The 69834-nt window shown below is 50.3% G+C and overlaps 2 protein-coding genes, 1 long non-coding RNA gene and 1 pseudogene across 7 annotated transcripts; 2 read left to right on the top strand and 2 right to left on the bottom strand.

The window, feature by feature from the left end:
- Nucleotides 1–7708: 7708 nt before the first annotated feature.
- On the top strand, nucleotides 7709–19028 carry SERPINA1 (serpin family A member 1). 2 transcript variants are annotated; one of them, XM_016145531.2, is made up of 5 exons: nucleotides 7709–7825; nucleotides 14152–14786; nucleotides 16203–16473; nucleotides 17753–17900; nucleotides 18729–19028. In XM_016145531.2, the coding sequence occupies exons 2-5, from the start codon at nucleotides 14156–14158 to the stop codon at nucleotides 18918–18920; spliced, it is 1242 nt and encodes a 413-aa protein (XP_016001017.2). In that variant the 5' UTR covers nucleotides 7709–7825; nucleotides 14152–14155; the 3' UTR covers nucleotides 18921–19028. The 2 variants fall into 2 exon arrangements, with proteins under 2 accessions (XP_016001017.2, XP_016001016.2); XM_016145530.2 differs by lacking the exon at nucleotides 7709–7825 and adding an exon at nucleotides 9480–9583.
- A 3795-nt stretch (nucleotides 19029–22823) lies between these two features.
- Nucleotides 22824–22942, bottom strand: LOC118601378 (annotated as a pseudogene).
- A 9209-nt stretch (nucleotides 22943–32151) lies between these two features.
- LOC107511268 lies at nucleotides 32152–36653 on the bottom strand. Of its 2 annotated transcripts, XR_001597039.2 has the most exons (4): nucleotides 36034–36653; nucleotides 35381–35526; nucleotides 34568–34607; nucleotides 32152–33948 (listed from the first exon to the last, which is right to left on the bottom strand). It is a non-coding gene; the product is annotated as an uncharacterized LOC107511268 (long non-coding RNA). The 2 variants fall into 2 exon arrangements; XR_004949942.1 differs by having other exon boundaries at nucleotides 32152–34607; nucleotides 36034–36627.
- Nucleotides 36654–48536: 11883 nt separating this feature from the next.
- SERPINA6 (serpin family A member 6) lies at nucleotides 48537–68510 on the top strand. Of its 3 annotated transcripts, XM_016145527.2 has the most exons (6): nucleotides 48550–48657; nucleotides 53561–53672; nucleotides 55922–56544; nucleotides 61693–61966; nucleotides 66461–66608; nucleotides 68018–68510. In XM_016145527.2, the coding sequence occupies exons 3-6, from the start codon at nucleotides 55941–55943 to the stop codon at nucleotides 68201–68203; spliced, it is 1212 nt and encodes a 403-aa protein (XP_016001013.1). In that variant the 5' UTR covers nucleotides 48550–48657; nucleotides 53561–53672; nucleotides 55922–55940; the 3' UTR covers nucleotides 68204–68510. The 3 variants fall into 3 exon arrangements, with proteins under 3 accessions (XP_016001012.1, XP_016001013.1, XP_016001014.1); XM_016145526.2 differs by lacking the exon at nucleotides 53561–53672 and having other exon boundaries at nucleotides 48537–48657; XM_016145528.2 differs by lacking the exons at nucleotides 48550–48657; nucleotides 53561–53672 and adding an exon at nucleotides 55465–55535.
- Nucleotides 68511–69834: the final 1324 nt, after the last annotated feature.

Below are 69834 nucleotides of genomic sequence, written 5' to 3'. Positions count from 1 at the left end.
CATACAGAGGGGACCTCAGCGTCCTCTTTGGGAAAATCAGATTATTTACTGCCCACTTCCAGCTGCCTCACAGGCGAGCTGTGAAGAAACGCTCCCCGAAATGGTCGCTTCACAGTTCTCTTTGTGACAAAAGGTCACAGCCAGAACAGGAAACCTGGAATTCGTATCTAGCACACGACAGAATTTAATTTCAGCCAAAGCGTCTTCTTTGCTCTCTGATACATCTCTTTCCCCTGCACTGCGCCCCGTTGGAGGTTAGACTGAGACGAATCCAAATAAAACCGTTAGAACATTCTCTTTTTTCCTGGCCCAGTCCCGAGCCACCACGGTGTAAAATTATGTTCAGCGCGTGGCAGTCAAGGGCAGCTCGACAAGAGAACTTGGGCGGGTGTGACTGCCCTTGAGTTGGTGCCAGCACTGCCCAGGTGACTTGCACAGCTTCAGCAAAAGAGAAACAGTGGGGTTGGAGCCATCTCTTGTCAGTGCGCTGAGGTCATTTTGTGCAAAGGTCATTTTGGGCAGACAGAGGGCATTTGGGACAATGGCATGCTTCCTGTGTCCACGTGCAGGTCTGGCCCTCCCCTCGTGGGGGCAACCACTACCTGTGACCCAGGAGGGTCTTGGAAGAGGCTGGGGCGCTCCTGGACATTCTCCTAACTCGGAGGCCTGCCACGGGGAAATGATCAGCAGCCCCCAACGAGGCAGAGGGCGCGGCAGGCGGGTAGCTCGATGCGGAGCCACACGCCGAAACGCAGAAGAATAGCTGAGAGGTTGTGAGCGATTTCAGTCTCTGGCCTTTCCTGGCTACTGCCCCCTCAGACACCGGAGGCCCCTCACAGGGAAAGCGAACTCATCTCACGGCTCCTGAGAAACGGGCTCATTTCCCCTAGTTGCCAAGGCGGGTTTCGCAGGCGCTTGGAAGCTCAGGCACGAATCGCACGTGCACGTGGGCCGCGCCCGCGCCGTCGAGATGCTCATGTTGTTCTCCATCCGGATTTCCCGTGGTCGCCGGTGCGCGGATGGCCCGGCTCTCGACCCGCAGCCTTCCATGGCTCCCCCAGCCCGGTCCCGTGGTGCCCGAAGGGATCCGGGAAAAAATCTTGTAAAATTCTATTACCGTTTTTATCTCCTCCTTCTTAACATGTCTTTGTCTCATTAAAGCCAACGATGCATCAGAGTGGCTGCAGACGTGTGTAATTTATAAATAAATGAAGAAACATGTATCAGAGGTACTATTTTTAAATTTTATTAGTAGAGATGCATCAGCCCATTAGGCTGATTGAAGTCTTTGTCTCACATTCGGTTGTGAGCCATAGCCTCCCTCAATTCAAGAGGTCAGGCTCGATCTGCTGCCGTAGTTGACCAGGTGACCAACACAAGTAACTATTAACACAAAGGATCTGAACGAGGACCTTGGAGGCTGTTGAGTCTGCATCTGCGAGATGTTCTTTAGATGTAAAAATATTGGACTTTCCTAAGTCTTTCCTCGTTAACGAGGTTAACAAGATAACCTTAAAATCCCCCTGTGGGGATCCCCAATCTCCTGGTAGAGGACATGGTGCAAACTACAGAGGACAAGTGAATGACAAACACGGACCTTCAACCTCTCCGTGCACCAGAATCGAAACCAAAATCAGACATGACCGTAATGTACATAGTGTTCATATTTTACTGTACAGACAGCAAAAAAGGAATACTGCTGTCTCTCCAGGGCAAAACTGGACGAGCCACTTAAATTCTCTGAGCTTTGTTTGCTCACCTGCAGAGCGAGATAATACAGGCAGTGATGACTGCACAGGGTCGTCGTGAGGCCGTCGGAGGACGTAAGGACAGACATGGATCTAACACGTTGCAGGGGAGAAGAGCCGCCCTTCCATTTGTGCATGTGTGTGTGTGTGTGTGTGTGTGTGTGAGAGAGAGAGAGAGAGAGACAGAGAGAGAGACAGAGAGACAGAGAGAGACGCCTGCCTTCAAGCCCCCTGATAGCCCCACCCTTCCGGGGAGCCGGAGGCGCCGGCGCTGGGGAGCAGGAGGCCACTTCTCCCTCATGCCATCCCATAGCCTCAGCACCTGTGCGGAGTTGCTCAACGAGCCTTTCCCACCTCCTTCCCTTTTGGCCCAGCGGAGCCAGAGGAGAAGGGGAGAAGGGAGGGGGCAGAGGGAACGGGGAAGAGGAGAGGGAGGAGGGGGAGGGAGGAGGGGGAGGGAGGAATGGGAGCCCAGAAAACAGGCTCCTGCTGTTTGCTCAGCACAGACCTTCTTCCTGAAGGCATGTTGACCTAGCTCTGTTTACCTAGCTTGCCCAACACTCACTCGAAAACGAGCCCCCGAGAACCTGTTTCGGCGGGATAGAAATTGTTGATTTCTCAATTAATTCCTGGAGCATTTTGGTTTTTGTTGGTTTGTTTGTTTCCAGGTATTTCACTGAATTATTTAAGTTTCATTTGCCTGTCGTTAAAACAACAGTTACACAGTCCTGAGGGTGAGAGAGAAGGGAAATAGCATTATTGAGCCAGGCCTTCGTAATCTGTGTCTCCTGCAGTCCCTACTGGAACCCCAAGGGGTCAAGATTAGCATCCCTATTCCACAAAGTAGACTACGTGACTGGCTCCAGGTCCTTAGCACTCAGAGGCAGGTCTGGGATTTGAACTGCTTCTCCACCACAGTCCTGGAAGCCTTCAGAGACATCGGAAGCGGAAGATGAGGAGGAGAGAGCAGTTTCTTATAAAGTTTAGCACACGCTGCCCTAGAACTAGCCATTCCACTCCGGAGAAATGAAAGCATGTTCCCACAAAGACTCATACACGAATGCTCGGAAGCTTAATTCATAGTGGTCAAAATTGGAAGCATCGAGCCATCTGTCGACAGACAGACTAACTGTGGGCCATCCTCCCGATGGCACTGTGCTCAGCAAGAAACAGGAGCACAGCATTTCCAAAAATACGATGTCGATCAAAAAAAAGCCAGATGCAAAACAAAACAAAACAAAACAAAACAAAACAAAACAGAAAACCATATACAATGTGTTCTCATTTTTCCTTCCCTTCTAGAAGGGATCAAATTAATCAGTGGAGACAGGAGTCTGAACAGAAGTGACCTTCCAAGGGAGATGGGGAGATTGACAGGAAGGAACTTTCTGGGTTGAAGAATCCGTCTTTATATCTCGATCGGCGCAGAGGTTACAGACGTGCACCCACGCGAAGAGGCGCTGAACTACGCGCGTAGGATTTGTGGGTAACTGCGTGTAACTACGGCCTCGGCGAAAATAAACGCATCGAAGGTAAGGGAAGCGATGTTGGCACGTAGCGCAGCGGCAGCGGCGGAGAGGCCGTGGCAGGGGGGCTCGCGAGAGGCTTCGCAGGGTCATTCCGTTGACCCTCTCCGAACCTCGTCTGCAAAGCGCATGGAGCTTTGGGGAAGACGAGAGTTTGTGTGCAGTGCCCAGCACCCCGCCGCCAAGCACAGAATGGTGTTGTGAGCAGCTGCGAGGGTGGGGAGATGGCGAGTCAGCTCCGGGGCAGCGGGCCGAGGCGAGAGGCCCCTGCAGTCGCCAGGCGGAGCCGCAGGGAGAACGGAAGGAGGGGCCGGCGAGCTGTGAGCTGTGATGCGATCCCCTTCCCGCGGGGGCATTTCGCCGCGACACCTCAGCCCACACTCTGCTGTGCCCCATGTACCGGTCCGTAGCTCACCGTGGAGGCAGATGGCAGCAGCAGCTCTGGGTGCTGGTGGGGACCCAGGCGGAGAGCAGCCTCGTATGACGGCTTCCAGCTCAAACGGATGGAGCAACTGTCTGTGTGCTCATCGAAGAGGTCGCATGCCCGGGCAAGTTTTTTACATTCTAAAGGTTTTCACAGGTTGACCCTAGCAAGACACCTTCGTCATCTGATCAAAGACCTATTCCACTTCTACTCTATTTCATTCCTTTTAACTCAGCTCATCGAGCATCATCTGAGAACCTGTTTTGTGCTCTGCACAGTCAGAGAAATGAAAAGACTCGGCCCTGCCCTCAGGTAACTGCCGTCTGGGGTTAGAGCTGAGCTCTGGGGTTTGGAGTCTCGTTCTGCAATCACACAGCCAGGTTTGAAGCTCCCTTCTGCCCTCACCAGCTCTGTGACCGAGGGCTAGTTACTTGACCTCTACGATCTTCAGTTTCTTTATCTGTAAAATAGGGATAACAACAGCACTCACGTCACAGGCGTATTGTGAGGATGAGAAGAGTTCATCTTTCTAAAATGCTTGGAATGGCATCTGGCCTGTGCTACGTGCTCAGTAATCACCACTCGGCATGATAAGTGTTCTTTCTAAAGGGTCATGTACAGAGCGCCCTGGAAGCCTCAGAAGGGAGGCCTAACCTGGCAAAGCCGGACTGTGGGGTGAGGGGTCAGGAAGTCCTACCGATGAATTTGTCCTGGGCCCGGATGTGGGGGACCACACTGAGTCGGCCATGCAAAGAGGAAGGGAGAGCTGCTTGCATTTCGGGACAAAGAGAAACCTTCACAAAAGCTGGCAGGCCAGGAGGCAATGATGCAACACACAGCTGGGCAGGCGTCAGCGACCTTGGTCTGGAAAGGCCAAATAGTAAATGTTCCTGTCGCAATCTCTCAACTCCACTACCATAGTAGGAAAGCAGCCACGGACGATAAATGAATGGGCATGGCTACGTGCCCGTAAAACCTTATATGTGGGTACCAGAAACTGAATTTCAGATCATTTTCTTGTGTTACGAAATATTATGTGTCTTTTGATTTTTTTTTTTTCTCAACCACTTAAAAATGTAGAAACCATCCATGGCTTGCCGACCATACAGAAACCCTGGGCAGCGAGCCAGATGGGCCTCCATCACCAGCATCACGGTGACGCTCCGTGCCTCAGTTTCCTCATCGGCACTAAGGGGGTGTTCATGGCACCCGTCGCACGGCACCGGAACGGGGACTGGCACCTAGTACATGCTGGAGGAAGGCCACGCAGCGGAGTCGGTTTGCGGATCTGTATTGCAAAACGAACGCAGTGAGAGACACGTTAAAACCAAGCAAACAGAAACGCTCAAAGTCAACATGAAAGACGACAACAGGGTGAATCGAACTATTTCAACCCAAGGTCCGAGTTGGGCAAGTCCAAAGAGCCCTACTGCTCTCTGTTTATCTGAGTCTCCCACGCAGGGCCTCTGTTTCTGAAAAACAAGTCCCAAAGTCCTTGGGCGTCTCCTGCAGCACCCCCAGAGGGTCGCCAACTCCATGTCTTGAGGCTGGAGAAAATGAAGATGGGCCTGGGACGTGTCTCATTGCTAGAAAACAAGCGTGCACTTTGAGAAATGCTGCTGAAAGGCAAAGAGGGGGAGATCATTTAAAGGCACTTCTATTGGTCGAAATGACAATCTGACCATCCGAAAGGAAATATTAAAAGTAGTTAAAACAGGACAAGCTGAGTCTCCTAAAAGCTGACAGTCTATAATGGCCAAAATGGCCCTCAAATTCAAAAGGGTAAAGTTAAAGTATGGAAAAGGTTAATGTTATAATAAAAACATTAGTTTTTTGTTTTTTTTTTTTTTTAACAAGTAAGGGATGAAGCTGGAGACGTGTGTTTTATTCCTCTCGTTAACCATATTGTTGCTTACGGTGCATAGATTTGCCTTCTTTTTCTCTCTCGGAGTAAGGATGAGGAGTGAAAACAAGAAGCTGTGAATATAGACAAATATTTCCAGGAAAAGCCAGAATCGAACCACACACAGGAAGTGGCGCTGGAGAAGAGGAAGAAAACAGAGTCCTCCAGGGTGTTGCAAGTCAGTAAATTCGCAAGATGCCGAAAGGAGATGAATTCACAGTGCAAATTCAGTTCACCTCCCGGAAGAGAAGACCCAGACCTTCTGACGGCCGCGTCGAGAGAAGGCAGTGCCGGTCATGCTAACAGCGCAGGCCTGGTGTTAAGCATGTTACGAGCATCGCCTCGGAACAGGTCTGAGAGACTCATATCATCCCCATGTTATAGACGAGGAAACCGAGGCGCAGAGAGGTGAAATGAAGCCCCCCTTGAGTCCAGGTCGGCCTGGCTCCTACCACCCCACGCCCGACGCTGCTCGCCACACCTCACAGGTGCTCAGGGGGATGGATGCTAATTGCACCTGACCCTGTGTCTTCAGGAAGCAAAATGAGCTCTTTGTCCTGGGACAAACAGTGCTGCTCCCCAAACCTTCGCCCTGCTCAGCCCCCGGGGGCCCATCTGAAAAGCTTCCTGGGCCCAGGACGCGCCCCCAAAGGGCACGCGGTGGTTGGCGCTGACGTGGGGCCCGTCTCCGCCCAAGGCCGCCCCCGTCTTACATGTGGCCATCTCCTCGACTCTTCACAATCCTGGAAGAACTGACCGCTCTTATTCCCCAGCTCACAGATGAGGAAACCGAGGTTCCGAGAGGCAAAGTGGCTAAGAGCTCATGAAAAGAGTGGTGGGGTTAAGGGTCAAACTCGGTGTTTAGCTCTCAGGCCTAGGCCCAACCCGCTCTGCGCCCCGAAGAAGGGAGACAGTGCCTGGACGGGGACCCCACAGTATGGGGGGAGCTGGGAGAGGAAGTGCACGTGGCTTGTCTGTGTGCGTGTGTGCACGGGACAGGCTGGTTCCAACATCCCTGGGGAACTCTGCCAATGGGCACAGCACCCCTGAAGTTCACCATTGCTCTCCTGACCAGTCTGGGCCTCTGGTCCTTGATCTACATGGTCCAGGGCCCCTCGCCCACCCCTCCCCTCCCTGCCTGTCGCAGAGCCCCCCCCTCGGGTGCCATGCTGCTCCCCATCCTGCTCCCATCTCCAGGCAGGGCCTTGGGAGGGCGGGGTCTCCCCTGCTGGTCTACAACCAGCTCACAGGCTCTTCCTACGAGGCGTTCATGCCCAGGGAATCAGCCCGGACGCTGCGACGGACGGTTTCAGAAGTAACCAAGTAGACAAGACTCTCCCCCACAGGGCCTTGTGGTTCATGGGATACAGTGCCTTCAAGAGCGGCCACTGGGTGCCCCCCACCCTGGGGAGTCAGCCCTTGCTCATTTTCCCAGATCATCCCACCCCTTTCTTCCCGGGATGTGTGTCCAGGGACCTCTGTGCAGTATGAATGAGAGGCGAGTGGTGAGTGGCGAGAGGGTGGGGTCGGAAAGGGCAGAGCATGGAGCCCTTGGCTCACGAGGGACAGGGCCTCGACCCTGAGGCTCCCACGTCCTCCAGCTCCCCTCCCGTGCTCTTCCTTCATGCCTCCTCCAATGTCCGAGTCCCCCGCATGACGTCTTGCACCCCTTCTGCACCCAGCCAGCGTCTGGGACACGCAGAGACCCTTCTCAGCCTTCGAGGGGTTCCCGCTGGGCACTTCAGAGGTGGCTCAGTCCTCTTCCCACTGCCCCTGGGCCTGGAAACCTGCCAAGATGGCAGTGCCAGGCCAGAGGGCAATGTCTGTCATCTCCATTCATCTGTTCAGCTATTGCCACTGTCCCTCTTACAGAGGAATGGGACGACTCGTGCTGGGTCGCACAGGCCAGACATGACAGGAATGGCAGGTGACGCGTAGGACTGCCTGTGCCGGAAAAGGCCACCTGACGTCCTCCTAGCTACTGGCAGCTTTGTGCAATGTGGCTTCCTGCCCCAGCTCCCTGCCCCTCCCAGACCAGCTTCCTCCACCGGCTACCTAGAGCCTTCCTCCTCCCAGGCGGGCAGAGCCTGGGCACTGAGCTCAGGGCACGTATGGCCTGCATGCTGTAGTGAGTGCTCAGCAACCCAGAACCCCGGAGGAAGAGGAAGAGGAGGGTCCATCACCACAGGAGGCGCGGCCACCACCACAGCGCCAGGAACTGGAGGTAGAGGGGGCAGTGCCCTCGTACTGGTCCCCGGGACACTGGGCTCCGGGAGCTGACCTCTCCCACTGCCGGGAAGGTGGGGCCCTTGCTGCTGTCCATCCGGTGCGAGAGATGGGAGGGGCAGCAGAGCTGGGAGAAAGGCCATTGTAAAGATGGGGAAACCGAGGCACGGGGCAAGGAAGAAATGCCCAGGAGGTGTGGAAGGCGGCCTCGCCTCAGTCACGGCCTAGCTCTCCAAGCTGTGAGGCCCGGGGGAGATGCCCGTTCGGCCAGCTCCAGGGGAAGAGTCGGTGCCCTGAAGCCGGACTGCGGAGCTGGGGAGTGGGGAGGGAGGGCTCCCCTCCCCCCACTCCAAACTGGGAGACCAACCCCCTCCCCAGAAAACATAAAGGGCTCACGGTGCCGCTCCGCGTGCTCCCGGGACTGCTGAGCTTAATCCTCGAGAGGTGGGCGCTGTCACATCTCGGTGGCACGGGGGTTAAACAGCTTGCCTGGGCCCTCCCTGGCCTGAGCCTGTGTGCTAGAGGAACCTGCCGGTCATTCACCAGGCAGAGTCCCACAGCTGGGACTAGGGCATGAGAGCAGGGACGAAAATGGCCTCGTCCGTCCACGCATGCAGCAGAGCGCGACGGAGCACGCTGCGTTCTAAGCGGGCGCGGGGCTGGGGGCAGGCGCGTTTTTAGACTGTGCCGTGGTCTGCCAAATGGGAGCCTACAGGCCTCACCCTGCACTGCCACCCCCAGCCTCCACCTGTGCCCCGAAGGGCCTGCAATAGCCCCAGAATGGGGCCACGTTCCTGAGGGAAATTCCAGCAGTGCGTGGACCAGAGCCACCTGCCGGGGGCGCAGGCGGTGGAAACAGAAACAGGCCTGAGGCCAGCCGGGAACCGGGCCTCCTCTCGCCCAGAGAAGCCTGAAGATCAGGGCTCCCAGAGGGCCGTGCAGGCCACAGTAAAGGGCCTACTGTGTGCAGGCATTCTACAGAAGTCATTTCGCGTGTCCCCAACACTGGGGGCGGGACATCTGAACCCCGATGGCGCAGATGAAAACACCCCCCAGGTTAGACAGGTGAAGCTGTGGGCACAGCTCTTCTCACCAGCTTTACTCTTGGACCTGTGCCCGTGGCCACCTATGTCAGCTAAAGCGTCTGTCCCCGTCGGTCACGCCCTACCTTCTCCTCAGGGAAGTTGAGAGAGCTTTTGTATGAGGCTGGCTTGGTGACTCTGAATGAGCAGCCTCTCTGCTAGAGGCCTGTTTCCCTGTCTGCCAAGTGGGCACGTAACCCACTGCAGCCCCCCCCCCCCGCCCCCGCCACACCCCCCAGTTCCGCGGTGCATCCTCAGCGGCGGCAGGCGCTTCGAGGTGGCTCAGTGAATGGGAGCTCTCACTACCAACAAGGCGGCCACTGAGGACTCCCCAGAGGGCGTGCAGGGCCAGCCAGCAACGACGTCCCGCAGCTCCTGAGTCACGCCACCCCCACCTGGGATGCTGTGGTTTATGAGCTGGGAACAATGACTCCCTTTGGTCTACGGAGCAGAGGGCCACACCGTCCGGGCAGAGCACATACCGGCAGCGTGGGCGGGTGGCTCAGTGTCAGCGGAAGGACCTGGTCTCTGTTTGCTCCTCTGATAACTGGGTTGACCTTGGTTAATATTCACCAGCAGCCTCCCCCGTCACCTCCCTGGGTCCACTGCTTAAATACGAACGAGAACAGGGCTCTGTCTCCTCAGCCTTGGTCACCAGCCTAGAGCAGTGAACCGTAAGTATGCCTTCCACTGGGGAGAGCCCCCAGAGGGGCCTCGGGGTCCCTGCACTGCCCAGGTAGCCCCCCGAAGAGGCAGGGACAATGGAGTGGGGTGGGCCTTCTGTTGTCATAGTAACAGCATCCCAGGTCCTCCCCAGTATCTACTGGTGAATAAACTGGCCTACTATGAGCAGAAGTGAAAGTAAGTATCTGGCTGTGGGGTCCAGGGACTCAGGAAGGAGCACGTTTCCGTTGGCCCAGCTCCTGCCTCTCTTCTGCCAGTTGCCTGCTGCAGGCCTCACCCCCTCGCCCCCCGCTGTTTGGGCATGGGACGTACCCCCTTCTACAGATGAGGAAATTAAGGCCCAGAAAGGGACAGCAGGAAGCCCAGGCTCATGGAGGGACCTGGTGGGGAAGCCAGCAGAGATTAGCAGCCCAGAGTTCTAGCCGCTCATTGGGCGACAGGCTCAGAACAGAATCGTACCGGGCCTCCCTTGGAGGCATCACGATGGGCCTCCCTGAGCACAGTGGGCCTCAGGGCGCCCTCCTGCACAGTCTAAGATGGGAACCCCTGGGAGGGGCACCATCCCTGGGGTTCAAGCTGTGTTCCTGAGCCCTCGCTCTGGCTGGGCACCCTCAGAGCTCCTTACATGCAGTCCCTCCTTAAAGCCTCCCAGCATCTTCTGAGGTGGTTACCATGGTTATTCTCCCTTTGTAGATGAGGAAATTGAGGTCAGAGAAGTTCATAGCTTGCCCCAAATTACGCACCACCCAGGATTCAAACTTGGGCCACCTGGCTCCAGAACCCATGCTCCTGACCCCGTTCTTACTGTGGACATTAATTCTCTCAGGTCTTAGGTGCCAGTCGGAACCGGGAAGGCTGGCCTGGCCGCGGGCCTCATGCTGGGTGACCACGGACGGTTAGTCAGCCTCTCTGTCCTCTTGGACAACATGTAGATAACCTTTGCCCTCTTTCTCCTCACCCCACCCTCGCCGGCCTTGATCTCCGGAGTGTTGGAAGGGTGTGATTCCTCTGTCACTGGGTTTTGGAGATGGGGCCACGAAGATGGCCAGGGTGACGAGATTCCCGTCCCGCGCTCTGAGAACGGATGCTTCCCAGAGCAGTGTGCCAGGCCTTTCTTGGCACTGTACACACACTTAATTTGCATGATAGCTCCGTGAAAGAGTGCACCCTACCATTTCTGGAAAACCGAGGTTCAGAGAGGTGGAGTAACTTGTCCGAGGTCACGCAGCTGATAGCGATCGGAACTCAGGCATTCTGGGCTCATGGCCTCGGATCTTAGCCGCAGTGCGATGCTGCCCCATTCATTTAGCCGGGCCATCTCTGCGGGTCTCTGCTACAAGGCCTCTGGCTTCCATTTCATACACGGCGAAAGATTAAATGCCAGGTTCTGGAATCGAAATGCCCAGGGTTCAATCCCAGCTCCATAAGCAACTAGCTCTGTGGTTTTTAGTAAGTTACTTAACCTCCGCAGGCCTCGATTTCTCCATCTATAAAATGGGGCTAATAATAATAATTCCCACCTTGAAGGGTGTGCGTATAAAACACCTGGTGTTTACCAGGAGTGACGATGACGACAGCGATGCTGTTTGCCGAGCATAGGCTTCGGCGGCTAATAGGCAAATACATAAATACTTGGAGGATTGAATTAAAACTTTGCCAAACTCAAAGGGGGTTCATTGCTGAGCAGGGAGGGGCCCCTTCCCTGGTCCTGGGCAATGTGGCAACTGGCCAGGAGGAAATCTGCCCGGTCTCAAGCGCGACCCCTACCTGTGCGCGCCCATAGGGAGGGGAGGCCTCCGCACCTGGCGGGTGCCCGCCCACCCATCCCCTTGTTTGTTCCTCACCTCTGCCCTGCCAGACATTCTTTTCTCCACTTTACCGACAGGAAGCTGAGGCTCAAAGAAGTGAAGTCACTTGCCCAAGGCCGCTCGCCCATAAGTAGCAGGGCTGGGTCACACCTGGGCTTATTTAATGCCAGGTTTCAGCGGGTTGTGATCTGATAGCACAGTTGCTTCCCTAGACCCCGCCGAGTCACTCTCAGTCACTCAGCTGATGCTCCTGGTGGAAATGGTGTGAGATTAGGCAGAAGGCATGGCTTCCTTCCCTCGCTCCTGCCTGGCCAAGCCTGCTCCCACCCGACACAGACTCTGGAAACGTCCCCATGACATCTTTGTTCCTTTTGCTTTACATCTTGGTCCACGTACGTCTGGGTGCCTCTCATCTCCTCTCTCATCTGGGGCTGGTTTCCCTAGCTCTGGGCTTTTGGGGGTGCGGAGTGCTGCCTTCCACAGAAAGAGAGAGCAGAAGTCTCGGGCCCCTAAAGTGGTAAGGAACGGATTGGGAGGCAAAACAAAGCCAACAGGAGACTCAAAGCCAATGCGAGGGTCCCGTGGGGCCCGGCTGTGACGTTCACAGAGTCTGAGACCCGAGGACATGGCCGTCTCGGTCTGTAGTTCAAGCGGTGAGAACACCAAGGCTTGTTCCGGCTTCGTCACTCACTGGCTCACTATGTGGCCTTGGCCAGGCCGTGACCAGCTCGGGGCCTCGCATCTCTTCCTGTGAAAGGAGGAAGCCAGAGCGGGCGATGGACTGGGGACCCCTCTCCGCTCATCCCCCACGGGCCTTGCCGCCCTGAGGGAGGGCACTGCACCCACCTCTCCCCATGGGAAGTCTCAGACCGCTTGGCTTCACGAAACCCAGACACCCCCCCCTAATTAAGGATCCAACATTAATGCCCAGGGGCCTCATTTAGGTCTCCTCCCACCTTAGTCCATCAGGTGGGGAGAGCGAGGCCCCAGGACAAGACGCTTGCTCGAGGCCAAGTGGCCGGCAGTGGCCTTGTCAGGGTGAGAAGCCACAGCCTCTGGCCCTGAGGCTGCTCGGCATATTCCCACTGCACCGAGGCCCAAATCCCGTGATCTCTGAGCCCTGCAAAGGTGGGGAATTTCCATCAGCCCTGAGCGACTGCGCCGAACTCCAGTGGGGAGGTTACGAGAAACCCGAGGGAGATGGAAATGTACGGAACTAATTTTAGCACCGTCCTCGGCTCTCGACCACAGGCCGGTTCAAGGGAAACATAAATACGTCTTATGGAACGTGTGATCCACTCTGTTTGGATCATTTGGAGGCAAGAAGGCCAGAAAAAAAGGTGGTGGAGAGAGACTGGTTTTGTGATTCATTTTGTGTTTTTTTACTTGGGGGGAAAAAAAAATCTTTTAAAAGTCTGAGCACGTAGATGAAACCTGCATTTCTTCTTTCCAACTTTTTCCCCTGAGGTTTTTTATATTCCAAATTCAAGGACTCCTTTGTCTTTGTATTTTATTAAAATGACGACCTTAGTTCTGTGAGTCATAGCCGGCTATGCGGCCGCAAGCGCACCGGCCTGTGCTCAGACCTCAGTTTTCCCATCTGTGGAGGGAGCAGGTTGTACTTAGGGGGCTGCAGACTGGACCTGGGGCACATCTGGAGTAGAGAGAGCCCTGTGGGGCAGGGCGGGCTCCGTGTTGCTGTGGGGGGCAGTGACTTCGACCTTCACTAGTCAGGATCTGCTCTGGCTGGTTCAGCCACAGGCCTCGCCGCTCCCTAGTCTCCCCCAGCCACAGAGCTCGTCTTCCACCCTGCCTGTCCTCTGAAGGCTTCTAGTTTGCAGCCCCTACTGGCCTCTCCCTCATGGAGCTGCGTGCAGATCCCCTTAGCGTGAGGTGTAGTGCCTATACTGACTCTACTAAATTCTCCCGACGACCTCACTTTCTCTATGACGCAAAACGAGAGCCTGAGACGAAGTGACTTGTACCTAGAACCCAGGTCGGTCTGAAGAGAAAAGAGATGTGTTTTCAACTCCTACCCCCCACGTCCACACCCCCACTACACGAGAGAGACCAGCATCTCTAACACCCATGTCACTGCTGAGCCCAGAGCTGGGGCACAGGCGGCGACCAGGTCGAGCAGCTAAGCTGACTGCAGGGACCACAGCCCACTGATGTAGCCGAGACCACAGACTCATTGCGAGGGCAGGCCTCCCTCCAGCTCGAGAAAAACTACTAAGGGCTGAGGCTCCGGGTGCGGTGAGTGGGCACAGCCCCACTGCTGAGCTTCTCCCAAGCTCCACTGTGTGCTGACTGTGTGTTCCTGGGAAAGATCCTTCTCCTTCTGAGTAGCAGCCCCTCTGTCCATTAAATAACAGGGTTCCATGGCAGCCCCCCAGGGCTGTTCCAGATCCAGTCATCACTGAGCCTGATCCGGCCACTCCCCGGATGATAACTGTGCACATGCGCCTTATGCTTCCTTCCCATGCCTCGGGGTCCCCTTTGTAAATAGGGGTTTTGGCACTTGCACATCAAGGTTATTGCAGACGTTAGTGGTGTCATCGAGGGCGTATCTAGGTGTGTGATTCTGGTGTGAGTCTTTCGATGATGATGACGTAGGAATGTGCTGGGCACAGGGCTGGCACACAGAAGATGCTCGAAGAACACTGGTTGCATTGCATGGTGTCATCGGGGGCCAGAGGGACTCATCCTGTGGCCTGACCTGGGCGTGGTGCCCCTTCTTTCTCTCGCAGGACAATGCCATCCTCCATCACGCGGAGCCTCCTCCTGCTGGCGGGCTGCCTGGTCCTTGGCCTCCTGGCTGAGGGTGTTCAGGGAGATGCTGCCCAGGAGACACATGAACATGACCAGAAGGAAGCCATCCATAAGATTGCCCCGAACCTGGTGGACTTTGCTTTCAGCCTGTACCGCCAGGTGGCCCGTCAGTCCAACACCAGCAACATCTTTTTCTCCCCAGTGAGCATCGCCACAGCCTTTGGGGTACTCTCCCTGGGGACCAAGGGTGAGACGCAAACCCAGATCCTGGAGGGTCTAGATTTCAACCTCACCGAGAGAGCAGAGGCCGATATCCACGAAGGCTTCCATCATCTCCTCGAAGCCCTCAACCGGCCAGACAACCAGCTGCAGCTGACCACTGGCAACGGCTTGTTCATTGATGAGAATGTGAAGCTAGTGGAGAAGTTCTTGGAGGACATCAAGAAGCTGTACCACTCAGACGCCTTCACCGTCAACTTCAAGGACTCCGAAGCGGCCAAGAAACAGATCAACGATTATGTAGAGAAGGAAACCCAAGGGAAAATTGTGGATCTGGTAAAAGACCTTAACGCAGACACGGTTCTTGCTCTGGTGAATTTCATCTTTTTTAAAGGTAAGGTTGCACACCCAGCCTCGTCTTATTCCCATGGAAATATCCAAGAGTGTTCTCGAACACTCAGTTCTTAAACTGTCCTCGGCGCTGCAGGATGTGATGCGGCTATGCATCTCTGCACGTGGGATTTGGTTTTCTTCATGTAACTGAAACTCTTTCCGTGATGAAATGAGGTTAGGGAGCCATGTGAAACAGTCCAAGCGTCACGCTGCCTGCAGGGCTTTTCAGAGCCTTTTGCGTACATTCTCACGTGCATCGCACGCGGGGAGGTAAAAAATGCAATGTCTCCCCGAACAGAGAGCCAGAAAAACAAACTTTAGCAGAGTGTATGAAGGGAATAGAGTTTCTTGGGACATACTTTAAACAACACCAGTGTAGTAAGAGTGACAGATTTGTAGTCAGAAATATCAGGGCTCGAATCCTGCCTCTGCCACTTACTAGCAAGTCATTTTACTTCGTTGAGGGTCTTAGTTTCCTATCTGAAACATTAGACGTAATAACTCCCTTGTTGTCAGGTTTCTGTAAGGAGTACACATGTTACAAAGAACACGAGACTATCACGAAGTAGGTGCTCAACTAAACTTGACCCTCAGCCTGCCTTCCTCCCTCTGAGCGGTGAAACGGTGAGGGGCCCGCGGGCCCCAGAGGGGATTCTGGGGCTGTCTGACCAGCCCATGGACACAGGCGGGGGCAGGGGGGGTGAGGGTCAAGGCCGGGCGCTCCTTCCTCCACGTCGCAGGCTCCTCGGTCTGAGTGCCGCGAAGAGCGCCAAGGCCAAAGTCAGCGCCTCGTGGGGCCCAGCTCTGCCGCGGGGCTTTAGGCGGGGCTCACCCCCTCTCCAGCCTCAGTCTCCATCTCCTGCCTCACGAGGAACTTGGGCTCAGGGGTCCCCGAGGCTCCTGAGCCTCTGACTTGCCAGGGTGGCGACGTTCACTCGGCATAGCAGAGAGGAGCTGCCCGGGCATCCGCATCGCATGTGCTGGTCCCGGAAAAGGGCACTAGGTTAAGAACAAGAGTGATTTCCCTGTATGATGAGAACCGCCGATTAACAAGGGGGCAGGGGGGCTCGGACAGGGGGTGCCATGTATGGCTGATGCCAAAAATTTTCACTGAGAATCTTCCAAGCAACCCTCAATTAAATAATCATGAAACGCAAGTTAAAATGCTCACTCTGGCCGGCCCAGATGGTGCCCCGCGGCCTCTGGGATGGAGGACACCTGGACACTACTCTAGTCTTGCGTCATCCGCACAAAAGTCCTTTCAGTGGCCCGATGTTCGCCGTAGTGTCAGTTTACAGGTGGGGAAGCTGAGGCTCAGTGAGCAGCATCTCACCGAGGAGGCTCGGGGCTCCTTTATTCCCCCACACGCACCCAGACCTTTCCCACCCCGGCTGATGTCACCTTCACCTCCCTCCAGGCAAATGGGAGAAGCCCTTCGAGGCCGAGCAGACCACCGAGCAGGACTTCCACGTGGACCAGGACACCACCGTCAAGGTGCCCATGATGAACCGCCTGGGCATGTTCGACCTGCACCGCTGTGACAAGCTCTCCAGCTGGGTGCTCCTCATGGACTACGTGGGCAACGCCACCGCCTTGTTCCTCCTGCCCGACGAGGGAGAACTGCAGCATGTGGAGGACATGCTCACCAAGCAAATCCTCTCCAAGTTCCTGGACCAGAGATTCCTAAGGTGCCTGCCCAAGCCACCAGGCCTGGCCAGAGGGGGAGGGACAGTGGACCGAGCGACCGTGCCTGACCTTGTGCTTCCAGACCGAGGCCAGAGGCAATGCAGGCAGCGCCGGCTGCGCTCCGTGAGAGGGACAGCGCCCACAGCTGAGGAGGCGCACGTCCTGTCCTTGGGGACGCCCTCCCCGGCATGGACGCCGCCCCCTCCTGGTGCCGGCACCGGGTGCAGGGGGAGCAGCCCCAGCACACGCCCGGGAGAACCGAGAGGGAAGAGGCGGGGCTCCTGGCAAAGGCAGCGGTCAGTGCAGTGCAAAAAGGCAGAGTCCACGGCTAAACGGGGAGAAGCTGCCTGGAGGGGCGGGAAAAGCCAAGGCCCCGAGTGGGAAACCCCAGCGCGAGTGTGAGGACGGGGCCAGTCCCTCTGTCACTAGATCGGTGTGGTGCAATTGGGTCCCTCGTAGTGAAGGACGACTCGAGCGTGCACCCCAAATTAGTACATATCTCTGCATTCATCCACGGCCATGTCCTCATGAACATTTTATCACGTGCCTCATAAAATATACATAAGCATTAAGTACGTGCAATACGAACACACATTAGTAATGAAATAAATCAACATTTAAAATAAACAAAATAAGTAACACATAAAAGAATACATAATAAACACGTACGTACAAAGGAATATGAAAACACAAAACAGCATGAGGCTCAAGTAAAAGAGAAGTACGATCGCCTCGTGATCGCCCGGCCCACCTCCCTGCTGAGAAACGAGGACGAGGCGGGGTGGCATCTGGAACGGGTCGGCAGAGCCTGAGAGCCGGTCGGCTCACGATGCTGGACCCTCGTCAGGCCGCGCTTTGCCCCCGCGGAAGACAACCGCTGAACCGCCACTCCCAGGCGGGCACTCATCATCCACTGACCATGTCGCTCAGAACCTGATGCCACGCCCCTGTTCCCCTGGGAGTCCAGCCCAGGAAAGTCCCAGTTGGGGGTGACCACACACCCTGCAGGGAGTGCACAAAGTTCTTCCAGAGGACAACCTGGGGCTGTCTGGAGGGTTTCTCAGAGGAGGCGCCATTTGAGAGGCTCTGCAGGACAAGAGGACCCCTACCATTCTAACATTCTCTGGCACAGGTGCAGAGAACCCACAAAGAGAATAAACTAACACCGACCCCCAGCCAGCCTCCCGCGGGCAGAGGGACAGGGCACCGAGTGGGGGGCGTGAGCAGAGGAGGAAGCGCTTTCAACGCCGTCAAACTCCTTGTCTTCTAACCCCGTGACAGGTCCGCCAGTTTACATTTGCCCAAACTGTCCATTTCTGGAACCTACGACCTGAAAACTATCCTGGGCAAACTGGGCATCACCAAGGTCTTCAGTGACACGGCCGACCTGTCCGGGATCAGTGAGGAAGCGCCCCTGAAACTGTCCAAGGTGAGTCTGTCCCTGGTGTCCGAGGCTCAGCATGGGTAAGGAGACTGCAGCCCCGGGGGGAGGGGGAGCTGAGGAGGGACAAAGGGACACAAACGTCTCTAAAGACTGAGGTGTCTGAGGACTGCCATTGGATTCACCGAGATGGGAATGATGTCGGATGGAGGCGGTGGCCTCGTGTGCTCCTGGCATTTTAGGGACATGCTCTGAGGTCATGTCACTGACCCTCCGTCTCATCTTCGGTCAGGGCCTTCCCTTCTTTGGGCCTCGATGGACCCATATTTACAAAGACAGGCCTGGGGTCAGGGGTTTCAGAGGGCTTTAGGCCCTCGCGTCTTGTGACATTGGGAGCCACTGATGAGTCACCGAGTCTGAGTTAATGAGTGATTTTGGTTAAAGATGCCATTTATTCAGATAGACTAACGGTGACCAAAGGAACAACTGCAAGTCAATGCTGGCTACGAACTGAGTGCCTGGTTGGGGGCTAGGGACTGTGCAGGTCCCCGTCAGAGTCCTGGTGCCCAAGGAGCTTAATATCTGGTGCTAGAAACAGGAGGTGTCCCAGGAATACGGAAGTTCGAGGCCAGACTCCGCCCCCTGGGGTGGCGGGCCGTTTCCGGGGAGGCTGAGAATGCTGGCCAGGGAGGCGGAGTGCGGAGGGGGCGGGTGCTGCAGGGAGGGCCTGGCGTGGAGGCGACAGGCTGGTGGAGACCACGCCCCCCCCAGCCTCGGGGGGCCCCCCCCTTCTCCTCAGGCCTTGCTCCCGCGCCCGGGCGGGGGCAGGCAGCCCGTGTCCGCTCCGGACAGGCGTCTGTGCTCTCTCCCCTCCAGGCCGTGCACAAGGCGGTGCTGACCATCGACGAGAAAGGGACGGAAGCGTCCGCGGCCACGATGGTGGAAGCCATTCCGATGTCGATTCCCCCTGTCGTCCAGTTTAACAGGCCCTTCCTCATCGTCATCTACGACAAAAACACCAAGAGTCCCCTCTTCGTGGGAAAGGTGGTGAACCCCACCCAAAAATAACTGCCTCTGTGGTCCGGCCCCGCCCCCCGCTCCCCCCCCCCACCCCAGCCCCTCGCAGGTCAGGTCCCCTCCCTAGACGACAATAAAAAATGACTGGCTCGGCCCAAACTGGAGTGTGACATGCAAATCCCTGACTCTCTTGCCTTTGACTCTCCCTTTACGTCCCCAGGGTGTATGTGGAATGCAGGCCACAGCGATCTTTCATGTATCCATTATATTAATATTGATTGGACATTCATACTGTCCGGGCACTGCACTCAGCCAGGGTGAAATGTCGGCGGAAAGCCACAGCTCACGCCCCCTCCCCAATCACGATGGCAAAGCTCCAGGTCTCCAGGCTTGTCTGGGAATTGCTAAGGGCAACTGCACAGCTCCAAGTCCAGCCCGCGGCCCCTGCCTCCACCAGGCATCCACCAGGTCCTCCTGCTGAGCCCCCCACCCCCGTGCCCCCACAAGAGACCCTCACCCTTCAGGGCTCAGAGCGCCAAGCACAAGGCTGCCTCCCTGTTGTCCCCAGCACCTTCGGCTCACACAGGGACACTGAGCTGCCATGTCTCCAGCAGCAGAGGGAGAAGACCAGGTCCCCTCCTCACCCCACATGTCACCTGAACCCCGACTACTCCCCTCTAGCTAACCCTTCCGGGACCCTTCCCCAATGGGGCTGGATGGGGAACACATATTCTGTCCTTGTCATTCTGATTCTGCCCCAGGCCCTTCAAGTACATTCTTCTAGAAGCAGCTCCCTTGTCCCCAGGTGAAGACAACGGTCTCTTGTCCTGGTCTGTATCACCTGCTCACATTCATCGGCTCGGTCAGTCCCCAAGACATTTTCCCTAAGCCCTCCGTCCTCGTCACGTGGCCAAGAAGTCCCAGATGTCTCTGGAAAATCATTACGATGCTTCCTTGGTCCTGGGAGAGGAAGTACAGCAGACCAGTGACACCCCCTGGCCCTGCCTGCCCCCCCTCGGCTGAGCTCTGACGGGGACACATTTCGATGTGCCTGTTCCCACCCCACAGCCCTCTCCGTGGGCTCTGGAGGGAAACTACAGCTCCCCGGCCAGAGACGGAAGCTGCTCCGGGGAAGCCCTGTTCATTCGGGGCCACGGGGCTCCTTCTCGCCCTCTGAGTCCCCCGCGAAGGGCTGTGACAGTCAGCAACCCAGCTGGGCCCCAGCCTGAAGGAGCCAGTTTGAATGATAGGACTTTACACCTTTTAAGTCAAAATGGCCACATAAGCACAATTTCACGTCATTTAATACGAGTGAAGATTCAACTGTTTCCTAAATAAGCCTCATATTCTTTTGAGTTTTCTCTGCCTTGAGACTTCCAACTTCCACAAATTCCAGTAATGACATGAAAATTGTCAAGCACCTACAATGATGCCGGACCTGAGGGTCTAAGGATCTGGGTCAAGTTCAGATTCTGCCACTTTCCAGCTGTGCGACTTCAGTGAAGTTGCCAAACCTCTCTGAGCCTCAGTATCTCCTCTTTTGGATAAAAAAAAAAAACCTACTTTAAGTTGGTGTGAGGTTGACGTCAGTTAAAATGGCTTGTAAAGGATAACGGAGCAGGGCGCCAATGTCAGGGACTTGATTTGTGTCATTACAAGCTCTTTCTAGACATCCGGCTCCCTGGACGGGGCTAGTCGAGCATTTACTCACTATGGTGCTGTGAGCAGAGCCGCTTTGTTCTGAGACATACGCCCATTCTACAGATGAGGACGCCGAGGCTCAGAGAGGCGAGTCGTTTTGCTCAAGGTCATGGAGCTAGAAGGTGGCAGAGCTGGCTTCAGGGGCTTACGGCTCCTTCTCAGATGGCCCTGCTGGTCTTATGCAGCGCTGAATTCCTCCCTGATGTGTGAGGAAGTCTGGGGGCCCACAGCATAGCCTCTAGAGGCAAGAAAAACGCCCCTCTGCCCCAGTGGGAATCAACTGATCTCTACAGCTCTTCCCACCCGAGGGGAATAAGAATGCGGGGCCCTCAGCAAGCAACCCGCACAAAAGACCTTATGAACACGATACTGGCATTCTGCAGGAAGGCCAGCCGGAACTCCTGAGAGCCCAGGGAAAGGCCAAGAAGCCTTAGTGAGCACCTCGGAGGACGGCATGGCATTCCATCAGTCTGGGCTCCGGTTGGCTGAGAGGCCCAATTCACATTAGCTTAAAGCCCCCGGAGGAGAGTTCACTGCTCAAATGGGAACCAATAAGGTTCATTCGTGGGGTAGACAAAGCATCACCTTGTCATAGGAGGACATGAGTGTGCCACAAATCAGTCAGGACGGCCTTCGACCTCAGCTTTACCTACACTGTAGAGTGCTGAAAATGTAACTGCTGACCCTCAAAACCGGTCCTTGAAGGACAGAGGCTAGAAATTGTTATCCCCAATTTAAAGACGGGGAAGGGGAGTTCCAGCAGGTTGGAGACGTGCTGGCCAGGCCTAGCAGGCAGGTCTCCCACTTAGGCCCGGGCTGCGTCGAGGGCAGTCTCTCCCTCCCGCGTGAACCCCGCTCTTCTCTGAGACGGATGGGAAGGAAGCATGCAAGCGGGGTCCCGGCTGAGGCGGGGACAAGGTGGCGGTGACATTTACACCTCTCTGGCAGTTTGCAGGGAAAAACACGCCGATTCGATTTCAAGCACAAATAACAAAGTTTTCAGTTGAACTACAAGCTGTGCCCTGGCCGATGGGGCCACCTGAGCCTCGTCTGGAAGACGAACACGAAGGCCGAGGTGCTTCCGGGCTCTCGCACATGGGCGCTGATTCAGAAATGGGAAAGGCAGACTACACGCTGAGTGCATCCCGCGGCTCCCTTGGTCCTCCACACCAGCCCATGAGGTGGGCACTTGCTCAGCGGGAAAATGCGAACATCTGCAACCTCCTGGGGGTCGAGAAGGAGACCGAGGTCCCGCTCTCGGAGAACGCTGGTCCATGGGGACAGACAGTGGGTACCGAGCCGGGCCTCGCGGCGTGGTCACTGCGCCTTCGGCGTCCTTCCAGAGCCATCGGCAATGGCCCACAACTATCTGCAAACAACCAGGACGACCCGAGAGCTCCTCTGGAGGCGGGGGCCGTTCCGCTGCTGCCCTTTGCTGCTGCTCACTGCTGGTGCTGTGGCAAAGCTCAGGACCAGGACGCACTAGCAGCCAGGCCCTGCGGGGCTGCTTTGAGATGGCTTGGATGGAATTAGGGCTCCTGGGTGGAGAAATCAGAGAAAGGCACTCTCCCCAAAGCGGCTCCCTCCCCAGCAAGGACACAGCGGCAGGCCAGGGAGCTAGCTGGCAAGGTTCTGAGCTGTTTGCCGAGCTCTTTGCGACAAAAGCAAAACCCAGCCCGTCCTGCCTGGGAAGACCCACTCAAAGAAGTCTTCACCTCAGAAGCAAGCCTTTACTGATGGCTAAGGTCAGAAAGGATGACCCTCAGGAGGGAACCACGTTAGAAAGTGCCTGAAAAGGGGTGATGAGCACGTGCCAGGGGGAACTGTCCAGGTGGCATGGTGAGCATCTGCCAGGAAATTTGGGGGATGTGGGGTGGGGCAGAGTCACCCCACATCCAGAGAGGGAAACAGCAAGACGGTCCCCGGAGAGGGAGACAGCAAGACGGTCCCTCAGGGAAAGCCTGACCCCAGGTGGAGTTGACAGATAATTACCAGGGACGTCTGCTCTGCGAAGTGCAGGCCGCCTCCCACGGCCAGGTGCGCACTTGCCACCACTTTCATCACTTTGCTTACCTGGGAGCGAGTGAGCAGCAGACAACGAAAGATCAGAGCTGTCAGCGTGCGAGCATTCATTCACTCATGCATTCATTCATTCTTTCGTGCGAGGCAACCCTTGTTGACCTCACAGATCGCAAGGACCTTGTCAGCTTACAATCCCTTATTTTTTTAGTTTTTCTTTTTTTTTATTTTTTACGCCTACAGCACCTGGTCTTCCTAGGTGGTCTCCCATCCAAGTACCAACCAGGCCCGACTCTGCTTGGCTTCCGAAATCAGACAGGATCAGGCTTGTTCAGGGTGGCATGGCCGCAGACTGTTAGCATTTTTATAATGCCATGGCGGGACTTTCACAGAGAGCACAGAGACCAGAGCAAGTTAGGAATATGTATTAGTTTTAAAAAGCTATTTTTTCTTTGGTCCACAGTTATCAATACCCTCAAAATATGTTCTGGGTATTATCAGCATAATGTCCTTTAGTTCCAAGGTGACTTTCAGCATTAAAATGATAGAATGAAAATGCTCTACCCCACATCCCCCAAAGTAAAAAGAACTCAGGAATCCCAAATCGGCCTGTTCTCCACCATGTTTCTCTACCTCAGGGTCTTTCTCTCTTATCTGGTTCAGTCGAGCCCAAGTCCTTGACCTTACCTGGGATTCCATGCCCTGTCTGTCTTACTGGAGAAAGCGGATGCCCGTTCAGCTTTCCCCGTGACAGCCTGTTCCCCGGACTCCCGCGGCATGGCCCACGGTCTCCCGCTCTGCCCCCTGGGCCCCACCCTCCTACACCCTGGACCCCTGGCCTTGACATCTGAAAGGCCGAGGTGTGTTCATTAACTCCTCAGATAACCCCGCTATCTCTTCCGCCACCTCCTCCCCTTTCCTCTCTGGGTTCATGGCCCCTCTCGATATCGGATGACCTCTTACAGATCCTGTACGCTACGCTTGCAAAACCCACAACCCTCTTCCTCCAAAGAGCTGGTCTCCAGGCCCCTTTCTGGCTGTGGCTTTTGACGACTAGACTGATTCCGTTCACGTCTCCCAACAATCTCATTTTAAAGAGGAGGCTCGGAGAGATGAAAATGTTTGCCCTGGGTGCACAGCGGGTAAATGGCAGCGGCGGGGTAGAGCTCAGGCTTATCTCGAGCCCAAAGAAATGCTTTTCCGCCACCTCTTTCCCATCCCACACTGTCGCCCTGTGTCACTGAAGAAAGTAGCATCTCTGAGGCCGGTTATCTGGGCCCAGGGCTGGGAGGCAGATGCTGCCCAGGTAGGCAGCTGAGCTGACTGCCGGGACTGCAGACAATTTGGGGAATGGGACCTGAGACCCATCATGGGGCCAGCTTCTAGGGGCTGTGTGTCCATGTTTCAGGGGAACAGCCCTGACACTCAGTAACTCTTGTTATTAAGGCTCTTAGAGGTGATGGTTGTTAAACTCTCAGCGGCAGAAGGACCACAAGCATCCAAGCTTCCAAGGTGACAGGGGAGGAGATTTGCCATGTCTCCTGAAGGCCTTGGCATGACACGCCATAGCAGAATCCCGGGATCCCTAGATGGGGCTCCCACCCAAGAAGGATGAACACCCTAAGCTGACTGGGCCTAATGAACAATTTGGTCCCAGTGAAAAAATCCAGTTGGGATGCACTTGACCCAAACCCACCCTGAAATGAGAAAGTCTGTCCAGCTAGGGAGGAAGGAGGCCTCCCAAGTGAGCCTCAGGTTCTGAGCTCCTCCTTCCCCCACGGGGGGACCCCCACAGGGGCACTTCTGACCCCAGGACACACTGGACAATGTCTGGAGAATTTTCGTCACACCTGGGGGTCGGAGGCTGCCACAAGCATCCAGTTTTATCAGGGATGCTGCCCAACACACTACAATGTACAGGCTGCCCCTCCCCCTGCAGCACAGCCTGCTCCAGCCCAGATCGTTAACAGCACTGAACTGAGACGCTCGACTCCCTAGAAGCAGCCAAGTCCCCGCCGTGGGGGTGCAGTCAGCAGGGCGACAGCTCCCGTACGCAGAGCGCCGGGCCGGACCGAGAACACGGGGGCCTGTCTGTCCCAGTCCTGTTTGACCGGCGGTGTGGCCTCAGCAAGTTACTGACCGCCCCAAAGCTCGCTTTTGACATCCTGTAAAGTGAGGGTAACGAGACACTCCAGGAGACAGAGCCGCGGGGGCCTGAGGTCAAGGGCTGCCCAGCGCTTTCCTCCGGCAGCATTCCCCAGGCCCGGGACGTGCAGCATCACACGGCGGTTTGCTTCAGGCTCAGGTGGCCTGGAGTGGGGGCTGCGGCGGTGGGCGGAAGAGGGGGCGGGTGAGGAGGGACAAAGGGACACAAACGTCTCTAAAGACTGAGGTGTCTGAGGACTGCCATTGGATTCACTGAGATGGGAAAGAGGTCAGATGGGGGCAGTGGCCTCGTGTGCTGCTGGCATTTTAGGGACGTCCTCTGAGGTCATGTCACTGACCCTCCGTCTCATCTTCGGTCAGGGCCTTCCCTTCTTTGGGCCTCGATGGACCCATATTTACAAAGACAGGCCTGGGGTCAGGGGTTTCAGAGGGCTTTAGGCCCTCGCGTCTTGTGACATTGGGAGCCACTGATGAGTCACCGAGTCTGAGTTAATGAGTGATTTTGGCTAAAGACGCCATTTACTCAGGAGATTGAATCAATAATTATAAGTCTCCCAACGGAGAAAATCCTAGGACCTTGTGGCATCACCGTTGATTTCCAACAAGCATTTAAAAAAGAATTCACGCAAATTCTCCTTGAACTTTTCCCAAAAAAATGAAGAGGAAGGAACTCTTTCTAACTCCTTTTGTGAGTCCAGATTACTCTGATCCTAATACCAGACAAAGACACTACTGGAAAAGTATAAACCAATAAACACCTCTAGTGAATCTTGATGCAAAAATCCTCAACAAAATACTAGCAAATAGAATTCAACAGAACGTTCCAAGGATTATACACCAAGAACAAATGGGATTTATTCCTGGAATAAAGGGATGTTTTAACACAGGAAACCGATCAATACACTATACCAAAATAACAGAATGAAGGGGGAAACCCATGATTATCTCATTCGATGCAGAAAAGTACTTGACATAATTCAACATCTTATCATGATAAAAAAGAAAACACTCAAAGAACTAGAAATATATGGAAACTTCCTCAACATAATAAAGACCATATATTAAAAGCCCCCAATTAACATCATAGTCGGTGGTGAAAGACTAAAAGTTTTTCTCCTAATATCAGGAACAAAACAGCATGTCTGCTTTCACCTCTTCTATTTGGCGTAATAATGGAAGTTTTAGCCAGGGGAATTAGGCAAAAAGTAAATAAATAAAAAGCATCCAAATTAGAAAGAAGGAAGTAAAGTTATCTTTGTTCACAGACAACGATTTATATGTAGAGAACCGTAAAGATTATACACACACATACATGCACACAAAAACTGTTAGAATTAATAAACACATGCAGCAAAGTTGCAGGATACAAAATCAACAGACAAAAATCAGTTGCATTTCATACACTAACAATGAACAATCCATAAATAAAATTTAAAAATAAATTCCATTTACAATAGCATCAAAAAGAATAAAATACCTGGAAATAAACTTTTATCAAGGTGAAAGACTTGTACACTGAAAACTACAAAACGTTGCTGAAAGAAATTTTAAAAATATCAACAAATGGAAAAACATTCCATGTTCAGAGACCGGAAAACTTAATATTGTTAAGATGTCAACAATACCCAAAGTAATCTACAGATTTAATGCAATCTCTATCAAAATCCCATAAGCATCTTTTATAGAAATAGAGAAATCTATCCTAAAAATTCACATGGAATCTCGAGGGACCTAAATAGCCAAAACAATCTTGAAAAAGAACAAAGCTAGATGTCTTACATTTCCCGATTTCAAGGTCAAATTGATCAAAACGGCGTGGTATACACACCAACAGAGTAAAATAGAGAGGTCAGAAATAAACCCTCGTGTATATGGTCAAATGATTTCAAAGGTACTAAGATGCATGGAGTAAGGACTATCTTTTCAATAAGTAGGTGCTGAGAAAATTGTATATCCATATGTAAGAGAATAAAGTTGGATCCTTACCTTACATCATATACAAAAACATAACTCAAAAAATAACATCAAAATGAATCTGAAACCTAAATGTTAAGTGCTAAAACTATTAGAAGAAAGCCTAGGGGAAAACTTCATAACACTGATTTAGCAATGATTTATTTTCAAAAGCACATGTAGCGAAAGTTAAAATTAGTGGACTATATAAAAATTTAAAACATCTATGCATCAAAGAACAAAATCAACAAAGTGAAAAGGCAACCTCTGAAATGGGGGAAAATATTTGCAAATTATATAGCAGATAAGGAGTTAACATCCAAAATATATAAAATATTCCTATAACTCAACAACAAGAAAAAACAAACAACCTAATTAAAAGTGGGCCAAAGGCCTGAATTGACACTTTTGCAAATATATGTATATGGCCAACAAGCACATGAAAAGATGCTCAATATCACTAATCATTAGGGAAATGCAAATCGAAACTGCAATGAGATACCAACTCATATCCATTAGGATGGCTATTTAAAAAAATAAGAGGAAATTGGAACCTATGTGCACTGTTGATAAGAATATAAAATGATACAGCCACTACAGAAATAGTATGGTAGTTCCTCGAAAAACTAAAAATTGTAATACCATGTAACGCAGATATTTCATCGCTGGGTATATATTCAAAGAATTGAAATCAGGGTCTTAAAGAGACATTTGTACACTCACATTCCTAGCAGCGTTGTTCACAGCAGACCAAAGATGGAAGCAACCCAAATGTCTATTTACAAATAAGTGGATAAATAAAATGTGGTGTATGCACACGAGGGAATATTACTCAGCCTGAAAAAGGAAGGCGATTCCGAAACATGCTATGGCATGGATGAATTTTGAGGGCATTAGCTAAGTGAAAGAAGCCACTCACAAAAAGACAAATGTAATATGATTTCACTCACAGGAGGAGGTACCTGGAACACTCAGACTCAGAGAGAGAGAAAGCAGAGTGGTTCATACCAAGGGCTGCGGGGAGGGTGACGTTCAATGGTTCTAGAGTTTCAGTTTTGCAAGATGAAAATAGTTCTGGAGTTTGGCTGCACAGCAATGTGAATGTGCTTAACACTCCTGAACCGTACACGTAAAATGGTGAGATGACAGTGCCGTCGGCATCAAGGTGGAGTGAGAAGACGCCGTTTTTACCTCCCCTTAGATTTGCACCTAGTCAGCCGTTTATAAGTCAGTGAAGACGGCAGCAGCAGAGCGGCGTCCACGGCATCCTGGTGCGGCTCAGCAGCACCAGCAGTTACAGGGAACCAGTTAGCAGCGCGGTGGGCTCCCAAGCCCGGCTCCTCCCAACCCGCAACACCTGCCTCCCGCGGTGGCGGTGCTCTGAAACCCAGGCAACCTGGACACAGTGACGACACCCACCATCCTGGTCACCCAGGCAGTGACTCCCACAACCACAGCAACACCCCCTTCACAACATAACCCTGGAGGTACAACTAGAGCAAGGAAGACAAAACCTAGAACTATTCCTCTAATTATCAACCTGCCGAATTGTTAAAATCAAAATGGTACCTAATAAGCAAAGTGTTCTCTACTTCAAATGTGCCGGCAGAGGAACAACCCATCAAGCACCACGAACGGCCAAGGTAATAAGGTAATACAGAAAGAAAAATGTGGTTCTCCAGAAATAAGTCTCAAGGTCACAGAAGACTATGATCTAAATGGTAGAGAATTCGAAATAGCACTCATGGAAAAACTCAAGGACATACAAGGCAACTCAGAAAGACAGTTCAAGGAGCTCAGGAATAAAATTAACAGAAGCAGTACTTTACCAAAAAGACTGAAACTATAAAAAAGCACCAAACAGAAATTCCAGAGATGAAGAACTTAATAAATGAGATGAAGTTTGCATTAGAAAGCATTGGAAATAGAGCAGATCATATTGAAGCTAGAAATCTAGAAATGATTTAGGTGAAAAAAGAGAGAACTAAGGTTTTTTAAATAAAAAAAAAAACTCCTTGAGAACTTTCTGACTCCTTATAAAGGGCAACATGAGAATAGTGGGTACCACAGAAGAAGAAAAAGGGAAAAGGGAAGTGAGGGCCTATTTAATGAAATAATTGAGGAAACCTTTCAAGCCTAGAGAAAAAACTAGCCATTTAAGTACAAGAAGCAAATAGAAAACCTAATTGTCAAATGGGAAAAGACCTTAGACAAGTCACATTATATTAAAACGGTCAAAAATTAATGATAATGAAAGAATTCTCAAGGCAGCCAGGGGAAAAAAAGATAGTATCTTACAAAAGAAATCCCATCAAATTATCCTCAGATTTCTCAGCAGAAACCCTACAGGTCAGGAGATAGTAGAACGATATATTCAAAATATTGAAAGGTAAACTACCAGTCAATAATAACATATTCAGCAAAGTTATCCATTAGATATGAAGGAGAAATAAAGGCTTTCCTAGACGGACAAAAGCTGAGGGAATTTACCACCACAGGACCTGCATTACAAGAAATGTTGAAAGGAGGTTTTCTAACTGAAACAAAAAGACAAAGCGCACAAAAATGACAAACAGAAACAGAAAATTGCAACTCTATTTCAGAATAGAATGTTAAACACTAAGTTACAGCATAAATGTTATAAAAGGGAAAGAGAATTAAAAACAACTATAGCTACTGTAATTTGGTAACAAACGCGCAACATGAAAACATGAAAACGGATAATTTGTGACAACAAATACATAACCGGAGAGGAGGAAAAGGATAGAACTTGTCTGGGCAAATGAGGATAAGGTGCTGTCAGAAGAAACAGGACTATTTTGTCTACGAGACATTTTATACAAACTTCATGGTAACCGCAAAACAAAAATTCAGAGCTAAGACATGAAACACAAAAAAGAAGAAATGAAAAAAAAATCATAGAGAACTACCAAACTAAAATAACAGACAAACACAAGGGAAAAGAAAAAAATGGAGATACACAGCAAGCAGAAAACAAGAGTCAATGGCTATAGAAAGTCCTCACATATCAATAATCATCCTAAATGCAAATGAGCTGAACCCAGCAATCAAAAGGCACAGAGTAGGTAGATGGATTAAAAAACAAGACCCAACAAGATCTGGTCTTCAGGAGACATATCTCAGCACCAAAGACAAACAAAGGGATGGAAAATGATACTCTACATAAATGACATCCAGAGGAAAGTGGGGGTAGCCATGCATATATCAGACCAAATAGATTTCAAGACAAAAAAGGTAACGAGAGACAAAGATGAACATTTTATAATGATAAATGGGACAACCCATCAGGAAGACGTAACATTTACTAAAATACATGCACCCAACTTAGGAGCACCAAAACCTATAAAGCAATTATTAACAGGCCTGAAGAAGAAAGACACCACAACACAATACTGGCAGGCTTTAACACCCACTTACACCAGTGGATAAATCATCAAGACAGAAAGTCAACGAGGAAACATCGGCCTTAAATGACGCATTACACCAGATGGATTTAATAGATATTTATAGAACTTTCTATCCTAGAGTGATGGAATGCACATTCTTCCCTTCCATAACAAACATATTCAAGATAGACGATATGTTGGGACACAAAACAAGTCTCAATAAACTTAAGAAGACAGAGATCGTATCAAGTGACTTTTCTAATCATGAGGGTAGGAAACTAGAAATCAACTACAAGAAGAAAGCTGGAAAAATCACAAATACATGAAGATTACACAGCATGCTATGAACGACTATTGAGTCAATGTAGAAATAAAAGAAGAAATCGAAACACATATAGAGGAAAAGGAAAATGAAAATACAGCATACGAAAATCTTCGGGATGCGGCAAAAGCAGTCCTGGAAGAGAGTTTACAGCAATACAAGCCTACCTCACAAAACAAGAAAAATCTCAAATAATAGTCAAACATTACACCTTAAAGAACTAGAAAGAGAAGAAAAAAACAAAGCCCAAAGTCAGTAAAAGGAAGAAAATAATAAAAATCAGAGCAGAAATTAATGAAATAGAGAATAAAAAGATAACAGAAAAAAACTAATAAAACAAAAAGCTGGTTCCTTGAAAAAATAGACAAAACTTACAAATCTTTAGCTAGACTCAGTAAAGAAAAAAGAGAGGCGATTCAAATAAATAAAATCGGAAATGAAACAGGAGAAGTTACAAGGATATCACAGAAATATAAATAACCATAAAAGAATACAATAAAAGCCAATACAGTACCAAATTAGCAACCTGGAAGAAAAGAAAAATTCTTAGAAGCATACAAGCTTCCTAGACTGAATCATGAAGAATTAGAAAACCTGACAGACCAGTCGCTAGTAAGGAAATTAAGACAGTAATCAAAAACTTCTCCCCAAAAATCAAAAATTCAGGACCAGATGGTGTTACTAGGGAATTCTACCAAACATTCAAAGATTTCATGTAAATCCTTCTTAAACTCTTCCAAAATGCTGAAGAGGAGGAAATGTTTCCTAACTCACTTTATGGTGCCAAACTACCGAATACCAAAACTGAGCAAGGATATTGCAAAAAATAGAAAATTACAGCCAATACCTCTGACAAACATAGATGCAAAAATTCTCAACAAAATACTAGCAAATCAAATTTAAAAAAAAAAAAAACATTAAAAAAATCATACGTCACAATAAAGTGGGATTCATTCCAGGGAAACAAACATGGTTTGACATCCACAAATCAATCAATGTGGTAAACCACACTGACAAAATGAAGGATAAAAACAATATTATCTCAATAGCTACAGAAAAAAATTTTGACAAGATATAACATCTATTTATGATTTTAAAAATCTCAGTAAAATGGATACAGAAAAAAAGTACCTCAACTTATTAAAGCTACATATGCAAACTCATAGCTAACATCTATCCAATGGTGACAAACTAAAAGCTTTTCCTGTAAGATATGAAACAGGGCAAGGACGTCCACTCTCACCACTTCTATTCAATACAGTACTAGAAGTCCTAGCCAGAGCTGTTAGGCAGGAAAGAGGAAGAAAAGGCATCCAAATTGAGAAGGAAAAGGGAAAACTGTCACGATTAGCAGATAACATAATTTTATATAGAGAAAACCCTAAAGCCTTCACAAAAAAACTATTCTAAATAATAAACGAAGTTGCAAAATACAAAATTAATATACAAAAGCTGTTACTTGAACTACCAGGAAGAGAAATGAAGGAAATGATTCCATTTACATTCACAGCAAAAATAATAAAATATCTAGGAATAAACTTAACAACGGTGGTGAAAGCTATAAAACTAAAAAGCTAAAAAACGCTGTTGAAAGAAATTGAAGAAGATACAAAGAAATGGGAAGATATTCTGTGTTCGTGGGTTGAAAGAATTAACATTGTTAAAATGTCCATATTACCTAAAGCAATCTACAGATTCAATGCAATCTCTATCAAAATTCCAATGGCATTTTTCACAGAAGTAGAACAAAAAATACTAAAATTCATATGGAACCACAAAAGACTCTAAATAGCCAAAGCAATCCTGAGGGAAAAGCTAAGCCTGAGATATCACTCTCCAATTTCAAACCATACTACAAAACTACAGTAATCAAAACAGTATGGCATTGACAGAAAAACAGACACAGACACACAGACCGATGGAACAGAAATTGAGAACCTAGAAATAAACCTATATATGGGAAAGTCATTTACAAGACAAGAGCCAAGACTACACACAACAGAGAGAGTTTCTTTGATAAATGGTATTTGGAAAACTGGATGGCAATGCGCAAGAGAATGAAGCAAGACCACTATTTTATACCATACACAAAAATTAACCTACAATGTGTCAAAGACTTAAATGTAAGACCTGAAATCATAAAATGCATAGGAAAAAACATAAGCACTAAGCTTTGGACATTGGTCTCCATAGTGTTTTTGTGAATTTGACTCCAACGGCAAGGAAAACAAAAGCAAAAATAAATGAATAGAACTACAGAAAACTAAAAAGCTTCTGCACAGCAAAGGAAACAATCAATAAAAAGCAATCAACAGAATGAGAGAGGATAATTTGCAAACGATACTTCTGATAAGGGTTTAATATCCAAACTATATAAAGAATTCATACAACTCAACAATAAAAAAAAAAATCTGATTAAGAAATGGGTACAGGATCTGAATGCACATTTTCCCAAGGAAGACATACAGTAGCCAACAGACATATGAAAAGATGCTCGACACTAATCATTTGGAAAACGCAAATCAAAACCACAGTGAGCTGTCACCTCACACCTGTTAGAATGGCCATCATCAAAAAACAAGAAATAACAAGTGCTGGAGAACATGTGAAGAGAAAGGAACCCTCATGCACTGTTCGTGGGGTGCACACTGGGGCAGCTGCTGTGGCAAACAATATGAAAGTCCCTTTAAAAGTTAAGACTAGAACTACCATAATAGCAATTCCTCTTCTGGGCATTTATTCGAAGAAGATGAACATGCTAATTCAAAAATATATATATGTACTCCTATATTCATTGTCGCATTATACAATAGCCAAGGTATGGAAACAACCTAAGTGTCCACCAAAAGATGAACGGATAAAGATGTGGTATAAATATCTAACGGAATACTACTTGGCCATATTATGCTACGTAAAATAAGTCAGACAGAAAAGGAGAAAAACGGTTATGATTTCACTCACATGTGGAATATAAAAGAAAGTCACAAACTAACAAATTAAAACAAAAGCAAGCTTATAAATACAGAAAACATCCGGAAAGGTGTTAGGGGAGCGTGGGAAAGAGAGCTGAGCCGCGCAGGGGTGGGTTTGGAGACTGAGGTGTGACAGAGCAGAAGAGAAGAATGCTTCCCCTTCGGCCTCTTGAGGTAAAGTTTATCAAAACAATATAAAAATAATAACGCTACTTACAATGGCATTGAAAAACGACAAATCGGAGTTACCTTCCTTGGAGAAGTTAATGAGTAAAGAATGGACAGGCAAGGAAGCATTGAACACTTATTAGGTAGCGTGAATTGTGAAGGAAACCAGTGTACGAAAATAAGGAGGGAAAAAACCTAGTTCCTGACCCAAAGGGCTTCCCATGCGTGTCGGTTTTTTGTTGCCGTGTAATAAATTACCACAAAGTAGGAGCTTAAAACAGCGCAGATTTGTTATGTCGCAGTCCTGTAGGTCAGAAGGGCGGGAGGGCCACCTGGGGGTCCTCCGCTCAGGGTCCCACAGAGCTGTGACTCTAGGGAAGAGGGTGAATTTTATGTTATGTGTACTTTACCACAATAAAAAACAAACAATAAAAATTGTATTTAAATTATATAATAATTATATGACCAATAACTTGTAAGTAAGCTGGTGAAATGCCTGATATATTAAGCTATTACTCAATCCGGTAATTTTACATCAATTTAAAAAAAAATTATATATTTACTGCCATATCAAAAATGCATAAACAAAGTGAAAGGGCAAACAAAAATTCTGTAACAGATATGACAAAGAGGTAATCATTTTAACTTTAAAGAACTCTTTCAAATCTCTAAGGAGACAGCAAGTAACCTAGTAGAAAAATGGGCAAAGGATTTAAGCAGGCAGACTACAAACAAAAACAAAAACAAAAAACAAATCGCCAGTGGAAATATGCAAGAATTCTCAACCCCATTCATAATTATAAAACACAAATCAAATTAACAGAGTGGCATTTTCCAGCTATTCGATTGGCATAAACGTATGAGGTTATTACTGATGAGCGTACAAGGAAGCAGACATTTCAGATGACGGAGTAAAAATCTGTGCAAGCTCTTTGGAACACAATTTGGTAACAACTATTAACATCAAAAGAAAAAAAAAAAAACACCTACTTTTTGCCTCAGGAAGTCCATCCACTACTAGGAATTTACCCTGTAGAAATATTTACAAACAAACAAGAAATGTAAAAAAAAAAAAAAAAAAAAAAAAATTTTTATTTTCGTTGCAGCATCATTTGGAAAGCAAAAAATCCTAAATGTCTATCAATAGGGAGTCACCCCACAAGAGAAAGTCATGCAGCCTTTAAAAAGCATCAGGCCAGCTCTATACAGGCTGGTAGGGAAAGATCACTGAAGACAAATAATACAGCAAAAAATTAAATACAAAGGAGTGTGCATAGTATGACTTCTGTGAACACACACATTTATTTCTCTAATAACTATTTACTGAGTACCCACTAAGTGCAAGGCACTAGCTGTGCAACTGTGAACAAAACAGATACACTCCTGCCCAGAGGAGCTCAATGGGGGATGCAGGCAATAGACCAGGTAAGTCAATACCATGCACAGAACAGCGGAAGGTGAGAGGCCCTACTGCAAAAAAATAACACACGGACAGGGGACAGGGAGTGCTGGGGTATGAGACACACTCAGACAGAGCGGTCAGGGAAGGCCACACTGCGAAGGTGGCGCCGGAAACCCGAGGCAGGGGAGAGAGTAAGCCATGCAGGTATCTGGGAGAAGAGCAGGCGGAGGGGACAGGCAGCGCAGGGCCCCTGGGGCAGGGATGTGTCTGGCACGTACAAGGGAAGCGAGGGGCCAGTGTGCCCAGAGCGTGGGGAGGATGGAGGCAAGAGAAGCCGCAGAAGAGGCCAGGGACGCAACTGCCTGGCGTAGCGGCGGCGCGGGCACGGCTCCCTGGCTCACCTGGAAGGACGGGCTTGTGTTCCGAGGGGCCCGGAGCCCAAAGAGGGTGTCCAGAAGAGGAGCAAAGTGATTCGCACTTTGACGGAGTCACATGAGGATGTGAGCGGTAGAATCATGGGCCATTTTGTTTTCTTCTTTAGAGTTTTCTGTATTTAAAAAGTTTTAAATATCAGGTTTAGGATAAAGTGGAAGGGAATGCAAGAGGATTAAGAAAAGGTGGGTGGGAAGTGGGAGCTCAGGAGGCCACTCTACCCCACACGGAGAGACAGGGCCTGTCCTGGAGGTGAGCACGCCCCAGGTATCTCCCTGGGGGTTATTCTGTGTTACTGGGGAAAGTCTTGGCGAAACAGGCTTGGAAACTCTGAATAAATCTTTACTGCGGGACTTCTCAGCTCCTTCCAAATATTACCCTCTAAGCGGGAGAGAGATGACTCAGTGTTTCTCACGCTTACTTGACCATGGAGTCATTTTTTTACGAATCATCTGTAGGGTTCCATGAAGTACAATTTGCAAAGTGCCGCTGTGGGTGCCCAGGCTCTTAAGGCGGGTAGTGTGACGAGGGCACACTGCATTTAGTTAGCTCATTCGGGCCGTGGCCAGGGGCACTGGTTGACGGGGCCAGATGAGGAGACCTGGGAGCAGATCACACGCACCTGCTGTCGCTTCTAGGCTATCACGCCCGAGTGGCCACAGACGCTGATTCAGATACCAGCTGCCCCGACCCCTGCGACTAAGCGGAATCCACTGAGAGCCTGCCGATGCCGCCGAGTGATGTTCGATGTTCCTGGTTCAGACTGACAGCCCACCTGCCGCTGCCTAGCGCCCCGGCCTACCGACCCCCTCGCTCGGCAGTGTCTAGAGGGCAGTGAAGTGCCAGAGGCAGAGCAAACAGGACTGTCAGCAGGGCAGGAGGCGGCCAGGGCAATGATTACACAAACCCTCATCACCTTCCTTGGGCCTGTTAATATTAACTCAATCTCCAGCCCGGGGAGCTTTGGCAATCTCCCAAGTCATGGTCCTGATAAATGCTTGTTTTGCTCATCTTATTGTCTGGGTCTTCGATGAGTCTCACCTGGCCTTCAACTGTGATCCTGCCTTGTCCTTCCTAAATATGCCCCTTCGGTCCCCTGTGGCCTCACGGTGGAGAACGTTTCTCTCATGGGACAAGGCAGAAGCTGGTAGCGAACTAACTACGCAGAAACACAGCAGAAGTAACATGAATGGTTAATCCCAGGACTTCAGGAAAACTGTCATCTTGAGCCATTTCAATAATTATGCCACCTGAGCTGCTTCTAAAAAGACTATGTTTCTTTTTGGTGGGTACCTGTGTTTTCTGTCCGGAGACTTTTTTGATTCCTAGTCATGGCTCACATAAAGTACGCTTATGAAGAACTAGATTCAGTTGAACAATCATTCTTTTTTGCACTGAGTGAATCATCCGTTCGTTCACTCATCCTAAGTGCCAACCACATCCAGCCCTGGGCGACACGTTGTGCCCTGCGTGAGTTTCATGTAAGTCCGGCAAAAAGTGTTGAACTAAAAATGTCTTTGTAAAAAGAAGCAAGGGCTTTGTAGAAACTATTGCCCTGCTGCTTCTTCAGAGGGTCGTCTCTGGGGTCAACGGGGACAGTGGTACAGGTCGCACCTGCACGTGGGTGCCTGACAAAGGACATGGGGTCTGAAACCCAGCCCACGCCACACTTGCCAGCTGGTGGACGCCGGTGGATGCCAACATCCACGATGCTACTACTCCCAAGGGTACGTGTGATGAAACAAGCATAGGAATGGAGGGGGTAGATTTCAGGTATTCACTGTAAAAAATCTTTCTACTTGGCTCTGTTTCAAAACTGTCAACATGTTGTGGGCGGGGGGAATGGAACGCCATTCCTCACCAAGCTGTGTGGGCCAGAGCGATGCTGTTAAGGGCTGAATTGTGTCCCCTCCCCCAACCAAATCTGTATGTTAAAGTTCTACCCTCAGTACCTTAGAGTGTAATCCCATTTGGAGATAGGGTCTTTGTAGAGGTAATCAACTAAAAATGAGGTCATTACGGTGGGCCTTAATCCAACATGACTGATGTCCTTCTGGAGGAGGAGAAATCTGGACACAGACACGTGAGCATGGAAGGGAGATGCTGTGACGATGCAGTGAGGACACCATGTGATCACGAAGGCGTCACGCCAAGGAGAGAGGTCCGGAACGGATCCCTCCCTCACGGCCCTCGGAAGGAACCAACCTTGCCAACATCTTGATGTCAGATTTATGACCTCCACAACAATGAATACAAGTTGTATAAGGCGCCTCATCTGTGGTACTTAGTTATGACAGCCCTAGCAAACAAAGATGGCTTTTCCTCGTCTGCACAGAGGGTGTCCTGGCTAGCAGCGGCCTGATCACCTCCTTGAAATCCCAGAGTGGACGCAAATGGAAGGAGGGCATTTGGCAGTGTTTTCGTAGAGAGACTTCCTACGGAAGGGTTTGGGAAGCTGGGAACTGACCATGGGATAATGTTAGCCTTAGGAAGAGGTCAGTGATAATAAAGGGAAGTCATTGCTCACTGGGATATAAAGACCAGCTAATGTCCAATAACACAGATATAAGCAAAGAGCTTTGCCACTGTTAACTTTTGATACCCAATGCTAGTCCACAAATAAAAACACAAGACAAGGTTGTTTAAAAACCCACAAGAACTCAAGCAACCGAGCAAAGAGTGGTTGGAGTCTGGGTTCTACTCCTGGCACTAACCTGGCACTAGCTACATCATCTTGTGTAAGTCACCTGAACTCGCAAAGACACTAGTTGTTGGAAGGATCAAATGAGGTATTACCTGTAAAGCTCTATGCACATAGTAAGTGCTCAAAGAGTAGGGGCAAAAACCCAGGGACAAGACTGAGATAAGCCTCGTGAGGATAGGCTCAAAGAACTTGTTTGTTCAATAAACAAATAGCTGAGTGAAGGTCAGCAAGACTGTAGATGTCAGAATCAATACTTGGCTGACATCGGGTATAAACCCCATTGCACTGTGAGAACTGGCTTGGATTTCCTGTCAATTCTGAGAAAATGTACAGTGCAGCAGAAAGTATGTTTGCTCACGAGGCAAGAGAAAGAATTCTAATTCTCGCTTTGCCTCGGGTAACCCTCGGTAAGTAAGTCCTTGCTGGCTCTCCAAACCTCTACTTTCTCATCTAGAAGACAAGTGTTGGCCTAGACTAAAAACAGCAAGAACATGGGCGTGTGTAACTCCTGCCCTCACATCCACAGACATCACCAGTCAATCCTGAGCCTATCTTCATCTTCATTTAGACACAGCCTCAGAATCCTTCTCACTACTCCAGGAACCACTACAACATATCCAAGATGGCAGGAGGTGGGAACCATTTACCGTCCTGGATGGTCTCTAAAACGCCTTCCAGGTCCTGTTTTTTGTTTTTTGGTTTTTTGAGTCTGACTCCTTTCTTAGCCAGATGCGACTTCATTCTGCATCTTTCAAGACTTTCGTGTTGTAATTATTTGAACTATTTCACTGCCTGGGGTCTTACATCTCAAATTGTCTGACTGCCCGATGTCCGACATCCTCACCCGCATCCTGGAGTTTGGTGAATCTGTTATTTTAAGTAACCTGGTGTCCCTGCCCATGCCTAAGATGTCAGTTAATGGATTAAGGTGCTGTCACACAGAAAGATGGAGTCTCAAATGCCTTCTCAACTCAGTCTTCCAGGCATCTCCTACCGATTAAAATTGATGTAATGAAGAAAGCATGCTCGAAGAAACTCTAGGACAAATTATTAAAACAAGAAAAAAACAATAGCTGTGTGTGTATTTATAGATATCAGCTTCGAATTAGTGCCATCCAAATTGCTTCTTTTTAATACTCGAGACTAAACCTTCAAAACCCATTTCCACTTCCTCTGACCTCTGCAGCAGCCTCAGCATGTGCCTGTTCCCTAGAAGTTACCTGTTACAGTAGAACAGAGATCTGGGTATCACAGCTTTTCATGCCAAGTCCGCTTCAATCTCAACAAGCTGTTTTGTTTTTGAACAAGTTACTCAATCTACCTGGGCTCATCTGAAAAAAAGACACTAATGCCTCCTCATGGGGTCATTCAGCACAGAGTACATGTCCTACCACCTAGAAGGCATTCAACAAACAAACAAGGTCGACTGCTCTTCTTTCATGTATCGCTATAATTATCAGTACTGTTTCTATATTGATCTATCAGCTCTTGGGCTTTTGCACAGAGAAATAGGATACTGCTGATGCCCTGGAGAAGTACAAAAGGGAGCAAATGTAAATGAAAGAAGTGGAGGAATAGCGTGACCATGATGGACTCTGAGTCCATCTGAGCACTGCTCAGTGGTCGCTCAGCCTGCGTATCTTCTTCCCTTCATGTGGCTGCCCAAATCCTGCCCATCCTTTAGGACTCAGCTCAAGTCCACATCCTTGTAGGAGCATCCACTGAGTATTCAAGCCTCTACTCTGTCTGGTGGAGGAGGTTTAATTTTAGTTAACTGTAGCTGAATTCTGTTTACGCGACATAAACTTTGTCAACTCAGGATTCTTTCAGTCAATTCAGGGTTTCCCCAGCCCAGAGTTTCATACACCCTACCGCTTAGCCCTGAGGCATTTGAGTATGGAAACAATAGACATCCACAGTCTCAGGTGAGACATGCCTCTTGTTGGCAGCAATATGACTGCTCTAAATCCCCTTCGATAAACATATAGCAAGTGCTTAAGAAAGTGGGTGGGTGGATGGATGGAATAATGGATGGATGGGTGGATGGATGGATGGATGGATGGGTAGGTGAGTAGGTGGGTGGATGGGTGGGTGGGTGGATGGATGGATGGGTAGATGAGTAGGTGGGTGGATGGGTGGGTGGGTGGGTGGGTGGATGGGTGGATGGATGGATGGATGGATGGATGGAAGGAAGGAAGGAGGGAAGGAAGGAGGGGTGAAGGGGAGGATGGGAAAACACTTTCCTATAGAATGTGGCATCCGTCCTTCCTCCCAGCCTGACAGTGTAGTGAGGCCACTCTCCAAGGCAAGGTCAGTTCAGCGGTTTCTGGTCCTCTAGTTCCCCATGTACCAGTGAGCACCACACACCATGCACCCAAAAGACGTAGGCGCAGTAGGCCGAGGGCTGGAGCACCTGCCTGAGGAGGGTGCAACCTGCCCCTCCTGTGTGTTTCTGACCTCAGACACCTGAACCAGCTGCTGATGTTGGTCGCCCTCTCTACTCCTCAGCCCAGGACATCTGCCCATGTGGGCCAGGCTGGAGGGTGCCGAGGTTGCATCAGACTCCTGGTACCTGGCCCGTAAGTAAAAGTTACCTTCCCTGGGCCTCATGTCTGGTCCCCATGGCTCCCAGTTAGGACTTGAGGAGACAGATCTCTTTGTGTGGCTGTGGGCTGGCAGGGGGCGGGGTGACAATGAGGAGAAGGAGCGGAGCAGCACCACAGGACCTGCTCACCTGCAGGTGGGTTGTATTGCAGAGCGTCCCCTTGTTCTGAAGTAGGGAGCCAGGGTAGGATAAAATCAAGCTCCTGAAGGAGCGGACCTACGCTCCAATCCTGGCTCAGTCACTGGCAAGCTGTCGACATCATGTAAACCACTTTACTTTCCCGGGACTCAAATTTTTGCAGGGGTTGGTTGTGAGGATTAGATGGAGTATTACTCAGAATCACCTGAATGTTCAAAGATGATGCTTTTATGAAGAGACTATGTAAGAAGTTGTGGAAAGGGTTAGGGAAAAAACAGAAGGGTGCCTGGCAAGACACCCAGAGGTTAGCAAAACCAGGGAGCTCTCACCTGCCCAGAGCTGGAGGAGCAAAGGGAGGAGATGGTGAGGGGAGCGGCCAGGGAGGACGGGCCACCTGGAAGGACCTGCGTGGCAGAGGGACACGGCTGCTCCTGAGGTGTGGAGCTGAAGCAGGAAGAACGGGAATAAACAACCCCACCGCGCTCTCCTCCTGCCCAGGACCTGCACCCCCCGCCACGCCAAGAAGTCAGTGGGCAGGAGCCTGGCAGTGCAGTCCACAGGAGTCAGGCTCTCAGGGCACACAGCATGGCGGGAAAGGGCAGACGATGCATCTGGGCAGGGGCTGGCAGAGGAGAGCCTGCAGAAAAGGCAGCTCTCCCGATGACAGCAGCAGCCGACTTCCGCCGAGCACTTGCTGTGTGCCGTGAGCCCACGCGCTCTTTCACTTAATTTTGGATTATTGAGAGTTTAGCCCTGAGCCCATAAGCACTCGCTGCAGTACAGCTTATGTTATTGATTTGATGCAGAAAGCGAATTCAGATTCTGGACATTTTTAAGAAATGGAGCATCTCTCTCTAGACCAGTCCAGCAGCTTCTCCCATTCAAATGATGACAAACACCACTGTCCCCACCCCCACCCCTGCTCCCGGGACAGAGAAGTCAGCCGCAGAGCAGACCCAGGTGCCCTCAGTTCCAAATCCACATTCTGGAGGAGCCTGGCTGTCCTGGACCAGTCGCCTACTCCAGACCAGCCTGCAGGGCTGGAGGTGCGGAGCTTGTGTTCCAGGAAGTAATTTACAGTGGCAACAACAACAAATAATGCAGACATCCTGGACATTTTTTTTTTAATGTCCCCAGTGACCCCATCCCTGCCCCTATCCCCAGGTTTAATACGCCTACAATATGGAATATAAGTATGACAGGAAAAGGGCAAGACTTGTATGGAAAAAAATAAAACCACTACTTTTAAAAGTCCCAAATTATTAAAGAACCACATCACGACCTCACTTAAAAGACTCACTATTCGAAAGAGAAACATTTTCCCTCAAATTAATAATTCAAATTGAAATCCATTTGGATTGGTTTTTTTTTTTTTCAATTTCACAAAATGATTCAAAAGTTCACCGTCTGGAATAAATCCACAAAAACAGCTGATGATTTCTGGAAAAAAAATAAAAAGATTTTTGCCTTGCAAAATAGCTACTAACGTATTTAAAAAGCCACAATTATTAAAACAGTATGGAACTGGCAGAAGAAAAAAAAACAACAAATAAGTATATGCATGGAACAATAGAAAACGTCCAGAAAAACCTGTGATGAACGGAGTTTTACATAAGCCCGTTACGGCTTTTCAAATCGACGCGTCCCCTTTCCTGCCACTAGGCCTGTGCACACCCCAGGCCCATCCTCTGGGACATCTGCCCCCAGACACGCCACGGTTAGCTCTCTTTACTGCCGGTCCCCTTCTCAAACTGACTTGATGTGACACCGGAACCCTCCGTATGCTGCTTATCTCCCCTTGCTTTATTTCTCTCCTCAGCATTCATCGCCATCTAACCTATTTTTCCTTATTTATCGTGCTCCTCGTGTTCCCCCACCGTGCAGCTCCCCGTGCCCATGGGAGTCTCTTGGGCATGACTGTATTGCCCACGCCGAGAATGGTGCCTGGCACATTCTCCTTAAAGAGTTCTCAAAAGGAAGAAGTATCTGAATCCAGTGCCCTCGGCCACGAATGCTGAGGGTCTCCTCTAACACCTCTGTGCCTCTTATCCGGTAAATGGAAGATGTGATTTGACGTAAAGCTCACTGAGGCGAGGCCCTGCGCCGTGAGCGGGATGGCCACGATCCTGGCGCCCACGATGATGCAGCGGCTGGGCTGGCCCCGGCTCGGCTCGGCTCGGCTCGGCTCGGCTGATTCCGCCCCCTGCACGGCTCCGTCTTCACTCCTCCCAGCACAGGGAGGGCCGGGGAGACCCAAGAGGCTCTGAAGAGAGAGAATCTGACACGCTGACTCGGCCCTTCCCACTCAGGTAAGACCCCAGCTCTCTCTGCTCTTGCTGGCAACGAGACCATCTCGACAGCCGCCCTCCCGGCCTCTGCAGCTGGGAGGCTGAGACCCTTCTGTCCTTGGGCCCATGACATGAGGGGGTGGGACCAGACCGCACCGTCATGATCAGGCATGATTCAGCTAAACACTCCTGCGAGAGATGCAAACAAGTGTGCCATCACCTCAGAATCCTCATTGTCATCGTCGCCACCACCAGATGATCACATTACATCTTCCTCTGAGAGACTGACATTTGTCCTGGCCTTCCAAAGCACTGAGAAGTGGTGAAGGACTGAGAAATATTTAACTTAGCTTTTGGGATCTGAACCTGACGCACATTTTAACATAAGACCTACAAACAAACCAGAAGTTCCGTGGAAATCAGGGTTGGATGGTTACCAAGGATCTGTCCTCACAGCTCGTAAACCGATGCGTTCATTCACTGTGGTCAGCAAGTGACCCAGCAGGAGCCACTTTACACCTCTTTACACCTGGTCATGGATATCCAACCGCCGGCCTTCCCCTCTCCTCGCCATGCTCGCCCTTGATCGACATGCTTGCTGTCTTAAAGAATCTCAGGTCTCTGCTGCTCCAGGTGTGGTCTATGGACCAGCATCATTGGTTCCATCTGAGAGTATGTCCTAACGCTAGGATCTCAGACCCACCCTAAACCTACCGCCTCAGAGTCTTTAACAACACCCCAGGGTTCGCATGCACGTCCGCAACTGGGAAGCCCTTACCTAGGCCTCAGGGAAGTCCTGCCACTTCAGGCAAAATCCCCAGATGACTAGTTTACTACAAAACACGACGGGGTGACCTGTGAGCTGTCTCCCAGGTACCTTGTCTATACCTGTCCCTCTGGCCAGAGTTGCTATCTGCAGCACATCCTGGGTCAGAGAACTCGTGCAGTGGGAGCTGTCCTGGACCTCGAGGGTGTTCTGCAGCATCTCTGGATGCTCTGCCTCCGGGGGGCCTGACTGACTGTGCATGGCGTGAACACAGTCAGCTGGGAGTTGCGGTTCTCGCCCTGACACAACTTCCTGACTCCCCGGCCTCCTCCCCTAGAGGGGACTGGGGACCTGGCCCTCCTCTGTTGCTCGGTTCGCCTGGAAGTCACCTGGAGCTGCGAGGTTCGCCTGGAAGTCACCTGGAGCTGCGAGGAGGCCGCTGGCGTAGCTCTCGGTCGGGGGAGGGAAGCCGAAGCTGCGAAGACTCATGCTCAGTGGGGCTCATTCCCCCGGCAGCTGTGAAACCACATGTCGCAACCTGGCCCCCTGCAGAGACAGTCCCTGTGCACCTCTGAAGGACAGACATGGAACAGTGAACCAGGCGCAAACAAGAGACGCTGGCCCTCAGCCCTCCCGGGGCCCGCACACACGGAAGTAGATGTGCGGGGCCAAAGCGCAGACTCAGGCACACACAGAGGTTCTCCCATGCCACGGGCCCAGAGGGCCCAAGGTGGCCGTGAAGAGGAAACGAAACCACCTTACAAAGTACCTGGTACAGATCTGCTCACTGAGGGTATTGCGAAGTACACCTGACACTCACCTTCCTCCATGAACGCAGGGGCTGGCCAGGCTGGTTTATTAAATGACGTTATTTCAGTTCTGTCTTCTTCTCTCATTCCCATAAGTAGCAGGAGGAGGCTGTATTTTCCAAAATTCTCTTTATCTGGGAACTGTCGTGGAGCGGCTCCTGCCCTCAACGGGCATCTCGGATACCTCCGTCACGGCGCAGGCATCACGGGAATTTCTCAGCAAAGCACCTGCAGGAAGATCTCCAGGGTGTTGAAAGCCCCTGTGTCTGGGCCATTGCTAACAGTGCGCACAGTCTCTTTTCATTTATTCAGCGCTCACCAACAGGGCCCCAGCAATGCCAGTCCCTGTGCTGGGCCCTGGGGTGCACAGGGCCCAGCCATGAAGGGCTCCCCACCTGCGGCAGAAGTCTAAGGCGGAAGTGGCGGATTACAGCACCCCCTCCCAAGCTCACCACTAGGCGAGCACCCCTGCTCCGGAGAGTGGGGGAGCCGCTGCGGACCGGCGTGAGGCAGCCCGTGTTTCTGCAGCACTGACCGCTCCTGAAGGCGGGGAAGTGCCCACGTGGTCACAGAAGGATGGGGGGTTTACAGCAGAATGGGGGGTGAGGTCTCTACACTGAGTCCTGAAGTCTTAACAGCTGTGTGGGGTCTCTGGGGCATTCAAAGAGGAAGTGCCCAGAAATGTGGACCGGCATTAGGACAGGCAAGTTGGAGAAGTGGGGACGAGGGCACAGGGACACGGGGACACGGGGAGCATGCGCTGCTGCTGCGGAAGGGCCTCGCCTGCAGGCACGGTCCTCCGAGTCGCTCTGTGCGCTGGGGCGTGGGGAGCGCGAAGGGGACCGCGAAGGGGACCGCGAAGGGGACCTCCGGGGGCTTCGCGAGGCCAGGGCTGGGCCTGAGGTTCCGGGAGCTCAGGCCGCTGACCCGTGGACAGGAGGCTGCAGCAGAGCCTGAGGGTATAAGGGCGGCAAGTGGACCAGACGGCAGGCGACAGCCGAGGCGGCTCCCAGAGAGGCGACCGGGACAGGGACGGAGAGACGGAGAGACGGGTTAGAGAGGCATCTTAAGGGTGGAAAGGCCAAGATTCGTGCGGCGGGCTTGGGATGAGGAGCGGGGTAGGTGGTGCGAGCCACAGGCGTCACGCGGGCACCAGTGGCGGAGGCGGTGGTGAGTCTCGGGGGGCCGAGGGCACCCCACAGGAGCGGAGGGATCAGGTAAAGCAGAGCGAAGGGACCAGCCAAGGGAGCGGAGCCCCGTGAGCACAGGTAACACCCCCGATCCCTTCTGGATGAGGGGACTGAGGCTCCTCCGCCAGAGGACGGGGCGTGCCGGGGCGTGCCGGGGTGTGCCGGGGCGTGCCTCTGGTCTGGGCAGAACCAGGACTCGACGCCGGGCCTCCTGGGCCCGGGCAGGGCCGTCTGCACAGCAGAGCGAGGCCCCTCCGCATCGCCTCGCTCACCTGCATCCAGAGCGCTTGAGCTCGGACGCAGGGCCAGTGTGGCGCCCCCTGGAGGACGGGCGGCTCCTGCTCGGGTCAGCACTGCGAACCTCGGTCCCTTACAGGCAGTGACCATGGATGGGACAGGAGAAGAGCAGGATACGACGGGCTTCCGGTCCCTTCCCAGCTCCTCCGCTTTTCATTTCAACAGGCCCTGCCTGCTATTAATGTGTCCGGAAGACAGCCACAGCCTTCTTCTCTTCATGGGGGGGAGGAATCCCACAGCGGTGGCGTAGTCAGGTGACACGAGGGCGTGCCCGGCCCCCGCCCCTACCCCCACGCCGTCCTCGCCCCCCTCCCCTCTCCCAACGCCGTCGGACGCTCTGGGCTCCTGAAAGAACTGGGAAACCACGCCTGGAGCTCACTGGCACAAGCTCACAGCTACGAGTCTATTTTCAGATCTTTGCACAAAACCCCTGAGTTATCCCCGTTTCCCAGAACTGCAAACCAAGGTCCAGAACGGCTGCACAACTGCATGCCCAACGCCAGCCGCCCTGGGAGAATCTGCGGACCCGGGCCACTCGCATGACTCCCCCGGCCTCGGCTCCTCTGCGGGTTTCCGGCGCTTTCCCTCTGCTCGCAGGTTTTCACGCCCTTGCCGCCTGGTTGCAGCAGAGCTGTGTTCGTCTGGAGAATCGGCTCGGTAAAGCAGCAAATGGCAGCCTGTGTGAGTCCGCAGGTGGCCCCCCTGCGGGAGCTGGGGGATCCACGAAGGGCGGCCTGGGAGCACGTTGGTGGGACATGGAGGGTGGGACTGTCCTGTCATTGCTGCCTGCTGGCAAGCCCCGGGTCGACTTTTACAAGGCGCCAGCCGGGTCTCAGGTCCCCTCCGCATATGTCCTTATATGTTACGTTTGGACGTACCTGCACACCTCAGCCATGCTCCTGCAAGGACAACCCAGCACTGATGCCCCCTAAACCCTGTCCTTGAAACTTCCCGTGCGCGGGAAGCCTCTAAAAGAGGCTTGTGGAGCAAGGACTGACAGCCACCCAACATTCGGGCCCGTGTGAGCGCCCAGGGAGCACTGGACGTGCGCCGGGCAGGGTCCCCAGGCTGACAGAGACGGAGGTGAGGGACTCGCCCTCCACAAACTCAGTAAGAAAAAAAAGAAAATGTGTAAATAAAATATAGACACCCCCCCCCCAAAATTAAAAAATAATTACTGACAGATTTAATAATAAATTCCTAGCTATAAATTCCAAAATGGCTTAAGGAAGAAAAAACTTGAAAATGATAATAATAAGTATTAACAAAACTGAAATCCCCTCAAAACTCTAGCCCCAGCTGTGGGCCCACCTTTCCTCTTTCCTCCCAGAAACAGTTCCCCTCACCGCTGGAGGGAAAGGAATGGCACTGTCAACCCAGCACAGGGCACTGGACCCTGGCCGGGCATTTTCAAATGTCCCTTTCTGCACGCTGGGATCAGTCCAAGGATGGATAATAAAGCTCCGAGTCCTTTGGGCGACAGACGCGAACACTGAGAAAAAGCAAGTCTCTCGCCTTCTGATGCCAAACCACCAGTTAGAACCAAATACCCTGGAGCTGCAGTGGCCGCCACTGTGCCCAGTGTAGAGGGACTACAGCAGGAGAGCAGAAGGGAGCACAGTGGAGAAAGAATTTCTCAGAGAGAGAGACTGAGAGATCTGATGACTAACTTGGGACCCCTGGATCCAGCCAGGCCTGAAGCCTTCTCCGCCTTTCAGAACTCTCGTTCAAGAGACTCAACACATACTTTTTGATGTAAAGCAGTTTGAGTCTGGTCTCTGTCACTGAAGTTAAAGAACTGATGGATGAAAATGTGGGGAAGAGAGTCGGTGCCAGGGTTTAGAGTTGCATGGTCTTAGATTTAAATCTCAAAGGGCAGCTCACTGAAGCTCCATGTGCCTCAGTTGCCTCTACTGAAGAAAAGTGATAGCAGTATCCACACACACAGTTGCCGTGGGGATTGGACGAGGTAACCCATGGGAAGCACCTGCTTTTATTCCATGTTTGTCTCCCTTACCAGACTGACGTCCCTTTGAGGGCAGGACCACGCCGGACTCCTCCCAGGTCTGAGCTCGGCGCCGTAACATCTTCACAGGTGTTAGCGCCATCTGCTAACTCAGGGCGCCCACGGCGTTTGCATCAGCTGCCCCTGGGCAACCAGCAGCACTGATGCAACACCGGCCACATTTTGATATTAAAAAATAAAACTTCGGGGAACTGAACCCACAGCTAATTTGGGGGCATTGCTCTGTTTACTCAAATTTCCTGCAAAAGCCTGGCATTGGCTAATGGCTGGGGGAGGGGCCCCCAGTGATGAAGGCCACTGGCTCCCTGTAACCATTAACCAGCAGGGAAGCTGACAAATAAGACTTAACAGCAGCGGCCCCGCTGGCTCACTGCACACATCGGAGGACCGAGCCAGCAGCTGCAGCCTGGGCCTCTGCTGATGGTGAGTAACAAACACCCCAGGATGCTGTGCCCTCCCGCTCCTGCCAGGCCTCCACGGCGTGACCCCTGCATCTTGTTTGTTTGTTTGTTTGTTTTTTAACGCTGCGGCATGGTAGGGCAGCCAGCAGGGACAGGAGGCCACCCTGGAGCAGGCTTCCTAGAGTCCGTGGGTCGCGCTTGAGGGTGGATTGATTAACCCTGGCCTCCTGCCTCGCAACAGTTGACACAGCTAAGAGCTAGCCCCCTCGGTCTCCCTGCCAATGCTCCAAAGCCCAGCCAAACAGCATAGCAGCCCCAGGGATGGGATCTGAGAGCTGGACAGAGACGCCAGCAGCACAAGGCAGCGCCTTGATGGGGCGTGCAGGGCGGAGAGAGGGCGCCCAGCTGGCACAGAGCAGACCATGCCTTCTAGAGGATCATAAACACCTGGCCCGGCGACCTCGGGCAAGGATACCGCAGACAGAACGGAACTCTCTGCACTGTGACGCGTGTTACGTGGCTTCGTTGCAGAGGGCCCACGACTATGCTTGGCCTGCAGGAGCATTGGTGGGGACAAAAGAGCAGAGTGGGTGCTTACTATGGGGGTCACTTCAGACAGGAGAACAAGGAGGACACATAGGAAATGCAATCCGTGAGGCATACTGACACGACATTGTCACATTGCTGGGTGCTCTTCAGGGAGCGGCTCTGCTCGTCATTTTTCTTCCCACGGAGAAAGGTGGAATGGCGTGGCCCAGGCTCTGAAGTCACACCACACAGCTGAGAATTCCAGCTCTAACTCCCCGGGCCTCAGCTCTCTCATCTGTACGATGGGCCCAGGACGACCCATTAAGTGCGGTCACCTAGGAAAACACCGGCAACGGCTGTGACGGATCTCCACGGCCGTCTCGTAGAGTTCTAATCTCCATCTTGCAGGATTGACATCCGAGGGCAGGAAGGGGAAGCGGGAGGAGCTTGTGTCTGGGGCGAGCCCAGCCCATTCCAGGCTGCACAGTGCACCGGGCGGAAGTGACCAGGGCTAAAGCGAAGATTTCGCTGCAATGTGACAGGGGCAGTGACAGAGAAGCACAGAGGACGGGCTTCCTGGAGGAGGCCACCGGGGACCGGAATACCAAAAGGACAAGGGGGAGTGAGCCAGGCAAGGCAGGGAGGGCACACGCCTATAGAGTGGACCCACATGGGGCGACAGTCAGGCAGGTCCGCTCTGCGCCCAGCTCCCAGGCCAGAGCCAGCTCTGCAAACACCGGGGAACCGAAGTGCCTTGCCATGCCCTGCCCCCAGCCAAGGAATCGAAGCCTGCTGTAGGAGGAAACCTCTTGCCGCCCCCCCCAGACAGACAGACCGCCAGCTTGCTGTGCCCAAGACTTCGAGGGGTGGGGGCAGGGCTGTCACCAGGGAGGAGGTCATGAGCACCACCTCAGTGAGGAGCAACCTCGCCTGGGAGCATTGGAGCCACAGAAAGCTCTCCGGCAGAACACTGATCAGCCTGAATTTGAGAAAGATGCCTCTGGCCGCAGAGGGGAGAAAGGGTTGGAGGGAGCTGAGCAGGAGGCCAGCAGCACAGGTAGGGGTGACTGCTAATCCTGGAAGAGATGGCGAGCCCCAAACTCGGGCTGTGTACAGAGACTGGAGGAGACAAACAGAAGGTCAAAGGGGCAAGGCCCAGGGTAGGTATTATCTAGTTTACACTGAGGAAAGTGAGGCAGAGTTTAAATAGTCCCCCACGTCACCTAGTTCATGAACAGCAATGCCGGGATCCTAATCCACCTTGGTCTGCCCGGGTAGATGACAGAATACTCTATGGAGCCAGGCAGGTGAGGAGGGAGGGGCAGGCGAGGGGGTCATCGTCTAAGCAGAGACGGGGAACTCAGAGCTGGGGATTTCAGGAGTTGTTTTTCCACCCTTTGGAGGGAGACACCTGAGGAGGTTGCAAGAGGATTCAGGGAGGCCAGAAGGACGTGTACACCTGTCCCCGCGGAGGCTCTGGCTTTGGGGTGGGGACAGGCCTCGGGCTGTCCCAGAGCACACCAGCTCTTCCCGTGCTCCGAACGCACCACACTCTCCTGGGGGGGCTGGTTTCACTGCGAGGTCCTGGACCCTCTCAGAGTGGCTGGTCCCCTAAGTAAGGGACTGCAGGGGACCTGCTTCTCCTTGGGATGTAGGTGGCTCCATAAGGCACAGGGCTTGCGACCACGAGCCTCGAGGACAGAGCATCCACTTACTGATTTGGTTGCGCTAACCAAACATTTCTAAATGAAAATTTTTTTTTTCCTGAGGGTTTTTTTTTTTTTGTGGTGAAATATACAAGAGTGATCATTTAAGCCATTTTTGAACCGCCACAGTGCAGTGGCGTTAAGCACATTCACGTGGTTGGGCAGCCATCAGCACCATCATCCCCAGAACACTGTCACCTTCCCAAACTGACCTGTGCCCATTAAACACTCACTCCCGTCCCCTCCCCGCAGCTGCTGTTAACCACAGTTCTGCGAATGCGACTGCTCTAGGCCCTGCATGCAAGTGGAATCACACAATGGTCTTTCCGTGGCTGCATTATTTCACTCAGCACGTCTTTAAGGTTCATCCATGTTATAGCGTGTGTTGGGATTTCCTTTCTTTTAAAGGCTGAACAGTATTCCATTGTTTGTACATAACACCGTGAAATAGTAGAAAACGTGTGTGTGTGTGTGTGTGTGTGTGTCTGTGTCTGTGTGTACTGATCGCTGCCCCCAGTTCCTGGCACAGACCTCCTAAAACCCCTGTAAGACCCTCAGTGATACGAGCACCAGGAGCATCTTTTGTTCTAATATTTGGTTTTTGACCAGAGCTCCTAAATCCCTTGAAATTTCCTGGGTGATAGCAGTGACTTTCGTCCGAATGCGGTGCCGTTTGGTGGGCTCCTGGGTAACTTCAGGATGAGGACTGATCACTGGAAAGATTAGGGCACGATTAGAAGCTTGTAACTTTCAGCGCCACCCTCAGCCTCCGGGGCGCAGACTGAGTTCATGAGCGATCCCGCCTGCGTGAAGAAGCCTCCGTGCAAAGCTGCGGAGTCCGGGGTTCAGAGGGCTTCTGGGCTTGTGAGCACACTGCATACAGAGAGGGTGGTGCACCCCGACCCCACTGGGATGGGAGCTCGTGTGCTTGGGACCCTTCCAGACCCCCCATCATCTCACTGTCCATGCACAGTCTTTATTATGTTCTTTATAATAAACTGGTCAATGCATGTGCCTGAGTTCTGTGAGCCATTCGCAAATTACGAACCCAACTAGGGGGTCATGAGAACTCTGATTTACAGCCAGTTCGAAGTACAGGTGACAACTTGGGACTTGAGAGGAGACTCTGAAGCGAGGGAGAGGCAGTCTCATGGGACTGCGCCCTTGTGGGATCCGGCACTATCTCCAGGTCGTCAGTGTCAGAACTGAGTTAAAGGGTAGGACACCCGGCTGGTGTCAGAGAATTGCTTGACATGTGGAAAACCCACACGGCTGGTGTCAGAAGTGAAGCCTGGTAGTCGTGTGAGAGGAGAGGAGAGTCACAGGAGTGTCTTCCTTATACAGTCACATTCTGTGTAGCCATTCATCCAGTGATGGACATTGGAGTTGTTTCCATTTCTTGGCTCTTGTGAATAATGCCGCTGTGAACACTGGTGAGTACAGATATCTGTTCGAGTCCCCGCCTCCAACGCTTCTGTATACCTACTCAGAAGTGGAACTGTGGGATCGAATGGTAATTCTGGTTGATTGTGTGAGGAACTGTCATACCCTTTTCCACACGCCTGCACCATTTAACCTTCTCGGCACCGATGCACAAGGTTTCCGATTACTCCGCATCCACGCCAACACTGTTCTGCTCTGTTGTCCTGCTTGTTATAACAGATGTCTTAATAGGTACGAATGATACGTCGTCATGGTTTTACATTCCTCTACTGATTACGAATGTCGGGCATCTTTTCACGTGCTTACTAACCATTTGTGTATCTTCTATGAAGAAGTGTCTAAAGTCCTTTGCCCTTTTTCTGAATTGAGTTGGTATTTTTGTATATCTGTACTTGAATTTTATGAGTTCTTTATATACTCTAGATATTAATCCTGTATCAGATATGTATTTTCTCCCATTCTGTGGGTTGCCTTTTATTCTATTAATAGTGTCCTTTAATGAACAAGATTTTTTTTTTTTTTGGTGAAGCCCAATTTGTCCAATTTTTCTTTCGTTGCCTATACTTTTGGTATCATATCCAAAAAATCATTGACAAACTCAATGTCATAAAGCTTTTCCTCTGTGTTTTCTTCTGAGTTTGATTATCTCTTATATTTAAGTCTCTGATTTATTTTAATTTTTGTACTATGGTATAAGGGTCTAACTTCATTCTTTATACGTAGATATCCAGTTTTCCAACACCATTATTGAAAAGTCCTTTCCCCGTTGAATGGTCTTGGTACCCTTGTCAAAAATCCTTTGACCATACATGCAAAGGTTTATTTCTGGCCTTTCTACTCTATTCTATTGTTCTCTATATGTCTGCCTTTATGCCAGTACCATACTGTCGATTACTGTATCTTTGTGGTAAATTTGGAAATCAGGATGTGTGAGACCTCCAACTTTGTTTTTTTTCAAGACTGTTTTGATTATTCAAGGTCTCTTGAGATTCTAATAAATTTTAGGATGGATTTTTCTATTTGTGCAAAGTACATTAGGATTTTGATAAGGATGGCTGTGAATCCGTAGATTTCTTTAGGTAGCACCGATATTAACAATATTAAGTCCTCCAATCCATGAACACAGGATATCTGTCTTTCCATTTTAGTGTATTAGTCTTTCATCTCCTTGGTTAAATTATCTCAGAAGTATGTTATTCTTTTTTGATGCTATTGTAAATAAAATTGTTCTCTTAATTTCCTTTTAAGATTGCTCATTTATAATATATGAAGATGGAACTGATTTTCGTGTGTTGATTTTTTATCCTGCTACTTTGCTGAATTTATTTCATTCTGCACACAAGATCACCTGTAAACAAAGGTATTTTTACTTCTTCCTTTCCAATGTGGATGCCGTTTGTTTCTTTTTCTCGCCTAATTGCTCTGGCTAGAACTTCCAGTACTATGTTAAACACAAGAGGTGAAAGTAGGCACCCTATCTTGTTCCAAATCTTAGATAAAAAGCTTTCAATCTTTCACCTCAGAGATGGCCTTTATTATGTTAAAGTAGTTTCCTTCTACTGCTAATTTATTGGGTGTTTTTATCATGAATGGATTATGTTGAATTATGTCAAATGCTTTTTTTTGTATCAATTGAAATAATCACGTGGTTTGTCTTTCTTAGTTCTTCATGGTGTATCACATTGACTAACTTTACATGTGGAACCATGCTTGCATTCCAGGAATAAATTCCATTTTGTTGTGATGTATAATCCTTTTAATATGCTGCTGAATTCTATTTGCCAGTATTTTGTTGAGGATTTTAGCATTAACATTCATGAGCGATATCATCTGTAGTTTTCTTATAGTGTCTTTCTCCGGCATTAGCATCAGAGCAAAGAATAAGTTAGACTCTTCAATTTTTTTTGAAGAGTCTGAGAATTTGTGTGAATTCTTTAAATGTTTGGTAAAATTCAACAGTGAAGCCATGTGCTCCTGGGCTCTTCTTTGTTGGGAGGTTTTCAATAACTGATTCCATTTCATAAATCCTTTTGGTCTATTCAGATTTTCTATTTCTTTGTAATTCAGTCTTGGTATGTTTTGTGTTTCTAGAAATTTTTCCATCTCATCTAGGTTATTCAACTTGTTGGTGTGCAATTTTCCCATAAGATTCTGATTCTTTTAATTTCTATGGAATTGGTAGTAATGTCCCCCTTTAAATTTCTGATTTGAGTAATTTGAGACTTTTTTCTTAGTCTAGCTAAAAGTTTGTCAATTTTGTTAATCTTTTTGATTATTATATTACTGTATTAACTATATTGATTAGATATATTATATTTTGGTTTCGTTGATTTTCTTGTTTTTCGAGTCTCCATTTTATTTATCTGTGCCCTAATCTATACTGTTTCCTCCCTTCTGCTACCTTTACCCCTGTTCTCTTTTGGTGATTATTTACATGGAGTATTTGTTTCAGTCTTTCATTTTCATACTTTTGTCTTTGGATCTAAAATGAGTCTCTTATAGTCAGCAGATAGTTGGATCATCTTTTTTCAACCCATTCTTCCAATCTATGTCTTCTGATTGGAGAATTTTACCCATTTACATTTAGAGTAATTACTAATGAGAGATATATTTTTGCCAATTTCCTATTTGTTCTCTTTATGCCTTATAGCTTTTTTCCCCCTCATTTCCTGTATTACTGTCTTATTTTGTGTTTGATTTTTTTGCACTGAAACATTTTAACTCCCTTATCACTTCCTTTTGTGTATATTCTATAGCTATTTTCTTTATGGTTACCAGGGAAATTATAAAACTATTATTTTTTCCTAACATTCTCATTTGAAATTATGTCAACTTAATCTAAATAACATACAAAAACTCTGCTTTGTCCCTACATCCTTTCAGTTATTTAAGTCGCAAATGGCACCTTTAGTCATTGTGCATCCAAAAACATGAATAATTGCTTTTTATGGATTAGTTTTTTAAATCATATAGAAAATAAAGTTACAAACGGAAATTACAATAATACTAGTTTTTATAATTGCTCATATATTGACCTTTACCAGAGATCTTTATTTCCTTATATAGATCTTATTTACTCTCTAGTGTCCTTTAATTTCAATCAGAATGACTCTCTTTAGCATTTCTTGCAGGAGAGATCTAGTGGCAATAAATTCTCACACCTTCTGTTTATCCGGGAACATCTTAATTTCACCTTCATTTCTGAAGGACACTTTTGCCAGAGGTGAGAATTCTTAGTTGACAGTGTTTTTCTTTTAGTACTTTGAATATATCGATTGGGTGGCTATTTAACCTTTCCAAGCATCTGTTTCTGCCTACCAAAAATAAAAATAATTATCTACTTTATTAGCTTGTTGGTGAAGGTTAGGAGAAAATACAGGCAAAATACCTAGGTCAGTGTTGGGCACCTGGAAGGTACTCGGTAAATCATAGCAGGTATAATTCATACTTTCAGAGAAAGAAATTGAGGCCCAGAGTCCTGACTGGGTCCCAGGTCACACAGCCAATGTAGAAGAAAGAAATGGGGCTTGACTGGGATCTTCAGTGGGGTCATCTGCCCCGCTGCCTTGGAGAACCTATATCATCTAACGAGCATTTCTGATTTTGCAGGGCCCAGCCATCCTGAGCAATGCTGCTCACCTTCTACGCCTGTCTCCTCTGGCTGTCCTGCAGTGGCCTCTGGACTATCCAGGCTAAGGAACCCAATGCTGACGAGAGTATAGTAAGCAATCACCGGATCCTGGCTCCAAGCAATACTGACTTTGCCCTTGACCTGTTCAACTACCTGGTAGCCTCAGCTCCTGGCAAGAATGTCCTCATCTCCCCCGTGAGCATTTCCATGGCCTTGGCTATGCTATCCCTGGGCGCCCGCGGCCACACTCGGGCCCAGCTCTTCCAGAGCCTGGGCTTCAACCTCACCCAGATACCGGAGGCTGAGATCCACCAGGGCTTCCGGAACGTTCACCGCCTCCTCAGGGAGTCAGACGACAGCTTGGAAATGGGCAACACCGTGTTCCTCAACCAGAGCCTGGAGCTTCTGGAGTCGTTCTCAGCAGATGCCAAACGCTACTATGAGCTAGATGCCTTGGCTACAGATTTCCAGGACTGGGCCGGAGCCAGCAGACAAATCAATGAGTACATCAAGAATAAGACGCAGGGGGAAATCACGGATTTTTTCTTGGAGCTGGACAGCCCAGACACGCTTATCCTGGTCAACTACATCTTCTTCAGAGGTACCCCTACCCATCCCATCCTGACAATACCCCATCTATTATTGCCAAGAATAATAACAGCTACCAAAACCCAGGGCACACTCTTAGACAGAAGCTTTCACTTTACAAAGTACATGCACATTTGTGGGTCTCCTTCTTCACCATAATTCTATTAGGAAATTGTAATTATATAATCTCACAAAAGATCAAAATGACAACCAGAATAGTGGTGTGACATGCTCAAGTTTGTACAGGTTGGTCTGTTTGGGCCTCAGACCAACCTGTACAAACTTGAGCATGTCACACCACTATTCTGGCTGTGAGTGAGGCACTGGGCGGAGGATCGGAGATCCAGGCAGAAGTAGACGGACCTCAGGAAGTCTGGGGCTGCCCCTCAGCTCTCACCTACAGATTTCCCGAGCACTCACAGCCAGCTCTGACCAGGTCCCACCCATGCCAAACTTCAGTTCTTCCTCACCAGTTTGGAACAGATTTTCTAAAGTGCCTGTTCATAAAAATCACCAGGGAGACCTGTTAAAATGATAGATTCAAAATCCCACACTAGACCTACGAAAGCAAAAACCTCCTCAGGAAAGTCCTAGAATTATCTTTAACAAGGCATCCTCCCCCTAATCATTTTAATGATTAGATATTTAGGGATATATGGCCCTTAAGAATAAAATCGAAACTCCTTAGTTTTCAACCCCTCCCTACCCTCAGGGACATTTGGCAATGTCTAGAGATATTTTTGGTTGTCATAACTAGGGGTGGGGTGGGCAGTGCTACTGGCGTCTATTGGTTAGAGGCCAGGGATGCTGATAAACAAACACCCTACAATGCCCAGGTTGGCGCCCACAGTGATATCTGCCCCAAATGGCTATAGTCTCAAGGTTAAGGGACGCCGGCCCAGAATCATCTGCTTCTCTGTCCTCTCCAGCCTCCTCCCTCTCCTCTCCTCTCTCTTTTTCTCTCTCTCTCCCTTTCTTTCTTTCTCTTTCTCCCTTTTCTCTCTCTCCTTTTCTCCCTCTCCCTCCCTCTCTCTCCTTCCCTCCCTCTCTCTCTCTATTCTTCTCTCATTTTCTCTCTCTCTCTCTCTCTCTCTCACACACACACACACACACACACACACACACACACAATCTGACCAAGCTGAATTCCCTTCACATCCTTGAGCACAGCTGTCCCCAAAGAAGCCAGTATGAGTTCCCTATTGCTGCTCTAACAAGTTATCACAAACTTAGTGGCGTAAAAACAATTGAAGTTTCTTACTTACAGTTCTGGAGGTCAGATGGCCATAATGTGTCACACTGGGTTAACAAGGCATGCTCCTTGCCTTGGTCTAAGGCTCTAAGGAAGAATTTGTTCCTGGCCTTTTCCAGCTTCTAGAAGCCACTGGCATGCCTTGGTCCATGGGCCCCGTCCCTCTCTAAAGCCAGCGAAGAGCCACTCCAACATCTGCCTCTGTCATCACACCTCCTTCCTCGCTCTGGCACGCCCCCAGCCCCCGCCTTCCTCTTCCACGTTTAAGGACCCTTGTGGTCACATTGGGCCCACCTGGATAATCCAGAATAATCTCCTCTCAGTCAATGAGCAATCTTAATTCCCTCTTAATTAACGCAACATATTCACAGGACATGGACATATCTGGGAGGCGTTCTTCCTGCCACAAAACCCATGCCCTTTCCGGTCCCCTGAGCACCCCTCAACTTGTCCCACTACCTAAAACTTCTCCCCACCCTTCAAACCTTGGCTCAGAAGTCACCTCCTCCGTAAAGCGTCCTCTGGTTCCCGCGCACGCGCACGCACACGCACATTTTCTTTACCCATTCGTCTGTTAATGGACCCTTGGGTTGCTTTCATGTCTTGGCTATTGTGAATCATGCTTCGATGAGCACAGTAGTGCAGATATCTCTTTGAGATAGTGAGTTCATCATCTTTGGATATACACCCAGAAATGGGACTACTGGATCATGTGGTAGTTCTATTTTTAATTTTTCGAAGAACCTCCACATTGTTTTCCATGTGTCTGTATCGATTTACACTCCCACCAACAGTGCACGAGGGTTCCCTTTTCTCCACATCCTTCCCAGCAGTGGCTGGCTCGTCTTTTTTTATAGTAGCCATTCTAACAGGTGCGAGGTAGCATCTCATTGTGGTTTTGATTTGCAACCTCCCGTTGATTAGTGATGCTGGGAACATTTTCATGTACCTGTTGGCCATCCGAAGATCTTCTTTGAAAAAATGCCTATTCGGGTCCCTGTTTTTTAATTGGATTATTTGTTGTTTTGCTACCTAGTACGAACTCCTTGTATATTTTAGATGTTAACCCCTCATCTAATACATGCTTTACAAATATTTTCTTCCTTTCTGTAGGTTGCCTTTTCATTTTGCTGATCATGATCTTTCGCCGTGTAGAAGTTTTTTAGTTTGATGGGATCTCATTTCTTTATTTTTCCTTTGGTTGCTGTGCTTTTGGTATCATATCAAAAAAATCAACACAAAGACCAATGTCAAGAAGCTTTTTTCCTATGTTTTCTTCTAGTTTTATGGTTTTGGGTCTTATTTTTAAGTCTTTAATCTACTTTGAGTTAATTTGCCAAGTGGTTTAAGGTAGGTGCCCAGTTTTCATTTTGTTTTTGTTTTTGTTTTTGTTTTTGTTTGCATGTGAATATCCAGTTTTTCCAACACCATTTATGGAAGAGATTATCCGTTGAGTAGTTTTGTCAATGGCTCCCTTGTCAAATATCAGTTGGCCATATGTGCAAGGGCTTTCAACTTTGTTTCATTGGTCTTTGTATCTGTTTTTATGCCAGTACCATACTGTTTTGATTACTATAGCTTTATAATATAGTTTGACATCAGGAAGTGTTATGCCTCCAGCTTTGTTCTTCTGTCTCAAGATTGCTTTGGCTATTCAGGGTCTTTTGCGGTTCCACACAAAAGGCAGCATCCTTTATAACTGACAGCGGAAGGGCCAAGGAGTCTGGGAATGCTTGCCCCGAAATGTTTCCGGGTGCTCCCACAAATTCCACAGGCTGCCTCTCCCACTAGACTTGCACTCTTGCTCATGGTAGTCTCATCTCTTAGGTGGCTCCAGTGCCTTTGCACAGTGGTGGGCATGTGGAAGGAACTCAACAGTTACTGCGCAGAGGTTTGGGCAACATGACCTTCGGAGAAAAGCCCAGGAAACCCAATCACGGGGAGAGCCCTCCTGAGCATGGGCTGGTGGGACAGGTCCTGACGCAGCCTCCTTCGGCACAGGGCTCCCCTCTCACCGTTCCCGGCACTCACGCTCATGACCACAGTGTGGCTGAGGTGCTGGGAAACGACAATTCTTGGTGATAAGATCGGGGAGACTGTGGACATATGAATGCAGGGCTAGACCCTGACAAGGGTGTAGGCTGCCTTACTGCACACGGATTTTCTGTGATGCAGAAGTGGCTGGCAAGCCCCTGCGTGAGCTGGGGAGCACCCCGAAATATTGCCGGCAAGCCAGAATAATAAACACGACTGAAGAGCGGAGCCGTCGTCCCTAACTTAGGACATGGACATGTCCCTTGCCTATTCCTTATTCAATGAACTATCTTGACAGCTCTTTCTTGGAAAAGACTAAAAATACTGTTAAAAGATTTTCTAGGGGGAATCATCCTTGATCTCTATGACTTCCCAATAAGTTCTTAAGCTTCTCTACCACGAGTTCTCCTGGCCCAAGAATTTTCAAGAAGAAATCCCTTAAAGTAGAGGTCAGACTCCCCTTCTGTGTGTTGTTTTATGCCAAACCGAATACGTTATGCTTGCTTCTATAAAAGAAATATTCGGGAAAAAAGCAAACTTTTAAAGATGAAAACCTTACATGGAAAAATATTTAACCCACCTTTTCTTTTACTGGGAATTGGCCCAAGCCCCTTCAGCTCTGAGGACCCCAGACTTTCTTTGGAGGATGGTCTGAGAATCATCAAATTATCTCATCTGCTGTGAGAAAGACAGGCCATGAGTTCGCGCTCAGTCCATAGGGAAGGACCAGACATACCCCGGGTCTCCAGGCTCTGCATCCGCACCTCTTTCCCCTACATCTTCCAGCCTCTCCTATGGCAGCCTATAGGCCAGCTCAGAACCGAGAGTTCTGGCCTCACAATCCACTGATCCCAAAGGCAGAGGGATGGAGAAGGCTCTGCCTGAGCTGTGCTCTGACCGCCTTCAGGCAGCGTCAGCTGGGAAACACTGACTTTGCAAGGGCTTCTGGGCTTGAGGTCGAGGGAAGCCAGGACACCTGGGACCCATTAGACTCAGGGTCCTCAGTCATCTCCAGACCCTGGGAGACTTAACCTAGAGCCCTGGTGAAATTCAACCCATGTCTTAAATATTCAAAGGTCTGCCACCTGCAAGGGACCTGGACTTGTTTGGAATAAGCTCAGAAGGGCCAAAGAGGCTCAGCGGGCAAGCATTGCAATCGGGCAGGCTTTGGTTCTGTCTCAGGAGCACCAGACCCGACCAGCAGTGGAAAGTTCCATCTGTGAAGGTGATGAGTTCCCCATCACGAAGAAAGCAAACAGGCTGTGATGATATTGTGGAACATGGTGAAGGGAATTTGAGTTCAGCTGAGGGTGGGAGCCTATGACCTTGAAGGACTCTTCTCCCTTGGCTCTGCTTCCGGGGAAGGCAGCGTAGCCCTTGGTCCAGGAGGCAGGTCAGGGACCTCCCCCAGGGGAATGGGTGCAGTCCACGGGGCAGCCAGGCTGCCCGCTGGGTGTCTGTGGCCAGGACATCAAGGGGTGCGGATGGAATGGATGGTCCATTCCTCTAAACCTCGCCCCACCCCGACCTTGAATTCACAGGCTGAGATCCAGCACCACTTCGGGAGCCCTCCACTCCAGGATCCACTCAGGGGCGGGGGCGACGAGGCAGTCTGGTTGGCTGAATCCTTCCCCAATGCCTGAGGCCAGCATCCTCTCGTTCACGCCCTCCTTCCATTTGTAGGGGCCAACCCCAGAAGCAGAACTAATCCTCGATCCATGCCAAGGGGTAGAGGATGGAACAGGCTTTAAGCCCCTGGGAATTACACATCTTACCAAGAAACGCTCGTGGCCCTGGTGGGGACCTTCCAGGGTGAGGGGCGCTGGTGTGCAACCTGCTGAGTGGTCTCCCGCCCCCCGCCCCCCGCTCTCGCAGGCATGTGGGCACAGCCCTTCGACCAGGGCAGCACCAGGGAGCAGAACTTCTATGTGAACGAGACGACCCTGGTCCGGGTGCCCATGATGATGTTCCAGTGGAACGAGATCAAGTACTTCAAGGACCAGCAGCTCCCCTGCGAGCTGGTGCAGCTGGACTACGTGGGCAACAGCACCGCCTTCTTCATCCTCCCGCACCCGGGGGAGACCGGCGTGATCGTCGCCGCGCTGAGCCGCGACACCATCCAGAGGTGGTCCGACTCCATGACCATCAGGTAAGCCCCCTGGCCAGCCGTGCTGACGGCTGCAGTGGACATGTGCCCAGAAAGGGGGAGGGTGGCACCTGGGCATCTGCCTTCCCCCAGACTCGCCTCCTGGGCTCATTGTTTTCCTGTCTGCTGGGTCCCCAAAGGCCATGAGGGTCTCTGACCTAGAGGTCACACTTACTTATCCATCTGCCAATCGGCAATGAGATACTCGGGGGCATTCCATAAAGCGGGGTCTCCCTTCCCTGGGAAGTTAATAGCCACACTCTGTATTATCACAGTTTTGCATTGTTTTCTCAAACTGAGTTCACCGAACACCCGGCCCCCCCACTTACTGACATTATTATCTTGCTTACCTGAAACCAGGCACTGCAAAATATTCCCAAGGGACTACTTTAAAAAAATATAATAATGAAAACGACTATTACATCCATCATAGAACCAACACAAAGCCTAACAATGGTTCTCAAATCACTCAGAGGCCCTAACTAACTCTTCTTCAATCAACCAGTAAATAAGAAAATAAGGATGTAGGTAGGTAATAAATGAATAAGGGAAAAAAGGAGTGAGGAGTGTCCAAGCTGACGGATCAGCGGTCAGGAGAACCAGCCGATGCATCTCAGACCCCAGCAAGTGGCAGTCTCAGAGTGCACACTCAGGGAGGGTTGGCCCAGCAACGAATGAATGAACAAACGCGTGAATGGAAACATGGGTTTATTTTCCCCCGGGCACCTCTGAGCTAGAGGACGATCAAAATTACGGTCGAGCAGATGCCCAGCCCCGGTCCTCTCCTTGAAGGAGAAGGGAGCGGATGTTCTTGAACATGGTCCTCGCTCCTGGGAGATTTGCGTCGTGTGTGTACAGGAGCCATCAGAACAACGCCCACCGATGCGGGACCTGCTGGTGGGTGGGGTGGTGCAGACTCAGGGCAAAGGGGATGCAGGGGAGGGAGCAGCCACTAGGATCCGGGGTAGCTCAGGCAGGCTCATGGAACAGGTGCCATCTTTCTCTCTTTCGGAGAGAGGCGAGAGGGCGAGAGGGAGAGAGGGAGAGAGGAGGGGAGCGAGAGGGAGAGCGGGAGAGAGGGAGAGAGGGAGCGAGGGAGAGAGGGAGAGAGGAGAGAGGGAGAGGGAGAGGAGAGAGAGAGAGAGAGAGAGAGAGAGAGAGAAGGAAGGAAGGAAGGAAGGAAGGAGGGGAGGGAAGGAAGGAGGGAAGGAGGGAAGGAGGGAGGGAAGGAGGGAAGGAAGGAGGGAAGGAAGGAGGGAAGGAGGGAGGGAAGGAGGGAGGGAGGGAAGGAGGGAGGGAGGGAGGGAGGGAAGGAGGGAGGGAAGGAGGGAGGGAAGGAAGGAGGGAGGGAAGGAGGGAGGGAAGGAGGGAGGGAAGGAAGGGAAGGAAGGAAGGGAAGGAGGGAGGGAAGGAGGGAGGGAAGGAGGGAGGGAAGGAAGGAAGGAAGGAAGGAAGGAAGGAAGGAAGGAAGGAGGGAAGGAGGAGGGAAGGAGGGAGGGAGGGAGGGAAGGAGGGAGGGAAGGAGGGAAGGAAGGAGGGAGGGAAGGAGGGAGGGAGGGAGGGAAGGAGGGAGGGAGGGAAGGAGGGAGGGAGGGAGGAGGGAGGGAGGAGGGAGGGAGGGAGGGAGGGAGGGAGGGAGGGAGGAAGGAAGGAAGGAGGGAAGGAAGGAAGGAAGGAAGGAAGAAAGAAAGAAAGAAAGGAAGGAAGGGAGAGAGAGAGAGAGCGAAAGGAAGGAAGGAAGGAGGGAGGGGAAGGGAGGGGAGGAAGGAAGGGAGGGGAGGGAAGGGAGGGACGGTAGGGAGGGAGGGGGGGGGAAGGAGGAAGGACGGAAGCAAGAAAGAAAGAAAGAAAAAGAAGAAGGAAGGGAGAGAGGTAGAGATGGAGAGAGTGCGAGGGAGATAAGAAGGCAGGAAGGAGGAGGGAGAGGAGGGAGGAGGAAGGGAGGGGAAGGAGGGGAGGGCGGGAGGGAGGGAGGGATGGAGGGAGGGCGGGAGGGAGGGCGGGAGGAGGAAGGGAGGGAAGGAAGGAAGGGAGGAGGGAAGGACGACGGAAGGGAAACTTAAGACTTACTTCCTTCAGCCTTCTTTTATGCTATTATGTCTTTCTTTCTTTCTTTCTTTCTTTCTTTCTTTCCTTTCTTTCCTTTCTTTCCTTCCTTCCTTCCTTCCTTCCTTCCTTCCTTCCTTCCTTCCATTCACCCACCCACCCATCCATTCATTCATTCAATCACTTAATATAAATGGAAGCATCTGCTGTGTACCGAGCTCTAAGCTAAGCAGAAGGGATGGAATGGGGAATACGACAAAATACAGACATCAAAGACACACACCTCAGAGCAGAAACAGATTCTGGTGAAGGAGATGTGTAAAGTGCTGGGGCAGGACAGGACGCCCCACTCGGCCCCAGGAGACGGGGCAAGGCCCACTGAGCAGGTTGCTTTGGCTTTGCACTGCGCGGTAAGCCCCAAGCTGAAGTTCAGGCGGCAGGCAGAGGAAGAGGGAACGGCACGGGCCACGCCAGGGAGGCAGTGCCCGGGGCCCCAGCAGGGCCAGGCGGCAGCGGCAAAGAACGAGAAAACATCTGTTCAAAGGAACTTAGTGACCCAAGAATTGACAGACAGAAAATCTAGAAAGCAGCTCTTCCTCTTTATTATATATGTCGGTTTTGAGCTCTATGGTTTCAAGTTGTTTTTACTTAGAATTATACCCTCCGCTGCTCAGTGCTGGTCTTTCTGGAGAGGTTAATCCAGCAGGCGAGTGGACTGGAGGTGCCTGGGAGTTTGACCTCACCCCTGCAGGGAAGAGGGGTGTGGTCAGCTCTGCGATGCAGAGGGCTCTCCTATGGCTATGTGGGGGCACGGATGGCACTCTTGGAGTCCTGGAACCAGACACACCTGTCCTTGAGTATGTGTGAGTGGGGGAGGGCAAGTGAGCCTGTGTGTGGGTGATGGAGAGGGATCCATCTGCGGGGTCTTCACCATTTCACCTGCCTCACCCCCACCTCACCCTGGCCCGAAGGGAAACTTTCATCCAGGTGCAGAGCCAGCAGGTGCTGATCATGAATACACCAAGATTCTAACAAATCCTGGGCCCTAGTGAGTTGCAAATGAGGCAGATAATCTTTCTCTTTATACCGAAATAATCTCTTCACTAAACTTCTCTAACTTACCGTTAATCAATAACACGTGCCATTTTCTTCAAAATAGTTTTTAAAAATAAACATCCAAGGTAAAATTGTACACTACCAGCCCTCACGTGTGATTGAGCATCAGTTCTCTATTCAATCCCAATGATGTGCACTGGGCACCAGGAGAGACCCTAGGGTCCCTCACCTCCATGCCCATCACCACCTCTCCCATCTCCCCCCGCGGCGTCTGCACGCCATGCTGTCCAGCGCGCCCGGTCCAGCTTATGCCCGCCTGCCACAGGAAGCCCCGGGCCCCACTCACAGAGCACCCACCCTCCCTCCCTCCCTCCTCCCCGCCCCCTTGTGCTGTGGCCACTTACCAAGCTGTCGCACAGTGCGGTGCGCGCGGTCTCTCGGTCTGGACACTGAAGATGACCTGACATGCTAGGCTTGTGTGAGCACGTGCAGACTAGATGAGACAGAGGAGGTGACCACGGCCCGCCAGGTGCGTGGTGTAGGCCCGTCTCCCCTATTTTCTGCTATTTCCCCATCGAGAGGAGAATTTCCACGTCGGGCTCCCCTGTGATTCCACCTCCGGCCCTCGTGAATACGTGCATCTCGGCTGCTCGTGTCTCCAGCCCTCCGCAGGGCTGCTCAGTGCCGAGAAGGCCTCGCGCCCTTTCGCCGATGGCCCCCTCCGCCTCGGAGTTTCAGACATCGTCTCTCCCTCTAGAGAGCAGGAAAAGGAAGAAATTTTTAAATGGAATGAATGTCTCGATATGCAAAAAGCTTTAGGTATGCACTCCATTCCCAGCATGGTTCCACTTACTTTCCAGAAACCCCACCTGCTTTACCCAGCGGAAACTGCAGGCCAGTCATCAAATTCCTGCAGAATCTATCTGAGGCTTTGGCACAGACAAGCCCTAACAGAGGCCCTGGTGGCCCTGTGCTGCCTTGCTGTGTGGATGCAGACAAGCAGCCATGCTACGCCACCGAGCATTAAGGGCACGGCTGGGGCCAAGACCCTTGCTCCCAGCCAGGAGCCCCCTCGACTCCTCCGCATCTTCCAGGGGTGATGGGGGACACAAGGACTTCTTTAGAGACCCCTTTTGTCCACTATCCAGTGGTCCAGCTGTATTGCAGGTGGAATCAACTCAAAGAGCTGAAAACTTCCCAATTCAGAGGCCCAGAGAGGGAGCTGCCCATGTGGTAAAGCGAGAGGCATAGCCTGCCCTGTCCTTGTCCCTCCCCGTCCCCAAAGAGTGTGTCCAGCTGGGAATCAGGGTCTGGAGGCATCACAGGGGAAACAAGAGTCTGGCTGGCTGGCCGGGCCCTGGGACAGCCTAACCCCGTCTGCTTCCCTCCGAGCAGCGAGATGGACCTGTACATCCCAAAGTTCTCCATGTCTGAAGCCTATGACTTCAGGGGCCTCCTGAAGAACATAAGTCTTGCAGACTTACTCACCCATCAGGAGAATTTCTCAGGCATCACCCAAGAGACCCAGCTGAAGTTGTCAAAGGTAAGTGTCTCTGGATCCTATCATTCTCCCCCAATATATTTATTATTCTACAAATAATAAGCAACATGGAATCCATTTATGAGTAGGACTCTAGGCCCCAGGCTGAGAGCCCCAAGCCTTGTCCAAGCCTCTATTTTGCAACGCACTGAGTGGAGAGGTTCAGCAAGAAAAGTGCTGTCCCCAAATCATACAGGAAGCTAGTGACAAGGGAGGGCCGCGGCCTGGGCGTCCACCTCGTCCACCAGGACACACGAAAGCGGATGCTGTGCAAACCACGCCCCCAGCAAAAGGGAACAGGGAAGATGGGGAAGGTCGGAAGGAGAGCACACTGGTCCACCAGGACACACGAGAGCGGACGCTGTGCAAAACCACGCCCCCAGCAAAAGGGAACAGGGAAGATGGGAAAGGTCGGAAGGAGAGCACACTGAGCCTTCTGCCCGGTCACATTCCTTATCTTCATCCTTCAGCTTCACGTTCTTGTTGGTCATCCATCCGTTCGTCCATCCATTCGGAAAATATTTACTGAGCATCTACGATGTGCCCCAAACTGTGTTAGATGTGGCCCTGTCCTCACAGGACTTTACAGTCCTGCGGGTGACAATACAAGAGCAGGGAAAAGTCACACTGGCGCGTGAAGGACCGAGCCTAACAGCTACCTACCTCCTTTTATGCTGGGTCTTGTCCCAGTTTCTCAGAGGAGTGATCTCTGGCTTGGGGAGGGTGAATAACCCACGACGGCCGCAGGGCAAGTGAACAACAGCCTGACATTTGATCTAGGGTGTGTTAGCCTCAAAACCTCATTTCTCCGAAACACACCACAGGGGTTCCCGGCGCAGCTCGGCTCCTTCCTAGGGATGCGTGCCCACGTCCGGCCGCTCTGGGGCCTCCAGTTCCTTACTGGAATGCGAGTTCTTAACCACAGAATGCAGTTAATTAGCCAGTTCTGATCCCCAGGAGGCTTTTGACATGAGCTACTCAAAGATTTTGCCAATTTCGGAATTGCTTCTAATTTTGATCCCGAGGGACATTTCAGCATTGAGACCACCTTTGCCATACAGCGTGGGCACAAGCACTCTGCATAAATCGAACTCTAGTATTTAATTAGCAAAGTAAACAGGGGGCGAGGGATTCTTCTACCAGCCCAGGACCCGATAAGGTCCAGTTCACACCATGAGACCCTAACCTCCACGTGGTGGGCCCACCTATGCACTTTCTGAAGAGGAAGTCCAGGCATGGTCCAGGTTCTGGAGGTAGGCAGACCTCGGCTCCAGTCCTGGGGGCTGCCACTTAAAGGAGGAGCCCGCAAGTAACCTGTGAGCCTCAGGTTCACCCTCCACAGAACTGAGCATGGGAGGAGTGTAAAGCGCCCAACGCGCAGCTGGTGCTCAACCTTTGGTCCATCCCAACAGGTGGTCCATAAAGCTATGCTGCAACTCGATGAGAACAGCGTGCAGGCAGCTGCCCCCACCGGAGTCACCCGAAAGGCGGAGTCTGAGCCTCTCACCATGCACTTCAACCGGACCTTCATCATCATGATCTTTGACAAATACACGTGGAGCAGCCTCTTCCTGGTCAAGGTTGTGAATCCGACCTAAGGGTCTGCCCTCCCAGGAGCCACAGCGCCATCTGACTTTGGGTACCGGGGACCCCACGGAAAAGATCTGGGGGGTATGAGGGTCCCCCCAGTCTTCTCCAGGTTCTCCTCTGCGACTGGTAACATCTTAGAACCACTGACGAAATCTGAATGATATCCATATCGATGTAATTTTCTAGTTTTAATCATTGTGTACGATGGTTATGTAATCGGTACAAGGTGGGTGAAGGGTATATGGAAACATTATTATTTTTGGAAATTTTTGTATGCTTGAAATTATTTCTAAATAAAAACTTACAAAAGAAAAAGTCGTGTAAACCAAAAACACAACAGAAAGATAGTTTTTAAGTGGTAGGGGGAAAATGTCACAGTACCTTTCAAAAACAAACAAACAAGGAAGCAAGCAAGAACAAGTGTTCAAAAAAATAAAGGAAAAATAAAGATTTTATTTCAGATGGACAAAAGCTAAGAAAGTTTATCATCTTCGCTAAAGAAATTTTTTAAGCAATTCTTTAGGCAGAAACAAGATGATTCTAGATGGAAAGGATGACCTATGCACAAGAATGAAGAGCACCGGAAAGGGCTGATGTGTGGGTAAACATAAAATATTTTTTAAACAGCTTCAAAAACAGTTACCAGTTTTCGCTTCTCACTCCAAAACCTCCCTTCGTTGCCGCCCTGCAAAAAATGGATCTGAACCTTTTAATTATTTCTGCTTTGCCAGCAGGCCATGATACTAAACTTTGTCAGTAGAGGGCGCTAGAGTGACATTGCAAGAGAAAGAGGACTTACCCTGAAGGTTAAGGGCAAACACACAGCACTAAACGAAATAAAGAAACCAGATGGAACAACAGGCAGGGGCGGATAGATTAGATTAGATCAGATTAGATTAGATAATGATAAATGGATGGATAGTCCATACAGATCCAAAATAAGGATCAAAGGATACTTCCTTAAATATAATATTTATACCTTTCATATCTACATAAACCTGACTCCTAAAGCCATCATCTTAGTAAGAAAATACTAAATGCATTCCCATATTATATCTACTACCATTTTACATTGTCCAGGGAGTATGAGATAATGCAATTAGACAAGAGGCATAGAATTAGAAAAAAAACGAAGTAAAACTATCTCTAATTGCAAATGATGTAATATACCTGCATAACTCCAGCAAATCAATGATAAAACAAACTCAAACAATGAAAGAATTCAGCATGGTATCAGGATATAAAATTAACATGCAAAAACCTAATAGCAGCCAAAAAGATAACAGCATTTAGAAATAAACAAGAAATGTGCAAAATCTATTTTTAGAAAATTATAAAATATTGACGATGCAAAATTAGACTTGAACAAATGGAAAGATTTTTTTCTTGAACAAGATGCCTCAACATGATCTAGATACCAGTTTGCCCTAAGTTAATTTGACGATTTAATGATATTCCAATAAAAATACTAACAAATTTTTTTTCTGGATATGCAGGCAAGTTGATAACAAAGTTCATATAGAAAAATAAACATGCAAGAATAGCCAGGAAAACCCTGTAAAGGAAAAGATAAGAAGTGTGGGGGAGGGGGGAGGGGGGAGGGGGACTAGCCTGATTAGATATTAAAGCACAGGACACA

Source organism: Rousettus aegyptiacus, unplaced genomic scaffold (genome assembly GCF_014176215.1).
Source record: "Rousettus aegyptiacus isolate mRouAeg1 unplaced genomic scaffold, mRouAeg1.p scaffold_m13_p_3, whole genome shotgun sequence".
Lineage (NCBI taxonomy): Eukaryota > Metazoa > Chordata > Mammalia > Chiroptera > Pteropodidae > Rousettus > Rousettus aegyptiacus.
The sequence above is the reverse complement of the archived record's forward strand: the minus strand, read 5'-3'. Positions and strand labels throughout refer to the sequence as shown.

Excerpts from the sequence above, each read along its gene's own strand:
- SERPINA1 (XM_016145531.2), top strand. The coding sequence starts at position 14,156 with ATGCCATCCTCCATCACGCGGAGCCTCCTCCTGCTGGCGGGCTGCCTG. Across the intron at positions 14,787-16,202 it reads GAATTTCATCTTTTTTAAAG|GCAAATGGGAGAAGCCCTTC; the intron begins GTAAGGTTGCAC and ends ACCTCCCTCCAG. Across the intron at positions 16,474-17,752 it reads CTGGACCAGAGATTCCTAAG|GTCCGCCAGTTTACATTTGC; the intron begins GTGCCTGCCCAA and ends ACCCCGTGACAG.
- SERPINA6 (XM_016145526.2), top strand. The coding sequence starts at position 55,941 with ATGCTGCTCACCTTCTACGCCTGTCTCCTCTGGCTGTCCTGCAGTGGC. Across the intron at positions 56,545-61,692 it reads CAACTACATCTTCTTCAGAG|GCATGTGGGCACAGCCCTTC; the intron begins GTACCCCTACCC and ends CCGCTCTCGCAG. Across the intron at positions 66,609-68,017 it reads CCCAGCTGAAGTTGTCAAAG|GTGGTCCATAAAGCTATGCT; the intron begins GTAAGTGTCTCT and ends CCATCCCAACAG.